This window comes from Mycena indigotica (assembly GCF_014461135.1).
Source record: "Mycena indigotica strain 171206Taipei chromosome Unknown Mind.scaff0012, whole genome shotgun sequence".
Taxonomy (NCBI): Eukaryota; Fungi; Basidiomycota; class Agaricomycetes; order Agaricales; family Mycenaceae; genus Mycena; species Mycena indigotica.
The window spans coordinates 865,293-916,524 of NW_023503011.1; the positions used below are offsets into that span (position 1 = coordinate 865,293).

Genomic DNA, 51,232 nt, shown 5'->3' on the forward strand with positions numbered 1-51,232 from the left:
GGTTTCAGATATAGTTGGTTGTCCTTCAGGATCCGCAGAACCTCTTTCACTATCGCGCGATGTTCGGAGAGGTCGCTGGAGTATATGAGGATGTCGTCCAGGTACACGATCATGCGACCCTGGGAAATCAAGTTGGAAAACAATTCGTTCATCATGGATTGGAACGTGGCCGGTGAGTTGGTGAGGCCGAAAAACATCACGAGGGGTTCAAATAGGCCCCGGTTGGTAATGAACGCAGCCTTCTCTTCCAGCTGGAACCCCACATACAATGCACAAGTGAAGGGATATATCCCAAGGGTACAATGCACAAGTTATGGGTTATAACCCAGGGGAATTTTAAGAAATATTACTCTATTTCATTTTATTCTTTGTTTGAGCTGTTTGGTAGGATATCAGTGATGGGATTGATGTCCTTAATTAAATCTAACCTTTGTTGAATCAGTTTTGAAAGAGATCAATTGTTTTGATGATTACATGATGCTGCATCACTCCTTCCCTAGTTATTATTGATCTCTATTTTCTACTCTCCTAAGAGCCCAATATTACATTGCGAGTCATCGGCCTGAAGAAAAGGTGATTTACGATAACATGTATGATGTCACATTAGTCACATTATGCTTTTATGGTATATTTTGGTATATATATAACCCACCACTTGTGCATTGTACCTTTGGGTTATAACCCACAACTTGTGCATTGCATGTGCTGAAACAGGTGTCGGCTGCTTACGAGGCCAAGGATTTGCACGGGTCTTCGTGGTGTTTCAAGTTCTGGGAGTGTACGGACGAGGAGGGCGTGTACACCTTGTTGGAGATGGACTCGCAATTTGCGGACCTTCAAGCGCTGTCGGAGAATTTCCTCTACTGGCGCTTCTGCTTCCGTTTCCTGCCCCGCTCCAACACCCTTCGGGCGCAACATCGGCGTCGTTCGGAGGACAAGGGGCACTCTACTCATCCCAACGTTCGGAACCGGCATGCGGGCCGTCAACCATCCCCGCGACGCCCCCGGGCTTCGACACGGGGCTCCCGAACCGGGCCCGCGCGTTGGCGTTCCCATTCCTCTTCTCCCCGGCGCTCGGCTTCTCCGATCCGTCAGCCAGCGCCGCCTCCTCGTGCACGGTCTCCTGTTCCTCGCCACTCCGCACCGGTTACCCCGGCCGGACCTCCCCGCACTGGGCGCGTAGGGGACGCGAGCCGCCCTGAGGCAGGGACCAGTTCCGGTCGTGGGCCCCTCGACGATGGGGGACATGCTTTTCCGCCCAGAGAATTACCCGGACGTGACGCTCTGGTTCGGCGAGCCGTCACCGGTTCGGGCCGCCGCCGAGGCGCACCGTTTGTTGGACGACCCGGATGTGGCCCAATCGTGCCGGTTCTCCGCTGTGGGGGTGACGCTGCTGCACCAGTTGCTGACCCGGCCCCAGGATAACCCTCTGTCCACCGGCGTCTTGCGTTCACTCCGGTCCGAAACTCGCATGTTGATGCAGCCGGCGGATTTCAAACTGATGGATTACCTGGGGCACCGGTTCTCTTCGGCTCAAATGGTGGAGTTGTACACTCGGGTGCGGGGCGTCTTCGGTGCCGTTGATGACTCGGGGGTCGACCCGGCTCGACTTGTGGGAGCAGAGGGCCGCCGCTGATCGTCGCCAGGCCGGTCGCTCGGTCCCCGTTCCTGGGGGTTCTCGGCCTGGGTCGGGTCGCGACGTTCACCTCTGTCGGGTCCTTCAGCAGGTCGAAAAGGAAAGGCGTGTGTAGCCGGCAGGTGTTTTTTTTTTGTATTTTATTATTTTATACCTCTTGTTTTTGGACTTTTTTGCAATAAACTGTGTTGCCTTCTTGTGTGTTCTGTTTGTGCGGGCGTAAGGGGATCGCTTAGATTCTGTCAGACTGCGGGTCGGGCCGTGCAAGGACCTCTCCTAAGAACGCGCGCCCGGAACAGAACAGACGGATAGTCGGGCCCGCAGGTACGGGCGGGCGGGTAGATCGAAAACCGAAAGGGCCCGTGAACTCGGTCCCTTGCCGTGGTCGGTGGTCGAAGGTTCGAATCGGGTCGTGTCGGGCCCGATGAGTCGATAACGTCTCCTTGCACGGAGTAAGATAGTTCTTCAGACGATCTAAGCGATAGAGTACAGGGTACGCTATCATGCCTTATATACGCGGGCCCGCAAAGGGGGTGATCGGACACCCTGGCCTCTCCTCCTCCTCCTCGCTCCTGTTCCTGGCCGCAGAGGGGACGATTGTACATCCCTTGTAGGCCAGGCGCTACTCCTAACCTCCTAGCACTCCTCCCCAGTCCCCTTGTGTCGAGTTGGGCTCGGCAACGGCTCGACGCTTCGTTCTTGGTCACGTGCTTCCCACGTGTGCGTTCCTGCTACTGGGGCGCATGTTCCCCGTCGTCACGTGCTGCGTGCTACGGGCCCGCGATGGCCCGACACCAGCGCCGGAGCGGACGGGCCAGGTCTTATCCGTGACATTATTGGTGGGCGGCTGCTACAAGATGAAGCATTGAAGGTGATGGAGGAAACACAGAGTGCGCTTCGGGGTAAGAAAGCTGGTGTATTGTACATGTTTCCTTCCCGCTTTGGTCGTTGCTAAAGGCTTGTCAGCGTTGACGGCTGGAAAGGCCAAAAACACCAGTCTGTCAATGGTGTCTATGCCAATGTCGACAGCAAGTCGTATCCCATCGACCTCATTGATGCCACGGCGCTGCCCAAGGACAGACCGGGTCTCTGCACCCAGTCCGTCGAGATAATTGAGGACATTGAGCACATCTACGAGTGTGTCGTCACACGCACTTTATGACAGATGGCGGCAGTCTAAAGGCATGAAAGCTTCTCCTGAAGCTGTGACCTTATTTGTTTGCAGTCTCATGTATGGCACACCAGGTTGGTAGTTCCAGAAAAAAATCTCCTGAGCTCATCTGCATGCAGTTCCAGCTTATTCTTGGCGATTATTTCAAGTCCTGGGACGCGGCCAAGTCAATCGCTGAGCAAGCAACTGCCGTTACTTCCTGGATCAAGAATCATAGCAAGGTTTGGGTTATCTTCGATGCTGCTCAGCTTAAACTTGGCACAAAAACTGCCCTTGCTTACCTGGTCACGTGTCTCACCCGCTGGACCATGCATTTTACCACATTTGCCCAGTTAGTCGATCTCAAGAAGGCTATCACTATGGCTGTTGGCTGGCAGTGTGACAACATCATCAAGGCACAGGTTGGGGCTGCCCAATCAACAGAAGCTGCATGATTGTCGGCCGATGCGAAGGAGCACTGTGACATGGTTGATGATTCCCGCGTTCTGGGATGGGCTTGAGCAGGTGCTCAGTGATATAGAAGCTATCTGCTACGTGACAAATCTGGCGCAGAGGGATTTGACGTGAGCGGACCAGGTACTACTAGGGCTGGTCGGGGTGTATCTCCGGTTTGTGGAGCAACCTGAAATGGCTCTGAGGGATGAGATGGTGCGGCGCCTTGAGAAGCGCTGGGGTGAATGGGACCATGTTTGTCATTGCCCTTATACTCAATCCCTGGGAGCAGCTGTCATGCTTTAGCAATAGCACTAATCTCGATCATTTCAAGGTCATTGATATTGTAGACCAGGAATGTAGCTTTTTTCGCTGCGAAATGTGACTGATCTTTTTATAGATGTATCGCCGACTTGCCCTTCGTCCCGGCTCAAAGGCGACAGTTGCAGGTGAGACTGCTGTTTTCAATGCAGTTGGAGACTATCTTGCTGGTATCCACTGTTTTGCATCCTAGACAAAGCATGTTGCAAGTGGGGAGAAGTATGCTATTGATGAGGTATAATTTTCTCTCCAACTCGTACTCGCCAATACTCAGTTAACTAGACATATGACCCAAATCAGTGGTAGATTGGCTACCTTAACACAATGGTGTACGAACTTGCTGAGTTGGCGCTTCTCATTTTCAAGATTATCGTGAATCAAGCTGCTGTTGAACGGGTCTTTTCATTTGTCAAGGAAACCACCAAGGATCGACGAAACTGTCTCGGATTAGACAAGACTAAGGAGTTGCTCCTGGTTTGTGTCCGCATTTGGTCTGTTGGGGCTGGCTGAATATGATGCAGGTACCTTATAAAATTCACTCCAAGCACCAAACTGTGGGAATATTTAAGGAGCGACACGTGTTGAATACGACACAAAATGATGGAAAGAACTGGTTGATTGTACTGACTAGCTAGCTTAAATACAAATGTAGAACAAGAATATCTAAATCTGTCTGTACAAAGGCAGTATCCTAAGTAGTATAATGAGCAAGGAAAAAGAAAGGCAAGTGTGCATTGGGCACAAGTCCATACGCGATGTGTCCACGTGACACAGCAGACGCATAACGACACGCCTACGGTTTGTAAGTCCAACAACGCGTATAAAATAACCACAAGAATGTTGTAGCACTTCTTGCAGTTCCACGTTATGCCAATCCTCTGCAGGGCCAAAACAATGAGGATCCGTCCGAGCGTGGCCGAGCTCTAGTGCAGTCCCAATCTGTATAGAAAACAGCAATGGCGGGATGGATTGCCGATTCCTGCACAGCTGCTGAAGCAACAGAAGAGGTAGGCAATGATATGGCTGCTGACAGCATGGAAGAGGACAATTCTACCCCACTACCTGATAACCAGCCCCCGTGTAGGCCCCGACAGTGGCATAAACTTACTCTGCACAGTCTTTTTGGGATATCTCCTGTTAAAGAATCACTTCGAACGCGGGTTTCATAAAGAGCACAAGAGGAGGAGGAGCAGTATATGCAGGTGATGGCTGAGTTGGATGAGGATAATGATGAGCTGGATGATGGTGCAATCGAGATAGATGATGATGAGGTCTTTAAACCGTAGCATTCAATTTATTATATTCAATTATTGCGATCAAAAATTTCCTTTTATGGACACTAAGACCTAAGCCCTGAATAAGGTCTATGCCTTATGCTAAGGTCTAAGCCCTTAGCATATAATGAAGGCCTTTATTAAGGCCTTCTATGTATCACTGGTTCAGAGTTCAACTGAATAGTATTGCAGGGTAAGAAGAGAGTGTCCTGCATTAGTCTGTGCTTATACTTATATAGGGATCCTTTGATAACTCCAGCCTAGCGGGACCAATAAGCCAGTGGCAGTGCCGCCCGACATCACACCCTGACAGTCCAGACCCAGTAGGGAAAACAAAAGTAACATGATGTTTCTTTAATAACTCTTACAGCACATTAACATTACTCAACTGAGCACAGCTAGCTAAAAGGGCATAATATTGAGAGAAAAACAAACATAAAGGAGAAGTGCAAGTTGATTAGAGTGCATCACTGTAGGGTATTTTGATCAACTGTCTACCTATTTGTAATGTAGACACCTGATCAAAACACTCAAATATGACTATCATACACATATGATGTAAAGGCCAAATAATGGGACAAAACAAACTGTATATATATGTGATATAATTACATCTGAAATTGTTTTGTACTATCTTATTATAATTAAGTGTCTGCCACTTTCTTTTTGTAATTTGGAGCTAAAAAGGTTGTTTTGATTTACAATGATTTTTCACAAGGAGTTTTTTTGGGTCAATGTAACATATAATGTAAGCAGTTGATTGAAAGAGGACAGTATACTACCATAGTGTAAGTCCAATATGCTATGAAAATAATCTCAATAGCTGAATGCTACGGTGACCAGTTCAAGAAATAGAGGGGAAAAGATCATTCAAATTTAGCCTCTGCTCTTTCCATTTGTATGGCATGCGCTGTGATGTCAATTCAAGAAATGCAAGATGTCTGACACATGCATTGAAGTCTTGGTTCCTGAAACATATCAGAGTCTATATAAGCTATTGTATAAAGCAAAGGAGAAGAAGAAAGACTTACTCTGCAATGACTTTGAATAAGGAGACTACTTGGCTGAAAGCTTTAGGTGGAGGCTCTGCTGACCACTTAATATAGCCCTCACTAGCCACCCAGTCAATCAGTGCAACCCAGGTTTCCGAGTTTGGACCAAGTTCTAAGATTTCTGGCAGAAGATGAATAGACTGGGAAGGTTTTTCCAGGAACCCTTCGCCCAACATAGAAAAATGATGATATAGCAATATCAATTGCTCTGCTGCTTTATGGGCACTAAACACAACTTTCACTGTCAGTTTGAAGCTATCCTGCAGTGTATTTGACTTTGAGATAATATTTTCAGAATCCAATCCAATGTCAGCAAGGAAGACATACAGCTGTTAAGAGTTCATTGAGGGCAGGTGTAAGAATTTCATTCTGAAGGACAATTCCTATTATCTTGTCCATATGGATTTCTGAACCTTCAGACTTGCAAAGTGCATTTACAAGTGCATCAGCTCCTGCCCTATAGTTGCAGAGAGTAGCAAGAGCAGCATATGTAGATGTATGCCTTTTAAACCACATCAGATTATATGTATAGGCTACTTATGTAAATATCAATAGCTTACGATTGATTTGTTGTGAGCAATTGAGATATGCATGGTGAAAGCACTAAAATGGGCAATTGTGTTCCAGCTTCAGCAATAGCCTTGAGGAGATAGAGACTAGAAACACGTGCAGCATTTGGACTAGGCTGTACTAGAAAGGAACCAAGAAGGTCTGGCTCCTGGAAGAGAATCCACTCTGTAATTTGTTGCTGACTTCCACTTGTGAAGGCAAGATATAGTTGGTTAAACAAGAGAGCTTTAACTTGAGTCGAGATATACATTGATCTGGAATATTAAGCGCAATGAAAGAGATATGATGCCATTGATTTGCACACCTGAGATATATGCCATACAGCAATAAGGTATCATTTGCTAGATAATCAGAGGAATGTGCTTTGAGGAGCTGACGGGCAGCACGGTTATGTAAATATCGGAGCAAAGGCTTTGTGGTAGCATGCAAATCAAAGGTTGCTCCAACATTGTTTCGATCTGACCACCAGCTGTGGACACTGTGAAGGCTGGGAATTGAGAGTGAGCGGGAAAGCGGTGGCATCGGTCGTTGGGGGGTAGTGGACAGGGTCTCTATGGCATCAGGATCCATCATCTTATACTAGTCGGCCGAATTCATTGATAATCAGTCATCTTTTCATGACTATGTTTAAACCTGTACTCAATTTGCCGTGCACTGGCATCAGAAAGGAGCAGATCGCTACTAGTACGCCTTGACATGCTGTAGATCGTGAGGCGGGTGTTGCTGTGGGAGTTCTAAAATTACAACTTGAGACCAGCTGTGGAACTGGTCCAATGCATACACGCCGCAGGAACGAATATGATGCAAATGCCCTCCGAGTCAACCTCCCAGCGTCAGAGTTTCTTGCAAGTCTCGCGGGCGGGCTGCCAGCGCCGGAGCGGTAGACGTGTCGCCTGGCCCGCAGAACAAGAGTGTGGAGTCACAGCCTGGAGGCGCCGCTCAGTCTGCGGCGAGAACCATGATGTGGCGATCGGCAAAGAGGACACGTCATCATGTCACGCATCACGTCATGCGTCACGTCAACAATTTTCATCCAAAGCACTCGTTCTTACAGAAATATGAGCACCACCACTAGTCTTGCCTAGAGAACAACACGCTCCACTGGCACGATTGACCCGGACTCTACGCTTCGACCGCGACTTTTTCCTCGCTACCACCATCTAATGAGGCGGCGGCTCTCTGTGTCTTTTTGGCCCGAAGTGGCTCCATGACCCAGCCAAACAAGTACGCCGCGACCTCGATCCCAAAAAACAACCAATAAACGACCACAATGCCACTCGGCACACGGGTGCCCATGTCGCTGACGGTGTCCCACTCGTCCATGCCCGTCTTAACACCAGCATAGAGCAGCGCTGTCATTGCAACGCCGCAAAACACGTGCAGGTGGCGGAGGGCGTGCTTCGGGGTCGAAAGGGTGGGAAACGCGGCGCCTTTCTGCCCCGGCCGGGCCCGCAGAGTGGGTGTAGTGCGCGGCGATTCCGAGGAGGTATTGGAGGAGGAAGAGGATAAGGATGGCGAGGCCTAGGTCGTGATGCGCATCCGCTTTAGGGCCGGTGAGCTGGACGATGTGGGAGGCGCCGGACAGAACCGCGACGATGCCAACAGCGAATACGATGATGATGCACGATGCAGTGACTGACTGGAGCCAGAGGTGCGCCTTGAACCACCATGGGCGACCCCGAAAGTATCGCCCGATTAGGATGGCGGCAGGGGCAGTGAAGAGGGTAGCGATGCACGCGAAGACGGCTGGCGAAAGGTGAGCAAACACAATGGCCTCAATCTAACGATTCACCATGCGCAATGATCATTTTGTCGTGGTAGTCGACTCCGTCGGTGGGCTTCTTGGCCATCTTGCTCAAGTGTGGATACAGCGAAGTACGGGGGGGACTTTGGGTGTCGGGTCTTGTTCGTCTCGACTGACAAGGCATTTTTATCTGTCTCAAACTCATGGGTTCTTGTGAGAGTGTTCCCCTCCATGCGGGAAAGTTATTTTCGGTTTCGCTGACCCTGCAATCTAGCTTCGGTGAACATTGGACTTCGCTCGACAACATCGATATTTCCGAAAATTCGACCACAAAACAGTATTTTGGCATTTACTATCACCTGCCCGACTCCAAGCGGCTCCGCGTCCCTGCATTAAACTTGAAGGCGCATTTTACGGGTGAGACAATCGGTCCTATTGCGGCTATCATCTTATCCTCCTTATCTGATACGATTGCTTCTCAGGTTCTTATCAGATTGCAGGCATGCGGCTTCCTGAACTTTACTCGCAAAGCGTCCGACAGCAAATCCAACCCAAACCCACCCTGCCATTTTGTTGGTACTGCCTGCCCGTCGATTCAAGAGATTTCCGAGTTGATCAAGCAGCCGACACAGCTCTCGATGACCAAACTCGGTTTTTACTAGTAGGCGAGCAGCTTACTCGGATCAGACGATACCAATCGCGCTTCTCTTGACGTGGAATACAGGCGTGCCATCGGAAATGGGCATCGGAGACCCGTTCGTAACGATTTCCTCCGTGGCATTACATGGGGTCAATGTTAATAGGATTACAAAACACAACGAATGCCGCATAACATCCCGCTCATCATAGAGTTTGGCTGATAATCCTGGGTAGTTACTGTCCCTCCGCCTCCGCGCGCTTCAGGCCCAACTTCCCGCGCTCGAGTCGTATACCCAGCCCTTCAAACATCTCCCCGCGGAAGTTCGGCTGCCACTGCAGCGCCTCGAGCGCCTTTCTGGCCTGTACCCTTCGCAACACGATCTCCACCTCCATGTCGTCCCCCGCGATCGCCTTGATTTCTTCGACGCTCTTCAGCGGGCCCTCGTGCGCCAGAAGTTGAGGGTCTACACGCTTGGCGACCTCCGCATGCATTTCTGGATCGGTCATGCCCATTGCGTATTCGCAGAAGTCCATCGTCGACTGCAGCAGGTCTTCTGTTACGCCTTTGTTCGTGTCTGCCATACCTTGGATGACTAGGTTGAAGGTCAGCGCGTGAGCGGCGGATCTAAACACAATGTGTACCAGGTCGAATGAAGGAGAACGCGCGGTCGTAGTTGTCCTCCTCCACATCCGTCAGTACTGACGCGCTTTGATGGAGGATCTGGCGGTAGGCGGCGAGTACGACTATCATAAATCTGCATCAAGGGTAAGCAGAATCATTGAGAGTGAGGGAAGCTAACCGAGTGTAGGACGCGCCAACTTTGGCAGTGTGGAATTTGGCGGCTTCCTCCTCTGTGCAATCGCCCCGGATTGAAGCGCCGATGGTCGCAGCGGCCGTGAGCCCGCCGTTAAAAGCGAGATGAACACCGGAGGAGAAGTATGGGTCAATCTTGCGAAAACTATTGTCAGATTATACGGTCATCAAAGCCAAGCAAACTCACGAAAGCGCCAGCGTCGCCAGCAATACGGTAGTTTGGACCGGCGTGGACGGGTGCGGAGTAGCTGTAGTCTCCGGCAGTCATCACCTCGCCATGGAACGTTGCGGGCTGGAGGAACTTGGTGACACCTGGCACTAACGAGAGCTGGCTGTTATAGAAGTCCCGCATGGCGTTGGGGCCGGAAAAGCCTTTCTTTTTCTCCTTTGCGACCTCTTCCTTCAAGACAATGCCAACAGATACCTTATCCGTCAGCGGAATAAACCAAGCCCAACCACTCTCGTCTAATTGGCGGTGAAAACTCCGCAGGTGGGACACCACTGCGACATACCAGTCAACGCCTCCACCCAAATGGCATTCTCTCGGCTCGTTCCCGGCGCATACATCTCCTGGCCCGTCCAGTATCCCCAATACGCGACGCTTCTGAGCGCCTGGTTGAAATGGCGATTCTTCAAGTAGCGCGTCGACATCAGCCCATTTCTCCCTGAAGCATCAACCAGATATTTGAATCTAATCTCGCCCGATGTCCCCTGGTCGCTCTTCCACTCGAGCGATACGGGCTGAAACTTCGTGGGCTCAACGTCGGGGTCCGCAAACTTGATTGCACCGACAGTCACTCCCTCGACCACGCGTGCACCGTGTTGGGCGGCGTTGCGGAGAAGGAGCTCGTCGAAATCGGCGCGCGTCTGGTGATGTTTATGAGCTCTTCAGGCAGAAGGATGCTGGAGACTCACAACGTTCCACGCGGCGTTATTTGGGTTGGGGTTGATAAAGTCCGTGTCTGCGCTCCCCATGAGTCTGGGCGTGGATCGGGACTCAGCGAAGACTCACAGCCTTCACGCTTATTGCGGTCGAATTTGAACGCTGCGCCGACCTACTCTGGAATCAGCACAACACTTCGGCATTGACCACAAGAACGAAATTACTTTTACCAGGAAGCCGAAATTGTCGACCTTCTGCTCGGCGTCGATGAAGCGCAAGAATGGCCGGCATGAGGGCAGCAGACTCTCGCCGATATGGTATCTTGGAAAGTGCTCTTTCTCCAACAGTGTTACCTGGTAGCCCTCTTCAAGTTCGCGTGAATTAGTACTGACCTGCCGCAGAAACAAAAGAACCCACCGCAAGCGAGAGCGGCAGCGGCGTAGGATCCGGCTGGTCCACCGCCAATGACGAGGATATCGGAGTATTCGGGCTGGTTGTCAGGAAAGCTTCAGCCAGCTGAGCGGCATCAACCGGAAGGCACTACGCACAATTTCCATCTTGGAGGGCCTGAGGAGAAGGTGACCAGGGAAAAATTGGGGAAGAAAGAAGCGCACCAGAACCACTTCCTCGGCTTGACCCTCTGAATATATATGGGCTCGGCGACGGCCTGCGATTACTCCTACCAACTAGTGCACGGCGCGCCTACACCACTAAGCGGACTGCGTTAAGCGACGGCTTCGCCCCCACAAATACTACGCGAATCAGACCAGCATCATTGCAGCATGGCGCCGCAGGGAAAGTGGACATGTCCGTACTTACGGCCTTCCTATATAATGTCCCGCGTCACGACGCCAATATCTGCCAATATTTGGGCATCTGATCCAGGAAAGGAAGGAGGAGAACCTCTGAGGGCATGTTCTTTGCGATTTCCAGAATTATGTTGCCATAATATTGCCATATTTGATGTCCTTGATTCAGCTGGCTCTAGAACTCAGAAGCAGTTTGCCGACCGACGACCGTCAAAGATCAATCATCAGCGTGTTGGTAGACGATCATGGCATGTCCGAGTCTAGACCGTCTGTTGTCCAACATCGGTTGTGGCCGCCCGAGGACGATGTTGTGTCGGCTATAACCGTGACACAGGATGTGTCACGTGAGTGTCACGTGACACGCAATGACGTGTCCTCCTTGAAGTTCTCGATCCGCCTTCATGGGTTCTTCGGTCCCGCCATTGGCACAGACCTTCATCAATGACATCGACCGTAACGCCGCCCTCGCGCTCAACCAGCTCGCCCTCGCCTTCTTCGTGATATACGTGGGCGCGCTGACCGCAGTGCTTTCCCCGCGTCTGCCGTCGCTGCTCTGGCGCACGGCGGGCGTCGCCCTGCTGCTCGGGGTTGCGCTTGCGGCGGCTAGGGTAGACACGGGCGCACCAATCGTGGGGCACTATATGAATGCCGGGGTGTGGATAACACTGTTTGCGGCGGTGGGAAGGGTGGTGATCGAGCCGGAGCGGGTGAGGGGTGCTCTGGAGGTTCGCTTGGAGGGGAAGAGGCTGGGAGAAGTCGGGTTGAGGGAACGAGTTGGCTGGGCAGTAAGGCTCGCTGGCGAGGACTTGAATGATAACTCGAAACTCGAAAAAAGCCCCAATATTTCGACCTCTAAATGGCTGTTCGTTCTCCAGCGATTATTGGCTGCGCTGGCAACTTTCCTTGTCGTCGAACTCATAAACATGTACAATCTCACCCACACCCCCTCGCTCTATCTCCGGCGCTCGCTCGAGATATCCTCTAAATACTCTCTTGCGGGCACTTCCGTCGTGCAACGCTACGCCAATATCTTTCTGTTCGGCGCTCCTTTCGTCCTCCTGCTACTGGTCCTCCCCGCCCTGCTAGGCGATGCCTGGGCAGTCGCAACCGGCTCATCGTCCGCAAGCCATGGACACATTGGCGTCGGATCGCCATTGCTGCTCTACAACCTGCGCAATTTCTGGGGGAAATGGTGGCACCAGAACAATCGTGAGGTGTGTTATACCTTGCTTTATTCTTATGTGTCTTTGGGGTGGGTAAAGCCTGAAGGCATCAAGTGATTCGATTCGGAGTCCCACCCCACTGATTTCATTATTTCTTACCATTGTTTTACTATCACTCTTTCTCTTACTAACCAACCCGCTAGTTCTTCACCGCGCACGGCCACCTCGTTGCCCACCGCCTCTTCCATCTTCCCCGCGGCACCAAAGCGTCCGCCTACACCCAGCTCTACACAGTCTTCCTCGTCTCCGGGATAATGCACCTCCTGCCCGAATGCGCCGCCCTCCGGTGCCTTCCGGCCGGCGGCGGCGGGCTGCGCTTCTTCGTGCTGCAGGCCGTCGGGATTGCATTCGAGGACGCAGCCGTCCGGACCGGCCGGCGCGTCTTCCGAGGCCGCCGGCCCGGCGGCGGACGAGAACGGGGATGGCGGATACTCGGGTTCTTCTGGCTCTGGACGTGGCTCGCGCTCACGGTGCCGCCGTGGCTCGATCCGCTCCTGCGTGCAGGTGTATTCGACCCTCTCTTCCGGAGTTGGGTCGTGGTGCCGATGTGGCGAAAACATGCCGCTGGGCTACGAGTAATTTGGCCTTTCGATAACCATACTAGAGCTTAAGAACTGTACATACTAGTTCTAATACTTCCTCCGTCTGCCCCAAATATACCTCAAATCGTTGACTCTATACTTATATTGGACCATGCACATTCCACACATATTGACACAAAATCAAGGAAAAGCGGTTAATTAGATGAGGGGATAAAATAAAATTGGAGACAAAGATGGAGGTACTGAGAAGTAACCATGACCAGCCTGAGGAGGAGGCAGGTTCTGTCTCGCCACACACTGAACGTATTCACGCTCCCATTCAGTGGCCATTCATTAAACATTGCCCGTCCACCATAATGAACCCTCTACTCTTTATGAATAAACACACAAGAGGCACCAGGCCCCCCGCTCGTCAGCCCCAACACCATTTCCATGCTCCCAAATAAACATCGCCAGAACGACTGGCTTTTGGATCGACTAGCGCGTCTAAAGGAGTTGGGGTCTTGAACCAGCATATGGGGGTATATTAATACAGTCGATGTCACTTTACGATCCGTGTAGGCCGCGATACATCGATTCCTTTGGCGCAGGTATGGCACGTGACTGCCTTTTTGGGACCAAATGGCGAGGGGGGGACCGCGCCGCAGATTGCGCCAGCAATGCCGCTGGGAATGAATGCGTAGGGGAAGTGGTCGTTGTGCCGATGGTAAATGGATGCTCCTGCGGTCCGTTGGCTGGGTGAGGGACCGCGAAGGAGCCCACGACGGTGCCTGAAGACAACATTCGACGGCAGCAGTCGAGGAAGGAAGTTAATCCGGAAAATAGGCACGAGATCCAGAAGCCAGCTTGAATGGGGACTTCCTTGCTACAAAGAAGTCGACGAAAGTGCACTTCTCCTTCAAAGCCAATATCGTCGCACGGAGCCGGAGGAGGAGGACAGCACCATTATGGAAGGAATAGCGAGAGTGAACATCGTTGCGTGAGGGTAGGATAAAGCGGGGGAAGAGTTCAGGTCATGACCAGCGTGTGTCTCCTCACTCCTCGGCGTAGTCTTCGATATGCACGACAGACGCGACGAAGATAATATCATCATCATCAGGGCGGCTTAGTCCGTCCGCGTTGCAATGAGGGCTTCGTTAGCCAGCGAGCGGTACAAGTTTCGACTTGAGAATGAAGCGTGGACAGTCTTGTGAGATGAGATGTGTGGATAACGAGGTCGACGGAGTGGGTGTGGGACGGGAGACAACACAACCAAATTTGCTAGTCAGTGAGGCAAGTTGCGCGGCTTTCGTGAACGAGGCCCACCTGAAGGACGAACGGTCACTGGTCAGTAAGACCGAGCTCAAGAAGAGCACGCTTTTCACACACCGGTAGGCCATTCCCAATTCTAATTCTCTCCCGGTAACAACTCATCATCCATCGCTTTGCGTTTCAGGGTTTGGTTGCTTGTGTGCTACTATCAGGCTACTATTGGTAGCCAGGCCCTCGTCCTGCTAATTGCTCAATACCCCACACAAGTAGACTGTAGTCGTACCTGAGCTTGCCAATGTTGACGGGCGAGAGCACTGCAAGCCTATACACAACCCCCGGGGGAGTAATGAGCAGAAAGCAGGAGCGGGCACCGATTATCGGCGGCCATGAATGCGGAAGACAAGAGGTGGTTGGTCAGGTGATGCGATCTTGGTCTACTCCCGACTCTGACCAAGGCGTCAGCGCTCTCCGACCAACGCGCAAAATACGCCTCCGGGTCGCATCTCCGCGTCTAGCTCTCTATTAGAGTGTATAGCAAAGCCTCTCTCGTGCGCACGTTCAGCGTCCCGGTCTGCAGGAATCGTCAAGCGAAAACGGCTGCGGTATGCTGTCACCTGTGAAGCAAATGGTGTGCAGAGGGCGATGTGGAAGGTAATTGAGCAGGATTTCCTGTATCTTGTGGCTCATGTTGGGGTGTAGCGAGCTCAATATCGTGCTGCAGAGCTCCAGTCAAAGTCCAGACTGGATTCAAGTTCTCCCACTCCGAGTCGACAACAATCACTCTGAATGCTCTCCATATTCGGGGACATTTTAGAGGCGGATGCTTGGCACCATCTAGCTCTAGTGCTTCGGCCCTCCGCTTCTCCATCCAGGTAAGCTTAACAGCGTCATATCAAGTATAAAGCTACTGAAAATTCAGCAGTTCTCCATCCACACTCGACAATGACTCGTCGGTCGGGAAGCTGGAAACACTTCCTTTCATTCTCAATCCTACTTTCTTTCGGTCCAGGTAGTGCCAACGCCCAGAATGGGACGTGCATCTCGTCTCCGCAAAGCGCTTGCACGTCGTTGGTGGGCATCTGCGTGAGCAAGATTGCGACTGGACAGGTGCGCGTTATCCTTTGTTACCGATCATGTCTCACTGGTCTGTGCAGCTCGCAAAGAACAACTTCTGGAGCGCTCCAGAGTGCTTTGCCGCTGCCACATGTGCTGGCTCGGCGGCAGTCATCGACGCGGCCTGTTGCGCGGGCACTTGCGTTACGCTTGCCAGCATCAACAGTCTCGACTACAACAAGGTGAGTCTGCAAGGCCAAGTCGAGCATACGACCTGAGATCTGAGATGACTCCCAGGTTTACGCCCCCATGGTCGGCTCCTGCGCATTCGCTCCAAATGGCTGCCCTGTGACTTGGAGTGAGCTTTCTCTCAGTCGGGCTGTCATGATTATTGAGATTTCTACAGCTGACTTCGTCAACTACTTCTACAACACCATCCAGACAACAAACACGAATAACTGGCCGATGTGGGTAATGCTCGTCCGACCTCTTTGACTTAATCTTACTCTTTTACAGCTCCGGTAATGACGTCCTCGCGTGGTGGGCGGATATCGCGACGTGGACTGGGGTATGTCCCATGGCGAGTTCCCAACTAATGCTCACATATGCATGTGGTCTAGTTTTGCTCAGGCACTCTCTGCGTCAACGGACAAATTCCGTACCTCAATTTGAACGACTGGCTGCACTTCTCCAGTGCCACCATTGTCTCCGTTATCGGCAACCAGCCCATTACCGACCCGCTCAGCATAGACCGGGACAACAATACCGACTTGTGGGACCCTGTCCCCAATGGCCCGTGCCCGTTCAACAACGCTTCTCTGTGCTTCGACGATAACACTCCACAGGAGCCACCAGACCCAACTGAAGCTCCGCTCCAGACGAGGCAGGCAGATCAAACTCCGCGTCGCCTCGCAGCCTTCAAGATCGTCCCCAAACCTGGTCTAACAGCACTGTCGCTCAACAAGCCCGGCACTCCCCTACCACGATACTTCCCACCCAACACCCCGCCGCCGGTATACATATCCAATGGGACGGAGAAAGTTCAGATCCCGCTCAACCTCACTGGCGGGACTATCGAGAAGCGCAACTATTCACTTGTCGAGCGCACTCCCCTCTTCGACGACGTCTTCATGGACCTGGAGAAACGCCCAGCCGTACGGTCTGACGTGTGTAGGGGCCCGGTTGACACGCCCAGCCGACTACCCGTGCTCACATATTACTGCGACTACTTGCCAAACATCTGTGCGAGTATTCGCGGCTCCGGGTTTCTTACCAACGATGCTGTTGTGTTGACCTACGACCCGTTCAGCACGAGCAGTCGACGGAACAGCGTTTGTACTAGGCCTCTTACCGCCGCATTTAAGCAAAGTGGGGCCTGCGATCGGACGCAGCATGATCCGTTGTACTGGAAGGCCCGTCCCTTTGGTTCTAACTTCTGCTGGCTTTACTAACGATAACATACGTAGGTCTCTTGTGACGAGTTCCCCTTCAAATGCACACTTGAAGGCGGCAAGGCGAATGGCGCGATCGTGACTGCTGTCCCTGAGAAAGAGCAGCAGTACCAGGGGACGCTAAACACTGCTCTCTCCAAACTTCGCCGTGTTCCAAACGATGCCCGCACAGAATGGTCGAGACCGGGTAAGCTCAAGGGCAAGTGGGCCGGCCAGTGCCACAAGTTTACCCTCAAGCTGGTCGACACCCGTCCCGCCACCGCTGGCCCACTTGCTGTCGGCTCGCTGTACTCCGGCAGTGCCTGGCTTAATGGCCAAGATCAAGACCACACTGAAATTCTCGAAGACGAGCGAGGGAGGCCGCCTCCGCTTCCCCGCGCGCCGTATGACTATCCTAGCGACGCTATTGCGCTCCAGCCAACGAACAGCTACAACTCATTTGACTGTCGTCCATGCACAATTGGCAGTGTCAACCCTGTACCGGCCCCAGCAGCGGTGAACGTTACCCGTACCACGAAGCCGCGTGAGGTCGAGGAAGATGTGATTGTTCCGCGTGCCGCAACCTGCACCAAGTCGAAGCCCACGAGCACGCCTACACCAAGCTCGGATGCTCAAACAAATGCGGCTGAAGCTGTGGCGGCCGCTGCTGCTGCTAAAGCTGGTGAGTTTTGTCAGATTGATCTTCTCCACAAGTTTAACCGTCTCGTAGCTTTGAGCGCTTTGAGTGGAACGAGTCCAGCCATATCATCAGCAGCCTCTGCGGCTGTTCAGGCTGCTCAAGACGTTAACACTGCTGCTGCCGCTGCCGCTGTATGTCACCCTTACTCTATCGTTAGACTTGGTTCTAATATTCTCACAGGCTGCTGTAAGTAGCGAGAAAACTCTTGGAATTTATTGTGTTGACTTGTAACGTGCAGGCTGTGGCGAATAACCCTGCAGCAATGGCATCGACTATCGGTGCAACCATCATCGCACAGAATGTCCTTCAGTCAACCATTGCTTCGCTGACGGACATCTTCGGCACGGGAACCATTCCGGCTTCAGTCGCGTCAATCATCTCCTCTGTTCGTAGTGCCAGTCTTTTTTACTACCACCCACTGAAATCTGGATTGGAACTAGGTCAGCACCGTCGCATCCGATGCCTCCTCGATCCTCACTGACACCTGGAATCAAAAACCGGCGCAATCCAATCCTGTTCCGCCCGATGGTGATCCATCGAAGAGCCCCACAACCAACTCCGCTGGGGGCTCCAACGTTGCACCGGCCGCATGTTTCGGACCCGGCAGCTCCGGCTCGCTCACGATCAACGGCAACTTCTTCTTCCACTCGACTGGGACAGCCACCGAGAAGGCAAGCATCGCTGATGCGGGGAACAAGGCGTATTTCGGACTGAACCTTGCCAACGACGGGCAGTACCACCTCACGTCGCTCTGCTCGGGGGTGTATGGCTGGGACACCGGCACGAGCCCGAGCTTCCAGGTCGGCTGCTCGTCGAAGGAGTTCGGCTCGTATTGGAACACGGTCAAGCAGACGTGCTACGCCGTGCCGCAGGGCGACAACACGTTCGGGATAGTGTGTGGGAACGATGTGGGCAGCATTTATTCGTGTCTGCAGAGTATTGGGCTGCAGGCACAGGTCACGGCCGTGTCTTTTACTTGGTCTTGAATATTTCGGATACTGTTTAATTCCTTGATTGACTTAGATGTACAGTGCTTGGGTAGCAATCTCAATCGTTATGATACATAGTGTTGAACGGAACCTTGGTGTCATCAGTAAACACTTCAAAGTTTTAGGTGTATATCTGTCGCAAAACTTGTGAAAACAATTCCTAAGGTAGCAAATTAATATTGTCTTTTGGAGATTTGATCAGAAACTCGGTACTACTTAACTTGATTTTGGAGAAACCATTCATTTCAGAGAAAAGCATTCAAATAATACAGCTCAGTAATTCCACATTTTCCCAATGTTATCGTAAGCATAATGGAAATGGACAAGGACTCGTGTCTCTAATACCTAGTTCCACAGCGCATCATCCAAGTCATCCAAGAAATCATTGTCATCATCATCGAGTCCAAGTCCCCCGGTCAGCTTCTGCAAGTTTTCTAGCAGTCCCAAGTGGGCACAGAGCTGGGACCCCGACTGAGTGTCCGCCATTTGTGCCATCTTCGTGCGCGCCGTCGTGTCGTCCTCCACGCCGAGCAGGTGAAATGCTGCGCGGGCGTAGTCGGGGCCCCAGCTGCCGAGACACTTCGGGATGAACCAGTTGAGTAGCGAGAGAGCGTCTGTGCTGATGGCATGGAGGCGCGGGAGCCACACCGGGTTCAGGCCGAGATCTACGGCACGCCGCCAGCTGATGCAGGTTTCGGGCAGCCGGCACTTCCGCAGTGCCGGGCCGGCGCAGTGCCGGAGGAACAGGATCTCGTTCTCGACGTGTGGTAGCTGGGTAGCGGGGTTGTGGAACACGCATTCGCGGAAATCGTCGCTAAGGTTCAATATCTCCAGGCGAGGGAGGTGTTCAAGGAGCGGGCGAAAGGCCTTTAGAAACGCGTTGAACTGTAAAGGAACGGGCCGGGCTTAGCAGGGAGGGGGGAAAGGGATCAAATCGCACCTTTTTCTGGTAGCGTAAATGAGGCCGATCGCACTCGCGGGCTTTTACGATACGGAGTTCCTGGAGGTCCTGCCAGCGAGCGTCGAAGGTTCCGTTCTTGAGCTGGAAGAGTTGTATATAGACCGGATGCCAGTCGTGGACAGAGAATTCCAATAAACGGATAGCTCGCTCTGGGATGGGATGATCATCCGAGTTCACTATGTCCGTGTGCCAACAGGTAACGACTTGCATGGACGCAAACATTGCGGGAACATGTATCAGATTTCCCAGAACAGCGATAGGGCCTTGGAAGGAAAGGAGGTTGTGGGTGGTTGGCAGCAGCCCAAGCGAGGAGTCCTCGCTGGTCTGGCGTATTATCTCGAATTGACGGACGGAGGGGTGCTGAGCGAGGAGTGCGAGTGAGTGGGGATCGCTGCACGAGTCGGGGATCGTGAGGACCTCCAGTAAGGGGAAAGCGGCTTGGATCGCGACAAGTTTTTCTGCCAACGATGACGTCGACGAAATGGAAGCGGAAAGTGTGCGTAGTTTCCCGCATGTCGCGAGGGTGGTAGCCAATGCGAAGACAGCGGCTTCATCGAGCAAAATGTCCCCTGGAAGCGTGCTAAATCGCACGAAGTCAGTTTGCTTAACTCGGAATGGGCGGGTGGCACTCACAGTACGAAGAACTTGACGAGCCGGGCATACTTCGTCTTGATCTGCATTGTGCGGAGCCACCGTTTTAATCCCTTACGGGAGTCGAGCTCGACAGTGCGATAAAGGACGGGGAGGCAGATTTTCTGGAGGCGGCGACTGGTGCGGGCGAGGCGGGTGAGCCTACGCTGGTTGCCCACGGCCTGCGCGATGGCGCTGAGCAGCTCAACAGGGAGCTCTGCGAGTAGGGTCATAGTGGTTCCGACGTGGGCAGAGAAAAGCAAGGAGGGGGCGCTATATATTCAGGAGGGCGTGCTTTGTCCGTTCGGAAAGCCTGCGATCGATGGACAATGCGTCAATAAGCCCGCGGGAGTTTGCCGGCAGCCGGCTTGGCTGCCAGTGGCCCTGCCCGACAGGACCGAACCGGATAACCCTTTGCGAGCTCTTATTGACTAGTGTAGGTTTCAGTTGGCGGGAGGATTCTGGTCCAGCTTCGGATGAACAGTGAGCGAGCGACCATGACTGTTGAGAAGAAGAGAGTCATGACTCATCGCTGATGTGATCCGCTTACGCATGATAGGGATCAACGTGGGAACAACCGATCCTTCTTGTTGCGAACCACCATGGCACTTGCTCTTCCACCCGAACTCCTGCTGGAGATATGGTCCCACCTTCCCCGAACTGTGCTGTCAGACACCCAGCTCTCTCGAGACTCAGGACACACTCCGCTCGTCGTTCCCCTGCTATTCGGCCAAGTATGTCGACACTGGCGCTCGGTCTGCCACGGTACCCCGACACTTTGGACGTCGCTATCTTGCGAAGTATATGACTCCAGTCTTGCTATGTTTGCCTCCCTGATGACCCTCTGGCTCGACCGGGCTGGCTCCCTGCCGCTCAATCTGTCACTGACGCTTCCACGCGCTGGCGAGGACTCTACGAACATCGTGTCAAACGTTCTCTGGACGCATGGCTTCCACATACAGCGCCTCCATCTTGGGATGCCCACCGATGTGCTGCGCACTGTTGCTGAGCACCCATTACACCTACTCCCACAGCTGCGCAGCCTGTCGATACTTGCGGAGGACAGCATGGAGCGTGGATTCTGCCGCCTCACCTTCGTCTTTGGCTCACCGGACCTCCGTGAGCTAATCTTGGCCGGCCAGCTCCGGCTTGATCTCGACAATTCTGGAGTCCAGTGGGCACAGCTGACGCGCCTTGTCGCTGGTCCTGGGTTCAACGCGAGCCATGCGCTGGGCATCCTCCGCGCTGCGCCGAACATCACCGAGTTCGTGCTCGCAGCATCTCCCCAGCGGCTCCGTGATGATCCGAGCTTCCCTACTGGCACTATAGTCCGCCATGAGGCTCTGCGAACGCTTGACCTCTACCAGAACAGCGCACACGAAATCCTTCCGGCTCTAGATACCCCCCGGCTCCAGGACCTGCGGCTCATCATCGGATACGGCAGCGAGACGCTGGGCCGTGTCATTGCGTTCATAGAGCGCTCCGGCTGTTCCCTGACTCGCCTGAAGATGAACGCGGAACTCCCGTCGTCTGATCTGCACACCCTCTTCGCCGTCACACCCGCCCTCCAGTCGCTGGAATACACGTGCTCACGTGTCGGCGAGATGCTCGCCATGCTCGGCGGCGCAGACCTCGGTCAATGCGTCCTGCCGCAGCTGGCACATGTCGCTATCGCCACCGACGCCTTTGTTCCGCCGCCATACCGCGCCGTGGCCGACATGCTTGCCGCGCGTGCCCGCGTCGGCATGCGTGTCCACAAGTTTGACATGACATTCGTGTCGGAGCTGTCGAGAACCGACATACCCGCGGACGTGCGCGCGGACTTGGAGCAGCTGCAAGCTGGAGGTACAAAGATCAATATGGTCATGCTCAAGAAGTACAGACAAACGGGGATGTCGGATCTACTGTTCAAATACTAGCGGAGGGAAAACTGTATTAATACGGTATCAACACCGTGACAATGACCTTGCTTTCGGCCCTCGCAGGGTAGAGGGTGATATCAGCTGGTTCGCTTAAACACCAATGCTCAGACTGTACTTATTTAGTTTTGTTTTGCGGTAAATCTATTAAGTTCCAAGCAAATTATTAACAAACGTGTAAGGCTAACCTAGACCATTTCAAGATTTCTTTTCAACAGTCATATTGTCAGGGGACAAGTCCCGGACTTGGAATGGGAAGTAGATGAAATCTTGGATGCTAAATGGCTGAATTACTTTGTCAGGTGGAAAGGCTACGACAAATCGCATCACCAGTGGGTCTGCTTCGACTGTGTCTTTGCCCTGAAGAAAGTTGCGGAGTTCTATTGTAAGTACCCGGCCAACCATGGCACATTGCCTCTGCAACCTTTGACAATATCCCTTTCCGGTCTATACATCAACACACCACATTCAAAAAAAAAAAAAAAAAGGGGGGGGGCAATGTCAGGTAACCTCCCTTTCAGCCCCCCGGAGACGATTCCAATTCTGGTCCAATTCTGATTCCGGTCCGACCCCCGCTCAAGCCCGCCCCATCACAGCTGTGTCAATGCCCACCAGACAGTCACCCTGGGACCTGGCCAGTGATGCTGCCTAAGCCTTCTGTGCCCGACAGCAGCAGCTACGGACAACTTCAGTCTATACCTAGCAGGCAGACCCTTAGAGCCACTCCGGGAGCGTGTGAGCTGTCGTGAGCTGTTGTGAGCTGCCAAGTCGGCAAGGTCGCTTGAGTAATATCAATTAAGTAGATCGTGATTATGATAACACTGGCATCTCACTATAATGCCTCCCCCACCGCCATCTCACCCACTGCGCGTCCGATGGGCTGTTGCCAGTGGCAACAGGGCCATGATCGTGGCAACTTGCCACGATCATGGCCCTCTTGCAGTACATTCTTCTTGGGGTGATGGTCTATGTCCAGCCACAGTAAATCAAAACTATATTAATCAAACACCGCTCAAGTATTTTCCAGGCACTTTCACAAAATACTGGGTATTCTTTCAGGCCAAGATTTTTATACTGCTTTTGTATGACTCCCCAATCCCGATGCTCCTCCACCAGCCGCAATCCGAACAAATCCAAAATGGTGGCCCTACCTCAAGGATGTCCTTGGTGCAATTGATGGTACCCACATTGCATGTATACCATCAGCAGAGGATATACATAGTGCATGCAATCACAAAGGCGGTGTCTCCCAAAATTGCCTTGCAGCAGTCTTTTTCGACATGTGATTTCTCTACTTCACTGGGGGTTGGGATGGTTGTGCTGCAGATGCAACAATGTATAGCCGAGCATGCTTACATTCCAGCAGGAAAGAGGTATCTTGCAGATGCTGGCTTTGGGATCCATGATGCGCTCCTTGTTCCTTACCGTCTTGTATGATATCATCTTGCAGAATGGGCACGTGGCAACAGACGGTAAGTTTTCATCATTTTTTAGACCAGACACTTATTTAAAACAGACCTATGACTGCCAAAGAACTCTATAATCTCCGTCATGTCTCAGCTCGAAATGTAGTCGAACAAATTTTTGGAGTCATCAAAAATCGCTGGCGTATTTTGCAATGTGCACCACACTTCAAGATGGAGAAACAGGCTAGGATCCCCCCAGCATTGTGTGCAGTGCACAACTTCATCATGGACCACGATCCAACAGATCTTGACTGGTGGATTGTTGATGAGCAGGCCGAAGATATGTTCCCAGGTACCGTTCGCTGTGTGCCCATCATAGACTTTGGTCTTCTCTCAACATCAGAGTGTATTGGGGCAGTGGAGAAATAATGAGCAGAAAATACTCGGGATGGTATAGCAGCTGCAATGTGGGAGGACTATCAGGAGATTCTACGAGAACGGGCACTTGAGATGCAATAAGAGCTTCTGGATGTAGATCTAACTATTGAACCAGTAGATTAGGTATTAAACAGCCAAGTACAGTATGCAAACAAATGACAAGTAACAAGCGTGATTAAAAAGATCAAAGATGACCATGCTTTTGAATAAGAAGACCTGCCAGGACAACACGATCCTCACCATCTGCTTCCTCAGCATATGCCTCTGCTGCTGAGCAATGTTCTGCAAAGATAAGGTTGAGCTGCGCTCGCTCCTCAGCTGTGATAAGGCCTTTGTCCCGATCCTCCTTCGCAAACTTTGTTGAAGAAACAAGACTAATGTTCGATGTTTATTACAGTAAACTAATCAACTATTTATACTGTATAGTTCTTTCTAGTAAATTCTCTAACCTGAGTCAATGGAACCTTGGAGAAAGTGCCCGATGCTGCGCGTCGGTGATGGCGCCGGAGCATGGCCCAGCGCTGACGTCATCACTCGGCGATGACTCGGGTTTGCCAACCCGATTACTTCAACAAACTTTCGTGCTGCCTCCTCGGTCTTTGTTGGTGACTTGGGTGGTGCAAAGCAGAAGCACATTGTATCATTGATCTTGTTCACCAATGACACAAGACCTAACATTGCATCGGCACCCATGGCACAATGCTTAGAGGAGCTCTAAGGAGTGTTGCTGTCATGTTCAAGGGCACACTTGCGAGACCATGCTGGGGTAGTGGCAGGAGCAGCAGCTACAGCCACTGGAGCGGGTGGTTGGGAGATAACAGGGGAAGGTGGTGGAGCAAAAGCTCCCTGCTGCTGGTGTTGATCCAAGTTGTCCAACTGCGACTTGTTGCTGTCCTGTGACTGGCCATAGTCGCTCTGTGACCAGTCGGTAAGCAGTTGCGACTGCAACGAGTCATAGTCATAGCTATCAGATTGCGAAAAGTCGAAGCTCAGATCACTCCAGTTGAAGGATGGAGAGAGAGCGCTGTTGTCATCATGGTTCTGAGGTGGCAGCTGGGTACCCTCCTGCGAGAGGCTGAGAAGAAGCCGGGCGGCATCAGTATCATGGCCCGAAGCACTGACACGGCTAGCAAGAGGAGCATGTGTTGATACAGCAGGCTGGGCACTGGTATTGGTTGCATTGGCAGGGGTACAAGGGTTGGCAGCATTGAAGACGTGGCGTCCGTGATTTCACTCATGAGATGGAAATGAGACCACCCTGAGTTTGCGAATGGCCGCAAGCAGGGATTTGCAGCAATGAAGGTCTCCCAAGCATCCTGGCTCTCTGCCATCACACCAAACCTGCCATCATGAGAGTAGGACCATCCCGATGCGCCTGGAAACATGCCCTGGATAATCTCGAGCAGCACATGGTAGAGCTGCTTCCACTGCAACAAAAGTGAGCAAAAATTTGTTCAGGGGAAGCAGGACATGCACATTACGCCACATATGGAGCTTGCAGTCTTCAGAATTCCCTGCTGTGGTGGCCCAAATGCTCTGCACATTTGCTGAAGGCCTTCTTGTCCGGGTTCCCACATTGTCTGAACTCTGGCGCCATAGTATGGAGGAATTCAATGGCCCGTTGTGTGTCCCAGGGGTCTGCAGCCCAATTACACTGCTCTTTCACCATGGCTAACAACGACAAGCAAAGGATGACGAAGAAAGAAAGGAAAAGGTAGCGACAGGCTTGAGTCACACCAGGTGTCACTCCCCCGCGATCTCAAGTGACCTTGCCGACTTGGCAGCTCACGACAGCTCATGCGCTTCCAGAGTTAGAGTTTCTTCTCCTCCCCTGCTAGGTCAGCTTCATTTGTATTCATCACCTACCAATTCCACTTATCCTTTCATGTTAGAATGAACGGCCCAGTGGGCTGCATATTTTAATATGAAGGGATGACTTTAAATGCCCCACGCTGTAATAAATACCCCAATAATTCTGCAACATCTCTAAGTTCTCAAGTTCTTCAGCACTAAGTCCCTTCTACGCTGCTACTGTCCCATTTCGATCAACTGTCCAGGGCATGTAACACATAACACAAGCTGTCCGCTGGACAAGGTGTCCGGATTACCATAAAAGGCAACTCCAACGAAAAATTGCCTTTTTAAGGCTGTTTTTGATTGGAATCCGGGCCTGAATGTGTAATGGAGGCCACAGGTGTCTGCACCGCGACCACCTGTAATGCGTAACACAGACAGTTGATTAAAATGGGATAGTAATACTGCAATAATTTATGGCTGTCTAAGCTAGTTTCCTAAATTAGCAAGTATGAGATACATGGTGATGATAGTCACACTTTGTCTACTAGTCATATATAATTGAAGGTAAGCTGACAAGCGGTGTAGCACAATGTAAGGGGAGCATGTGATGTGACAGCTGTGACTGATCACGTGACTGGTCCGTGCGCAGATAGCCCTGTACTTAAGTAGTTGGCCGTGGGGCTGTTCCCCCGGCTTTGGTATCAACTAGGCACCTGGACCCTCATCCCCTGACACACAAACTGATTATAGACTGAGTCAAATGAGGTTTTTTGAGCCCACTTGTTTACTAATTTTCCAAAAAAAAATCACAATTTTCTAGAACTTACAATTTATCATCAGGCTTGGACTTCCTATAGACTGGGAATCAGATGTAGATAGCACAGGTTTTAACCCTGTCTTCAAGACAGACTATATATATTTTATCTACCTAGCATACTGCTATGTACTGTTAGCTTTAAGTTTATTGGCAGAAAAGAAGCCGTCCCGACACATCCGGTTTGACGTGAGAGCCATCGGTGTTACAGAGTCGTGACAATCATTCTCATTCTTGATGGTCCATTAGCACAAACTTAAATCAGTTTGTGAATAAGTGAAAACTTTAAAGTATATTATATGAGAAGGCCAGATCCTAGTGCTTCAGTCACAATGTCACATAGTATGACAAGTGTGACAAAATACCTAAAAAGGAAAATTTTGTCAGTTGATAATTATTTATTATTTTCTATAAGAATCAGGCAGCTAGATATGATCATGTTATAAAAAAGCTATCATATACAATGAGTGATAATGAAGGATTCTCTTAAGACTGTACAATTGTCAGAGAGAGTGTCACAGATTGTCACAAACCAAAGTTGTGCATTTTGAGCATATAAACAAATTTTATTGAGTGACTTATAGTCCCAGCTGAATAATTGTATTGGCACAAGCCAATCATTAGCTGATCTATACCTGATACAGGAATATCTGATCAAGTAGACAACTTACATAGGTGATTAAAGCACTATTTAAGGTACCTGAGTGATAAGATCAATTTCCTTGATGATAAACTGTTATTGGTAGACCTATATCATTATATAATGATTCATCATATATATTGATGCTGCAATACCTTTACCATTTCTGTCTGAATCCAGAAGATTGTCATATTAGTAGGTAGCCGGTTATTTAAGCTTAAGATGCACTGATGTGTTTATAGTTGTATATGGTGACATCATGATATTATACTGCGTTTCTCCAGTTTTTATGTTTCAAATTTGATGAGGCACAATGATCCCTTGATATCTTGCTAAGGAATTCATGGATAAGTATGATTCAAGTTGCAGTCTAATTTAATAGATGTTCGTTATAGATATGGGAGCTCCTCATAATTTTAGGTATCCTATCTACCTCTATATATGACATATATCCTATGACACCAATCTTCCAATAACTCCCTTGTAAGTAAGGGATTCTCAATGGTATAAGGGTAGGAAGCATAAGGAAGGGTCCCCCTATGAGATTAAATGTCCCACACTACATTATATACATGGAAAATCCTTTTATTCCCCATTATAATGATGAATAGCACTGCACATCATATTGGCAATACAGCTATAATCTGCAAGTTGATTATAGATCAACTATGTAAAACTTAGCAAATGAGGTGTATACATCTACCTACATACTTTGATTTATCCCTATATATTCTCAGAGGATGAAATGGAGTGAACATTCCAAGATGAGTTAGGTGCAGAACTAGTTTGCATGAATGGTGGGGTCTATAGACTGATAACTGAACATTTAAAGGCATGTATGAGGATATGTGGATGTCTAGTAGGACCCCATACTATAATCTATTGTGGTTCTGGCATGTGTTACAGAAGGTAGCTAAAGAGAGGGTAGGTACCTATAGAGCATAAGAGAGAGTCTTCGCTATTACAACTGGTCAGAAATTAATTTCGAGCATGATCTAATACATGAGTGTAGGATTGTAGGAACCTTTAAATAAACCTGTTCAGCACTTTAATTAACCTTATAGCTATTGTAGATCTCTTATAGAACCATTATCAGTGTTATCTGTCCCAAAAATGATAAGTTCACCATAGTATGACCTTTGTGAATCTTATTAATCTGAGTGCATCTACAGGTGGGGGGGTATCATGCACCTCCCAGAAAATGGTGCCCTTACCCTTGTAGCTTATCTCCATCCTAAAATATATGGCACCCAAGCTCTCAGAGAATTAACTGACCCTTCCAGCGGCTGTGTGGTCACAAATAGGTGGGGGGGGGGTGGTAAACCATCCTATGGTATCATATCAACTTGAATCGTGAGATTCTATGCATCCAGTCTCAAGATATCAGCCAAACACTACTCAACTTCAAATTCAGGCATGCTTGACAGTGAATAAATCAAGGTAATGGTGACACAAAACATAGCAGATGAAGCTCAAGGATAGTAGGATGGTATATCTTTCAAATGAACTCCCTCCCAGCTTTATCCCCCATGGCTAGCTGGAGATCTGTGCTCATCTTTCAAAGATGATGGCAATCAAAAGCCATTAATAAGTAAATATGATGTATTCTTGGTACCATATTCACTAGGACTGAGGAGGATACACACTAGAACTAGTCACCGAACTTACAAGTCAGCCACCTTGCATTTTTTAAAATACTAAATAATCTCTGCTTAATAACTGAATCATCCATATGGTAATCATATCATATAATAATAATCAAAAAATCTTATCAATCAATAGTACCTTTGAGGCCCTTCCTCCTGGTATTTGATTCATGATTTTGGCCCAAGTAGCTAAGGAGGTAGAGGCCCACCAGGCTAGGGATAGGGTAGTGCTACCATATGCATTGAGCTTGCACTATAGGTTACTCAATGAAAGTTGTTTATGTAGTCAAAATACATGACTTTGATTTTGTGACAATGTGTGACATTCTCTGATAATATTGCTATTGAACTGCAAGAAATTCTATTTTGGGAGATATATCACACCTGTAGATGTCACACACTAGTGTCATATATTATCTGAGTTCTACAGTATGTAAATGATTCATAATTATCAATTAATAAAATTCCTTCAAATCATATTTAGATCACTTGAAATAACCCAATATAGATAAAGCATTGATAGCAGCAATTTAGGATTGCAGAAAGAATGTCTGGGTATCCGAGACTAGCCCCAGAGTTATTGATGTAGTATAGGACAGAGATGACATACAGAACATGCCTCTTGTGGCTAAACATCCCCACAACAACAACCTACTCCAAACTGATCCTAACCCAAAACAGTGGTCACAGTCACAGTCACAGCTGGTATGTTATTGTTGAAAGTAGATACATTACCTGTTCCCTTTATTGTCTCCATCATTGAGGGTGGAACAATTAGTGTGAAGAGCATCAGTTGCCACACTATAAATGGCATAAACAACTCCAATATGGGTTGCTCCATCCAGGTAGCATTCCATAAAGGGAAGCACATCTGAGCATACTTTCCCTATCTTTCCCCCATCCTTCATGTCCTCACATCAATCTAGCATGTCAATGTCCTGTAAAATTAAAGCAAATCAATGTTGGTCAGTGTTCTCAGGTTGTAGGATCAAATAATATAAGTGTATCTTGATTTAAATCAAGGTCGTAGTTGTTGTTGGCAGCAGTGGTAAGACCTAAAACTGCCCTCAGACATGCATTCTATTCTGTCCTTAAGGCTACAATACTGTCACAAACAACACCAATTCAGAGGATGCCAGTTGGCCAGTGAAGGCAAGCAAGAAGCACCATGAAAAGATATCATAAAGATGATGCAATTTGAAGACTGGGGTACAAGACGAAATCTACTCTACTTATATACACTACTACCATGTGTTTACCATGCCTAATACGAGAGGCAATGACATCATACTGTAGCCATGCCTTTACGTGCTGTCTGCCTCATGTCCAACTCCACGCTGTCAATCAACATCAACATCGACATCTGATGATCCAATCATCATCTTATCGTCCATCTTATCTCCTCCTTGTCTTATCTTATCAACCAGGGCCAGAATAAAAGGTTTATTTAAATAACAAAGCTAAAGGTTTCTGGAACCCAGAGTTTGACCAATACAGCGCAAATACACTGATGTTCCTGTAAGGGAATGTAGGCAGGCACCGGATCCAGTCGAAAATTGCTTTTTTAAGGCAGGTTTGGGTCCAAATGTGTGTGACTGACAAACTGATTAAAATTGGGCACAGTAAGAAGGAAAAAAAGAGTGTTTTAGTGTCAGACTGCGGGTCGGGCCGTGCAAGGACCTCTCCTAAGAACGCGCGCCCGAACAGAACAGATGGATCGTCGGCCTGCAAGTATGGCGAGCGGGGTAGATCGAAACCGAAAGGGCCCGTTAACTCGATCCCTTGTCGTTGTCGGTGGTCGAGGGTTCGAATCAGGTCGTGTCGGGCCCGATGAGTCGATGGCACCTCCTTGCACGGAGTAAGGTAGTTCTTCAGACGATCTAAGCGATAGAGTACATGGTACGCTATCGCGCCTTATATACGCGGGCCCACAAAGGGGTGATCGGACACCCTGGCCTCCCCTGCTCCTCCTCGCCCCCATTCCTGGCCGCAGAGGGGATGATCATACATCCCTTGCGGGCCAGGCACTACTCCTAACCTCCTAGCACTCCTCCCCAGTCCCCTGGTGTCGAGTTAGGCTCGGCAATGGCTTGACGTGTCGTTCTCGGTCACGTGCTTCCCACGTGTGCCTTCCTCCTACTGGGGCACATGTTCCCCGTCGTCACGTGCTGCATGTTACGGGCCCGGCCTGACACCAGCGCCGGAGAGGACGGGCCGGGTCTTATCCGTGACATTTAGTGCATGGTTGGTAAAGACCTTGCAAACAACTTGCAAAGACCACATATAGTTAAGTACTCATAAGTAAAAACTCACTGTGTGGTGCCATTCATATACTCTGATAAAGTATAAGTCCTATCACGAGAGGACCCCTGATAATGGGTGGGGGACCCATATATGGCATTGGCCGTTTTTCTCCGAACGCTCCGCGGCCGGTTCTTCTCCGGATACCACATGTGGCTTGGCTTTGGACCCAATTTTTCTCCGGACGCTTAATATGGCGTATCCGGGCCGAAATTTGCCGAAAACCCGGTTTAAAATCAAATTTTCGCCCAATACCGCATAGTTGCGCCCAAATGCCAAGTCGAGGCCAAAATTTGGTCGGCAACCAAGCCGCGCTCGGGTGGTTTTGACACCTATTCTGAGCCGGTTTTGGGTCCATTCATATCCGGATCCCTAATTTGGCTCCGCCTGCGGCAGTCTTCTCCGGACCGCGTAACATGGGCAGGCCGGCCAGATGAGGTGGTTTTTCTCCGGATGATATAAGGGTTCCCCACCTATTATCAGGGGTCATATCGCGAGCCATCGCGGTGCCTTTTCATTTAGGACTACAGCTCCCGGCACGAGCCATGTGGCGTGGGCGAGACGTGGGAGACGTGCCGTGGCACGCAGGTGGCACGGCAGATGGGCGCCGAGTGGTGACGTGCGGTGACGTAGCATTTTTCATTCTACGCTGTCAAGGTTTTTTCCCTCTCTTCCCTCTCTCTCGACGCCCGTGTCTTATCGCTCCCTGCGAGCCATACACACCCTGCAGCCACCGGGAGCGCAGGGTACGCAACAGCAGGAGCACCTACCCTGGTAGCATACGCGGCGAGGTGAGACCGCAAACTGCGCAGCTTACTATCGTTAAAGTTACCCGCGGCAGGCCGGACAGAGATCGCGAATTTGCTTGCATCGCGGCTCCCGAGGAGAAGAGAAGACCGTGCCAACACAGCAGCAGACGGGGACGTGTGACCGGGTCTGCTTGGCACTCTTGCTCCACTCCCTGCTCCACCAAACCCCCGCTGCGCCTAAGAGGACGGGCAGAGGAGATGCCGACGCCGCCGGGGCCCGTGTGGCCTGCGCAGACAGAGCCAGCGAGTAGCAAACGAAAACGATTAGAAGGGGAAGGGCAAGGCCAAGGTGAAGAGCTTGACGAGGGAAAGAGGAGGAGGCGGAAGCGGCAGGTCATCGCTGACCAGAGCGTTGTCGGTGCGTCATCCGCGCCTTTTCTTCTTACATAGACCGCTAACGGATGAGGTAGACAGCGCAAAGGCACGGTGCGAGAATGCCTCAGGAAACGAGGTGCTGTCGTGCTTCCCGACCGCGGACGTGTCGATACCGCAGCACCAGTGGGCGACCTTCGTCTGTGCGCTTCCTATCCCTTGCTCTCTACTCCACGCTCTTAACACCACAATTCACAGGGAACTCCCGGACGCCAGGCTTCACCCAGTCGAACAAAGTCGACATCTACCTCTTTCACGGAGACTCCCTCGCCCAAATCTTCGTTATGCGCGACATCACCAACCCTCGCGGGCGAGCAGGCGCCGTAACTGCCCAGGTCAATGACACCTGGTGGGGCGACCGTGGCGGAAACTGGGCGGGGACTAATATCAGCTACCCGTTCTACTGGGTCATCGCCCGTGCCGGCGAAAGCCTTGACGACGGCACCATACCCCCACAAACAACCTTCTCGGCCGTCCAAACCACCTTCGCTGACTCCATCATATCCTCCCGCGCATCCGCCTCGCGCTCCGCCTCTCTCGCCTCTCAACAGCAACAACAAACGATGACCTCTGCACCTTCAGGCTCGCCGTCCGTGACCCCCGCGGGCGGTTTGCAGCACAGCGGGTCGACATCCCAGTTCCCACGCTATACCATCGTCATCATCGTGGTCGGGATCGTCGCCGTCGGGCTCATCGTTGCCGGCATGCTCTTTGCCATATACCGCCTGCGGCGCAAAGAGCGCGAGCGTGGCCTGGCGCGTATGCGCTCGCCGCTCCCCGGCCCGGATCCCGAGGAGAAGCCGGTCGTTGCCCCGTTGCCCGTGCCCATCGCAGCCCCAGCGCCGGGGGTCCTCGCGCGGCAAATGTCCGACCCGGAACCGCCCGTGGTCCTCCGGTCCGGCCCGCAGCGCACGACCTCGCCCGACAGCACGCACACGGCCAGCGTCAGCGGCTCGGGGCACCACGCGAAGCCGTTTTCAAGCGCAGACGCGGCGATCATGGCGCAGGCGTTCCGCGCAGGGCTGAGGTCACCGCCGCACGAGGAGGGGCACGTGCTCGGGGAGGACGACGAGGACGGGGTCGGCGTGGGGGAGGTGCGCAGCCGCAGTTCACGGTCGAGTGCACGTGGGTGGCGCGGCTCGATGTCGGTGTCCGCGTCCTCGGAGGCGGGCCGGTATTAGTCGGACGGTGCTTCAGTTCGGACTTTTTGTTGTACATATTTGCGTTTATGAGTAGTTACGTAGGTAGTTTTCTCGAGCATGGACTGTAGAGTAGCATAGTTTAATGAGGTGCAGAAGGTAGATTGGGTGTTGTGAAACAAATAACATTCATTCAGGTCATAAGGAATTGAAAACATATGTCCAGTGCCATGCAAGCTTAAGGACTAAAAGAGACAGAAAGTCCAAAGGGAATCAGAAAACACACAAGTGACAAGTGGTGCTTATCATCTGAAACTTTCTCAGAAACGTTGTATGACATTCAGCTAAAAGACACAACCATGTATCAAAGAGTTCATTTCCAGTACTGTAGCATTTTATTCAATTCGGCGGTCACGCGTCACACCGGCCTTAAAATGCCGAATTTTTTTCGCCGGTCACACTCGACAGCCCAGATGCTGAATTCCCTCAGCTGATTTACTATTTTTGGGTGGCGCAGGCCTGCGGGCCGCGCCGTAATCTGCCCAAAATTTTCGGCGGTCACACTTGGAGCCGCCGGACGCTGAAAATTTCATTTCGGCGCCGATGTCACACCAATTTCGAGCGCCGAATTGAATAAAATGCTACAGTAAGTATATCCACCATGTCAATGGCCGAACTTGCCTGTGATTCCAAATCTGATTGCCGGCATCGCTTGATCCAAATCACATCAGCTTAGTATGACTCATCCTCTTCTTCCGAACGGTCATGTTCTCGCTGGCCGTCCATCCGTGGCTGGACCAGGGTACACGCCTGTACTATGGGACCCCGGTAGTGCGTTCTCTAAATCTAACACTCGCGAAGGGCTCAGGTCTTCCGGGCAGGGCTAGCCAACTTGAAGCCGGTAAACTCCGGGTCCGAGTGTCGACGCATTGTCCACCGATCTCAGGCCCTCCGAACGGACAAAGCTCTGTCGGTTCTGGCACATATATAATGAGTGTGCCCTTGGATCTGCACCCGTCAAACGCTCCGCATCATTATGACTCTCCTTGTTGAGCTCCCCGTTGAACTGCTTGGCGCCATTGCCCAGGCCGTGGACAGCCAGCGTAGGCTCACACGCCTCGCTCGCACCAGTCACCGCCTTTGGAAGATCTGTCTCCCCATCATTTATCGCACTGTCGAGCTCGACTCCCGGAAGGGATTAAAACGGTGGCTCCGCACGATGCAGGCCAAGCCGAAGTATGCCGGGCTCATTAGGTCCTTCGTCCTGTGCGTGCCAACCGCCCATTTCTGTTCTTTCAAGCTGATTTCTTACTATTTAGCACGCTTCCAGAGGGCATCGTCCTCGATGAAGCCGCTATCTTGGCATTGGCCACCACCCTCGCGACCTGTGGGAAACTACGCGAACTTTCCACCTCAATTTCGTCTGCGTCATCGTTAGCAGAAAGGCTTCTCGCAATTAACGCTAGTTTCCCTTCGCTAGACTACCTCGCCATCCCCGACTCGTATAGCAATCCCCACGCACTCGCACTCCTCGCTCAGCACCCCTCCGTCCGCGAATTCTATCTCATAATCCACAAGACCAGCAAAGATTCCTTGCTTGGGCTACTGCCTACCACCCACAACTTCCTTGCTTTTCGGGGCCCCATCGCTGTACTCGGCAATCTGATACATGTTCCCCCAAGGTTGGCGGCCTTGGAAGTCATCATCTCTTGGCACACAGGCGTAGTGCAAGCTACTGCCTTTGGTGATCATTCTTCCACAGAGCGGGCTATCTCTCTTTTTTTGACTTGTCTGTCCACGACTGGCGTTCAGCCTATCTCCAACTCTTCCAACTCAAGAACGGCACCTTCGACGCTCGCTGGCGGGACCTCCTGGAACTCCGTATCGTAAAAGGGCGCGAGTGCGATCGGTCCCATATGCGCTACCAGAAAAAGGTGTGTTTTCTCTCCGTCCACCCCTCCCTGCTGAGACCCCGGTTCCTCGACAGTTCAACAGGTTCTTAAAGGCCCTTGGCCCGCTCCTCGAACACCTCCCTCGCCTGGAGATACTGAACATCACCGATTATTTCCGAGACTGCGTGTTCCACAACCCCGCTGCCCGGCTACCGCACGTCGAGAACGAGAGCCTGTTCCTCCGGGAGTGCGCCGGCCCGATGCTGCGGAAGTGCCGGCTGCCCGAAACCTGCATCAGTTGGCGGCGCGCGGTGGATTTGGGCTCGAACCCGGTGTGGCTCCCGCGCATCCATGCCATCAGCACAGACGCGCTCTCGCTGCTCAACTGGTTCATCCCGAAGTGTCTCGGCAGCTGGGGCCCCGATTACGCCCGCGCAGCGTTCCACCTGCTTGGCGTGGAGGACGACACGACGGCGCGCACGAAGATGGCACAGATGGCGGACGCACAGGAACTCCGAGCCTATTTGGGGGTGCTGGATAACTTACTGAAGCTGACAGGGGGACGAGGCAATGATGATGACGATGATTACTTAAGTGATCATGATCTTGGGTTAGCTGATGGGCCGTTGTAGCAATAAAGACACTATGACGAGTACCGATGTGGATATTTTTTTTATATAGAAGCTGGTAGATGAATGACAAGAAAATTTCTAAATCAGAAACCAGAGTAGAACTGTTAGATTATGTTAGATAAATACCACATTTATCTACTAACTCAAGGTGGTATTAATATAGAGGAAGAATCTTGAGACGACCATAGGATATATCTGTACCATTCAAAATACGAAGACAAGTTGATCTGTTGCTTTATCTATAAGAAAACCCCTGCAGATCCATACTCAGACATATCCAACAGTCATCTCTCTAGTTTTGTTCTTAAACAGCTTAAATTAGTGAATAAATGCTTCTGCATGCCAAATTATTATAATACATGTCTATACAGCCATCAAAATTACTGATGTGGATCAACAAATTATTCCACATTGATTAGATATGTTAATGCCATCAATCCCATTGATGAAATAGCTCAATAAGGATTAAATAAGTTTTGAGACTTGTGACAAATGTGATCATTAGACCCTTTCTCACGTTTAAGTAAGACCCTTGACCAGTAGGCCAAATATTAATCTTGTTAGTTATTCTGAGTGAATGAGCTAAGTTAATGGAATGGCAAAGAAGGTTCTTAACACTCGGTGTTGGTGATGGCAGTCACTGACATCATCCAGCTGGCAAGACTTGGGTTTCTGTCATAGATAAGACCTGACCCATCCTCTCAGGTGCTGATGCTGGGCTACTAAGATTGTACTGAGAGCCTGGGACACATAGCATGTGACAACAGAGAGCATGCACCTCCAGAAGGGATGGAACAAGCATACTGTACTATTTCATTCAATTCTGCGGGCCTGTGACCTGTGACATATGTGGCAGAAATGTGCAATTCAGCCAAGGGCTGAATTTGGTGTGACCTCCTGCCTTATATGGAAGTTCTGCAACTTTCCAAAAATTACCATTTTGGGATGGTTTGAGACCAAAGAAATTCACTGTGACCTGTGACAGGCAGAAAGTTTTCAGTCAAAAAAGTCACTGTGACCGTGACAGGACTAATTGATTGAAATAGTACAGTATAGGAAGCATATTATGAGAACAGCCCCAACTTTAGAAATTATGACCATGGCAACCCAGAGGCTCCGATGAAAGCCTAGCAGGGGAGGATCCAAAGAGAAGAAACTCCAAGGGTCCGACTACTAGGGCACCAACTATATACTAGTTGTCCATAACTGCCAACATAGAGCACAGACGGCCTGAGCAGCATCGCAGGCTCTATCCCAAGGGGATCATTGAGAGGGTCTTGACAGATTAGTGATTGTGCGGGCGAAGAAGGCCATAGGCGATGGTCAGAATGGGTTGGAGCATCCCATTCCAAGGTGGAAGTTGAATGTCATGTGACTCGTGTCCACAAGTAGTAATTTTGCACATTTTCCTGCGCCTTTCATGCCAAGAACTAATAAGGAACTGATAAAAGTTCAAATTTCTGGATGCAATATCATGCCAAAAATGGCCTGCAAATTAAGTAAAATAGTACAGTAGTATGTGAAGAGTATATTGTTTAACATATAAGTCTTGCTCAACTGAACAAGAAAATGTATATTTTAACAACTTAGAAAGATAACAAATAAAACTCTAGGAAAATAGAATGGATTTGTAAGAAATTGGGATATATATCAAATTATCAGATTAGACTTGACTCAAAGCCAATATGAGCTGACAATTTTGTGACTATGATTTGCAGCAAAGAAATATACCAAATATCCTACAAAAGATGAAAATCAGGGACAGCACCAAAGTGTACCTAATACTGCACTAATCCATTCAATTTAGGTGTCACAGGTCACACCCATTTTTCAATAATCCTGCTATTAATTCTTCTCAATTTTTCTGGTTTCTGGTGCAAATCATGGAAATTGATGCCATTATCTTGGCAAACTGAAGGAATTGGTACAGTATATTAGAAATAAGCAAATTGCCATTATATATGATAAATCACACTTATTTATGATAAATTAGGGTTAATAATATGACATTATCTTTTCAAAAATCAAGATCACCGAGGAAGCTGGGGAGAACTTGATAATAGCAAGAAGGACGGAAAAGGAAAGGGGTAACAAGAAAATTGACATCAATCTCGCTATCTTTACCACTTCCCACCATGTCGCCTAAATGCCAAAACCTCAAGAACCCGAAGAAGGCCAAGAACCTCTTCAAAACCGAGGTGGCACGGGTTGAAGAGTTGTCGGAGACGGAGAGGGTGGGTGGATGGGTCGGTGGGACGGATAGAGACCCCTTGGCTGACGCCCTACTGTCTGGTCATAACCACCGCGTAGAGGTGCAGAGGGAGTTGGAGGAGGTGGAGCGCAGAGCGGAGACGCTGGGTGCTCAGTTGGCAGCGATGGCTTCGAGGGCACCGTCACCGGGTGGTCGGTCGGAGTTGTACGATCCCAACAACCCGGTTGACAACGAGACGATTGACAATGAGACGATTGATGAAGATTTGTCAGAGCACGGGTCTGCGGTGGCGCCGTTGCAGTGGGTTCCCACCGATGAAGACCAAGTCCTCGAAATGGCGGCTGAGTACCATCGAAGCCGAGCCGAGCAGCAGCAGGTGATACCCGAGGGGCAGGATGACGAGGCCGAGGCCAAGCGCAAAGAGGCAGAAATGGCCGAGCATAAGGCCAAAGAGAAACAGCAGAAGGCCAAGACAAAGGAGGAACAGCGTAGGGCCCAGGCCAAGTTGGCCAGAGAGCGGGTCAGGGCTCGCCACGAACACGGACTCACACCGCTGACGCATGCCGAGGAAGTGGAGGCCAACACCCGAGTTGGCCGCCGAGTCACGAGGCACATTGATTCGCACGTGGAGCCCGATTCGGCTGTTGTCACCGAAGAACCCAAGAAGGCGGAAGAACCCGCAGACGCCAAGAACACCGACAAGGCCCAGACTGATGGGTCCGTTGCAGAAGACGACGTAGAGGTTGAAAGTGAGTACATAAAATTGCTTTTGAATTATAAACCTGACCTGTTTTGGCAGAAACGTGCGCCAAGTGTCAAGGCCGGTACCCCGTGCGTATGGCGCAAACCCAAGGCCAGTACCACGTGGTGTCAAGTGCCGTGCAGAACAGAGGGGGTTTCTACTATAGCTACCAAGCCAGTAGCTGCCTGACATGAATGAACACAAGACCAACCGGACCGGAGCGGAGTCGGAGCGGACAAGGTCTGTGAGTGGAGGGAAGTCCGGTTGAAGGACAAGAGAAGAGAGGAGAGTAGTTGGAGTCGTTCCGCACAGAGGAGGAGTGCAAGTAACGTTTATAATCAAGCTAAAGTACCGTAGCTGCTTAAATACTACGAGTAAGTAGAAAGGGAAGACCATAAGTAAGTACAAGGTACGGAGTGCATATGGAAAGTAACAAGCATAAGGACATACGGAGGTATAAGTAACAAGGCGAAAGACATACAGAGTACAAGGTCACCGGAGCGACCGGATTGGATCGGGCCGGAACCCGGCGGACCGTGACCGGCCCGCGGGCCGCGGCTCTTGACGGATGCACGGATATGACAGTATTCCCCTCTTAGGTACGAGGCCTGCGAGAGCCTAGAAGATTCGATGGAGAACCCTGTGGAAGTTTAAATCGAATAGTGGCAGGGCCGCAGCATGGCGCAGCAAATGAATTGGCGGAGACGGAGATGATGATCAAAAGTTTGTCGGGGAGTGTCGGATCGTGGGCTTTCATGATGTCGGACCCAACTCCTTCCCTCCCACCATCACCATGGCAGAATGAGCCGTTCGTGAGTGCTCCGTTGCGGAGCTTACGGATCCGTACTAACCGATTTGTAGCTTGCTTTAGATGCGTTGCTGGAGGCAAAACCTGCGTCGACCAAACGCTCAACAATAGCGTCTCCTGCGCTCCGTGCGCAAAGATCAAGATGGGGTGCGACTGGCCCGGAAAGGTTCCGAAGACGAAATGGGTCGTAAGACCAAAAGGGTGCGTGGTACCGCCAACGGAGTGACTCCGAACTAACCTTCAACATAGCAAGGCTGGCTTAACCAAGGACCAGCACGAGGTGCTCGAGCGGAGCTGCTCCGAGCTCAAGAAAAGCAAGGAGAAGGAGGTTATGCTCACCCAGCTGGCGAACGAGCAAGGGCAGCACCTCCTGTGGCTGTCGAAAGAGCTTGCAGAGCTGAAGGCGAGCATGAGCGGGGAGAGGGTGGAGTCGGTAACACAGCGCTTTCCGTGATGCTGGCTGACCGGCTGGAGCGCCAAGACCAAGATCACTGGCAACTCGGCCAAGTGATCATGGGGTTACAGAACCTGGGTGGCGAGATTTGCCACAACGTTGGCGGAATCAACTCGGCAACCATGCCGCAGGGGGGTGGCCGAACATGTGCAGGGTATCGAGAAAACCCTGGATCACTGGGACATGTTTAGCTAGGCGGAAGGCCAACGGTGTCGGACTCGGGACAGGGAAGACTCGGAATCGGGGGACGCAGAGGGCAAGCCGTACGAAGAGGGGAAGGAAGAAGTCGAAGAGGATGACGCGATGGATGTGGACGAGGAGCCCCCGGCGAAGGTCGACAAAGGGAAGGGAAGAGCAGAGTAGAAGGGTCGGAGACACCTTGGAGACGGAAACAAGAAACACGATTAGAACTATAATGAAAATAGAATTTTAATTTCCTTATCTCAAAAATCCGGGACGGAGTGAGAGTAAGTTGAGTGACGTTAATCCAGCTTAGGCTTATTGGGGTATTGACGATGGAAGGATTCAATATACTCTTCAGCTTCCAAGTCAAGTGCACCAACCCAACTGCATCAGTGTTCTCGTAACCAAGCCATTCGACCAGGTAGCGGAGTCGAGCCGGACCCTTGAAACGGTGATCAATCTTGGAGTCAACAATTTGTTTGATTTCGAAGTGTTCTTCTCCATCGACTTCAATTGCCGCAGGTGGTGGCTCTTCGCGACCAGGGAACTTGTTGGGTGTGTGGATTTCGATTTGGGAAACGTGAAAAACGGAATGAACTTGAGAAAGAGATTTCGGGAGACGGACTTGATAGGACGCAGCACTGGGCTTTCCGATGACCTCGAAGGGACCAAAGTGTGTTTCCGAGAACTTTAGAGTCGGACGCTTGGTCTTGATGTACTTGGTCGAGATAAAGACTTCGTCACCAATAGCCGGAGACGGATCCGGAATGCGTTTCCGATCTGCAGTCTCTTTGTACTGCTCCTGAGCATACTTGATCTGTTCCTTGAGGAACTCGTGCAGCTCTTGGAGATCGACGACGTAGTCCTTAGCATAAACATTAGCCACATCACGCTCTGGATGAATCATAATAGAGGGATCATAGCCTTTGTTCGCGAAGAAGGGTGATATGCCAGTAGAAGCGTTAGGGAGCATTATTGAGTGCAAACTCTGCGATCAGCAGTAACTTGTGCCAATCATGCTCGACATGCTTCGACTTGTCGTCTGAATAGACTAGGATGTCGTCAAGATAGACGATAACTGTAACATCCAGTAAGTCGGAGAAAAGACTATTAAGAAATCTTTGAAACGCAGCAGAAGCATTGGTAAGACCTTCAGGTATAACCCTGAACTCGTAAGAGCCGTAGCGAAATAATCATTGTCAGGGGAACCTCCCTTTTGGCCCCTCGGAGACGATTCTGATTCTGGTTCCTGGCCCGGCCCTCCATCTTGCCTGCACAATCCCCAATCCGTTAATGCCCTCCCAACAGTTGCCCTGGGACCTTGCCTGCAATGCCGCCCAGGCCTTCTGTGCCTGACAGGCTACAGCGGCAGCCACGGACAAGCAGTATATAGTCAGCTACCTAGCAGGCAGACCCTTAGAGTTTCTTCTCTTTAGATCCTGCTAGTAGGAGCTTGATCCCAGGCCTCCTGGGTTGCCCTTACAATCATGTTATAAAAGAGGTAGATAATTTTAAGTATTTTCCGTCTAGACTCTACCATCATCCATGAGCTGTCATCAAATCAAACCAAGAATCCCCCAGCCTGTAAAATTTGCTTATAAGTTATCTGACAACAATTTCAAGTCAAATTTGGTGACAAGATGGCACAATAATATTTTTGATACATCATAATCATTCTATGCCCAGGGATCAAAATCTTGAGAACCCCTCAAGAAACAGCACAGTTGTGAACAATTACTTTGACTTTTCATTCTATGGACTTAGCTGGCAAGAACTTGAACAGGGTCCGGCATATATAAGTATATGAGAAATAGAAGCAGTTTTCCGGTGCCATGGGCGGGATGAATTTGCACAGGAAAAAACCTCCGTGGATTTTCGCGTCTCATGGCCAAGAGCCCTGGTCCAGGCTGAAGGTGTGGTCCGAGACAGTCGAAGGTAGGGGGATATCGACTGGCCCAATTGGGAGAGACGGGGGAACATGACTATCACTGTCCGAGTCGGCGGCTTCTCGAAGACGACTCCGGGGAGTATGATAAACGCCGCCCAGAAGGCCGACAGTCGTTGGTGGGAGAACGCCGGCATGGCGGGTACCAATCCCTTTCATTTGCCAACGTCATTTTAAGTGGCTTGATGCGAGAGAGATTCGAGGAAGACAGGATCTGAGTGAGGAAGGGCTTGGCCGATGTTCTTCGCGCCATCGTGCCCCAGTTCCGACCCAGTTGCAACACTCGAGCGAAGAACGAGCACACGTGCATGGCGGTTTGGCGAGCTGAGTGACTGAATAGCTCAGCGAGAGAGAGAGTCCGAGGACAATTACGCCTATTAAAAACAACCCAGTGAGCTGTGGCTGAACTAGACTAGTTTAACCTTCGCCCAAACCGCCCCGAAGTAGCTTGTTCGACGCCAGGCTATTCTGCTCGAGATCTGCTGCGCATTCCTCTCCATCGGCGCCAGAAACCGAAGGGTCCGATGTGGTGAGACGGAAGAAGTGTTCCGTGGGAATTGTCACACGTCATCATCTTAACACCGACCACAACGTTGCTTCGACATCGAGCGGCCCCATGCCGTCTGATAGCGCTTCTCCTCACAGCTCCGCCGCTTCCGTGGCAATATAAGCCACAGCTGCTGTACGCACCCGCCCTCTTTCCGCCCCAAGGCCATGGGAGGCGATAGGTGAGACTGTGCACCATCCATGAGGGTTTCTAATGCCTCCACAGCTCGAGCGTCTTCTGGGCGGAAAGGGTGCTCATCTCCGCTGCAGGTGCGTTCCAGTTAGTGCTAATGACCTGGCTGACTGTTGCGTGACACGACAGTCCTGTACCTCTACGACTGCGTGCTCACTTTACACGCGGAATGGCACTTCTACGCGCTCTTCAAACGCTCGCAGTTCTCAATACACGCACTTGTGTCGTTCGTGGTGCTGCGGTACATTCCAATATGCTACCACGTATGTGTGGTTTTGCGTGTCGTCACAAGGAATTGGAATGCCAAGGTTCGAGCAGTGCCTGTTCGACCTCCAAAGCTAACATTCTTCAGAGGTGAACGATTTCGCCCAATTTCGTGGACTGCTAGAAACTTACACCGCAATCTGATGCCGACAGTTGCCAACGGTGGGATGCAGCGCTTTCAAGCTTTGAATTCATTTTCCAAGCGTGCTATGCTTGTGCGTATCTTCTCCCTGTTTCATTGGATTTAACTAAGATCCGAGAGACTTCCTCACCCGCCGAATATGGATCTTGCTTAGCAGATACATCGCCGTCGCCCTCTTTTTGGTCGGCCTTCTCGCTCCCATCATGGACATCGCCTTCTCTGATCCCTCCGTATTCCCTCATTGCCGAATGCTGAATCCGGCGCCGGTGGCAAGGTGCGTCCCTCCATCGCGGCATCCATAAAAACTGATGGTTTCCAGAATCGGTCAGTTCGTGTTTTATTATTGTGTAGACTGACAGCTCATTATATCCAGTGTTGTTCTCCCCGGTACTTCGGAGCATGTTTGATGCCCTCTCTACGTTCGCCTTCCTTTATTACCTCTGGTTCCACTCCTCTCTCGGGCAGCCTCGCTCCATATTTGTGCAACATCTCATCGGAGAAGGTGCGTCCCGAATGGGAGATTATATGTATCTTAACGGCACTCATCAACGCCCCAGAGATACGGGCCCTACTGTGAACTCAATTCCGAATCTCTAGAGACCTTGTTAAACTTATCGCTTCGCAGACTGATATTCGGCATCATGGCGATGGAAGCCGTCTTCTTCCAAATCCCCTCTGTCCGATCAATTCTCTTCCACGTAACGCCCCGGCTCATTCGTCTTCCGTTCAGGCTCGGGCGCATGGCCGCAATTTCATCGCTCCCCTCGTCGAGGCGTGCGTATCCACGCTATCGTAAAGCAGGACTGTGTTCTCATCTCGCATTCTGTAGTTTGACTGCGACCCTCACGAGCCGCCTCATGCTCGGCCTCGCCCCAAAGCCCACACAGGGCGAGCTTGAAACACGCACCGCGGTTCCGTCGAGCTACTTGGTACGTCTGGACTCCACCTTCAATGCAGCGCTAAGGGTCCCGTAGCACTTTCGGCCGACGGGAGAAAACAGCCTCATGGAGACCGGCCTACGCACGCGCACGGTGCCGCCAGAGTGGGGCTGGCATCGGTTTGCGACCGGCGCGGGCAGCGGGCGGGGGACGCCGAGTATATTTGCGGAGTATCCGTTACCCGGACAAGCGATGCCAGTGGAGATGGGTGAATTCGAATGGGAAGAGTTTGAGCGTTGACTGGAATTGAGAATACACCCCTCGAAAATACTGGAGATAGACGTATCTTATTGCGCTAACCATAACGGACGAATGCCTCTTCAAGTTGTATAATCTATTATTCTTGGAGTCCCCTGTCCTATGCCGCTTCGACGACGCCACTGATTTGACGTCTGCAACGTCGCCAAAGTGTCAAGCATTCGGACTGCCATTGCTATCGCCATTCAACTGCTCCTCAAACGCCTCCTCTCTGCTCGCGGTGCTTGACAGGGAGTGCTTGGCGCCCTTTTATTACAGGCAAGGGCGGATTTTTGCATTCCCTTCCCCCTTCCCCCTTGCCCATGTCCCACCTCCTACGACCAGCGCTCCTCGCGCTGTGCCTCTCGACGCTTGCGCGCGCCGCCCTGCCGACTCCCGCGCGCGTCCAGATTCGTGACCCTGCCGAGCCTGTCAGCTCCCCGGTGCCGGTCGAGTACTACCGCCCGCCGTACTTCTGCCCGCAGGCCGACAGCCCCAGCGTGCAGTACAGCAGCGTCTTCGACCCTGTCAACGGCGTGCTCAACTGCGTGAACACCGCTGTAGACGGCAGCGGATTCACCTGCCAGTTCCGCCTGGTACGTCCCATCATCATCGTGATCAACCGGCATCTCGGCTGATACGCATGCAGAGCGACGGCACGCCGACATCGTACAACGCCAACGTGTGCTCCGCGCTCAGCGCCCGGCCGGAGACGGCGGGCGATTGCGGCGTGCGCTGTGCCACGCTGGCCGGCCCGGGGATAAGGCTCACTGCGCAGATATATACGGATTACGGAGGGTTCGAGTGTTATTATTACCGCCCAACTGACGGTGCGATGCGCACTTGTCTCTACGCGGTCCGTTCGGCCCCCTTCTGTCGTCATCACTCGTGCTGACAGTTTTCACCAGCTTGACCAGAGCCCGGCGACGGGCCAGCCGGCCGAGTGTGAGCCGCTGGGCGACACATGTAATGTCATTACCCGGCGACGCTACAGGCGGGAGGACAACTTTACTGCAGTGTTGAGGAAGAAGCGCGCTGATGCGCTTCGTGGGAGATGAACCGTCTGACTCAGTTAAATTTTTATGATGACCGTGACATAGATTATAGTTACCTACAAATATCCTGACCTGCTTCAATGGTTAATGATTGCGCAGGCCTTCCTTGGGCTATGCTACTAACACAACTTGAAGTTTTTTTCTTCCCAAAGAAAAAAAAAGTTAAAACCGTACTTATATTTTGAATGCGAGTGTGATATCATGTTGAATCTTGATGTGACTTGCATCGTTGTCGACTTGCTCTTGACCACATCGCCAAGCGCCAAAGTCACTTTCTAGTATCTACTTGCTACCTGGCAAGCCTGGCCAAGACACAAGGTCAGATGTGATCAAAGCGGGCGCTCGGGCGTCACGGCGGTCGCTTAATGTGCGCCCATGACGAAATTTCCCAGCCCATTCAATTCTCTATCACTTCTCCGCAGCCGCCATGGTTGGTGCCCGTCTCTGGGCCCTATTCACGTCGCGCACGCTGCACGGCACTTCACCCGCGCTGCTAGTGAGTTGTAGCTTTCTTTTCTTCTGGGGCTGACCCGTCCGCAGACCGCATTTGTGCTTCTCAAAATCGCCCATGGGTGTCTAAAGGCGGGCTTCAAGGACCCAGCGCACCCCAGCAGACATGACCCGCCCTTCGAGGTCCATTTCGGGCTCGAGCTCATCAAGCTTGCGGCGACCGTCGGGTGGTTATATGTGCAGGAAAAGTGGGTTGACAAGCGGAGGGTAAAGCACGCGGAGCAGGAGCCCCTGGTGCTGCAGGCGCGCGGAGAAGAAGAGGCGACGGCAGTGGAAAGTGTGTGGGGTAGGAAGCAGAAGTGGGTTGTCGGGGCGCTGGTTGGCGGGGTGTTCTTCGTCCACCACCTTCTGGTGCGTCTGCTGCTTTCTTTTTTCTCGGTTTACTGATTGGACCAGCTGCAAGCCCGCGCGGCGTACTCCAATCAAGTCACGCTGGACATTGTAGACGCGCTGCCTATCCTATTCGTCATCCTCCACCAATTCGTGCTTTTGCGAAAGGGAACCCCGTTGACACACATAACGAGCGCGCTCTTGCAGGTGCGTGATAGCTCTTCCGCCGAAATTCACGCTCATAACTCTCAGATTGTCGCTCTATGTCTGCTCTATCGCGTCACCAAAGTGCCCCAATACCCACACGCAGCATACTCACTGCTCCTCACCAGCGCAGCCGTCTCCTCGCTCTTTTCTCTCATGCCGTTTGCGGTATGCACCTTCCCATTGTGCTGGAGAATCGCTAACTCCAACAGCTATACACCGTCAATGCCGATTTCCACCGCGTTAACCGGTTCATCTTCCTCAGCACCACCGTCGCTGCATTCATCGGCGTCTTCGCCTGTCCCGCCAAAACACGATTCTTCCCGCCCCGCTCGCTGCCCCGCGACTGGGTGGCCGCCTTTTTCGGCCTGGGAATGTACATCGTCGAGGACCTCCTCGGTCTTGCCATTGTCCATCGTGAGTGCCCAGTCTGTCTTCCTGGAATCATTGCCGAACTGCTTAAGAATCGTCGCCCTTCACTTTCTGGGCTGTTTCGCTGCTTTCGACCTCCCTCAACATCCCGCTTTCCCGCCTCGCATTCCCCACGACAATCTCCTTCACCAATGTGCAGATGCTCGCGGCGGGGCTGGCGCTGTATACTGGGCTTGCTTACCTGGCCGATGCGTCGAGTCCCCACAGCAGTAACCCTCGCAAGTCAGTATCACGGCTCAATGTGGTCTTGCTCGCGAGCACATTCGTCCCTCTGCTGGCTGCCATCGTGTCGCACGGCCTGACGCCCATTCCCCATTCTACCGAGTCGTACATCTGGAACCACGAGAACTGGGTCCGGGAGCATACGACGCGGGTCGTGCTGCCCCACCAGCACAGCGCGGCGTACAACACGACCGAGCGGGCGTGGAACGACACGCGCACGTGTGTCCGCCGGCCGCTGCCGCTGACGTCCGTGTTTGACGGGCCGGGGGACCGCCCGGACTTCCATGCGTTCGACGATGTGCTGGTGGTGGTGTTCTTCAGCCACGCGCGGTACGACATTAATCTGGACGGCTACCGCGAAGCCTATTCGGCGTATTTCCCGAACGTGAGTCGACGTAGAAAGAAAGGACTGGGACTGACACGTGCCCAGTTGCTGTTCATCGGCCCGGCGAGCCGCGAGGACCGTGGGTTCACGCACTCGTACGACGTTGCGCTGGACTCGTACATGTCGCACGAGGACCTGGACGTCGGGTGGCCGAAGCTCGGCGGGCGTATGGTGTGCCGCTCTCCCTGGTTGCTATTGAACGATGCTGACGCTTTAGGCCCACCATATGTTCTACACGGCCGTCAAGGACCACCCGTGCTACGGCGGGTACCTCTGGGCGCCGTTCGACGCGCTGCTAAACATCCCGCGCCTGATGCAGTTCCCACAGGACCGGCTGTGGTACCACAGTCCGTTTGCGACGCGGTTTGTGCCCAATCCGGCACAGACCCCGCAGGGGACGGCGGACATGAAAAGGGATGAGCAAGTTGTGCTGAAGCGGCCGCCGCCGGCACAGGTGTCGGACGCGTACAAGACGGCGTATGGCCGCTATGAGAAGAATGCAAGGAGCTGGGGAGGGGCGTGGGAGTGGTGGTGGGGGTGAGTCTTTGTCTTCACTGATTTGGTTTTAAATTCAACTACCTTAGGGAGAAGTACGTCGGGCTCGGCGCGTGCCTCAGGTTCTTCTACTCGCAGCCGCAGCACATGCGCGACCGGCTGGCGGGCCTGACGGGCAGCGAGCACCGCGTCATCGGCGGGTCGGCGGACACGATGTACATCCCCGGCCACCTCCGCGCGGACTTCCTCGATGTCCTGGGGACTTTCTTGCGCACAGACTGCTTCCTCGAGATCGTAAGCTGCTTTCCTCCCGCCTCGTTTTGCTAACGGTTTAGTAGGCACTGCCGACGACGCTGCACCTGATCCTCCCCGCGGACGAGGAGATCGTGTGGGTCGACCACTGGTGGAAGAACGACCCGCCGTTCAACACGACGTACGTGCGCGACCTGTGGGCCGCGGGGTACGAGGTGGACTCGTTCCACTCGTTCCATTGGGGCGACGTACAGGCGGACGGCTTCTTTGGCCCGAACAGGGACGCGGTGCGGGATGTCCGGGCGCTGTTGGCGGACTCGTTTGCGCGCCAGGGCACCGTGCCGCCGAGTTGATGGCCTGCAGGCAGGCCCTGACCGCGTGCGCTCGTGAATGCAAGATTGCTTACAGTAATACCGCACTTGGCATAATAATAATTCATACTTGAAAAATTTTGTCTCCATAATTTTCTGCAAGCTTGTTAACCCATTTGCAATAAACAGCCGCCGGCGCATGTTCCGTCTTCACCTTTGATGATTACACAATCAGAATAGATGATCATTGGGAAGGTTTTGAAAAAGTGCCAACCAAATGTAAAAATTGTCAGCCTCATGACACAGAAGTTTTTGATTGTTTCAGAGACTGATTACTTGTCCTTGAAAATATCTAAGACATAAGTCTTGTTACTTGTTTAACAAGGGGTCGCTTGCTCCGCGAGGCGCCTAGGCCTTGCTTTGCGCCTTTTGTCACTGCTGTGATGGGAAATCAGGCCGGACCACTCGGATCATGTCACGTAGATAGATCACCATCATCATTATTCCTAGCTACCACACATGGATGGACTAGTGGCCACACTGCACAACAAATTCATTGAGAGGTCAAGTAAATTTCATTCAACAGATGTGGATGAGGGATGCTGTGTGGATGGAAATAGACTGGGAGTTGCACAGCAGCAGACGTGCAGGTGGCCTGGAATGGGGTGGTGTTCAAGTTGTACCAGTATGTGTTTCACACTCCAAGGCAAAGAGAGAATAGTGGACATCAGGCTTGATATGCGTGAGCTGCCACACAGGGAAGCCAATAAGGAGGGGAAGGTGGTCCCTAAGTACCCACCTGTGGCAATATTCTTCAAGCTAGACTTTTGGGAGGTCAGACTTTAGAGTACGTAGTGTCAATGATCAACCTGCAGGAGGTTGATGCCATTCAGCCCAGCAGCAACAGTGCATATGAGGATGAGTGCCTTGACCAGGTGCCAGTGGAGAGAAATGGTGGAGATGCAGAGCATGCAGAGTCTGGACAATTATTTATAACATGAATGTTGTTTCCTTCAATATGAGCTAGAATTAGGCAAGACCTGAGACACACAAAAATAAATAAACTCTTCTTTCCATCTCTTTCATCCCTTATCATGACATATACTGTTGCATTTTATTCAATTCAACTGTCAAAAGTAGTGTGACATTCTAGGCGCTGAAGGCACCCGGAAATGTCAAAAAATGGTGACGAGCCTGCTCGTCACAAGTCACACTTTGTCACCCAGTTTGATTTCCTATTTTAGTTTCCACTTCCTTTTCTAGTTGCCATTTCCTACCTTAGTTTCCATTCCCTATCTTTCCTGACTTTGTTGCTCATTTTCCATTTGATTTTAGTTTCTATTTCATTTAGCCCTTATTTATGTAGTCTATAAAGGCCTGTCCATAGCTAGTAGTTAGCATCATCCTCCCCAGTGTTTTCCTCCCCTTTCCCTTCTGAGTTTGAGTTCTCTCTTGAGTTCTTGAGTTCTTGGTGTTGAGTTTCCTGAGGAGTTTGTTAGCTCTGAAGGCACTTGCACACTTAGTCCTTGTTTGTCTTTTGGCAAGCAAGCACGTCAATGGTCTTTTTGGGAGAGGATTTTGAGCAAAATGGTGTGACATGCAAAAAAAAATTAAATTGTAGAGGTGTGACAAGTGACATACTAACTGAATAAAATACTACTGTCAGGGGAACCTCTGCTTTGGCCTCCTTTGGACCGTCCGAGCGCATCCGAGGCGCATCCGGCCGGCACCCCTCGGACGCTCCAACCCACCCTGACCCTCGTCCTCGGCCTCCTTCGCCTGCACAATCACCGATCCGTCAAGACCCTCCCAATGGTCACCTTGGAACAGAGCCTGTGATGCCGCTCAGGCCTTCTGTGCTCTACGTTGGCAGTTACGGACGACCAGTATATAGTTGGCACCCTAGCAGGCAGACTCTTAGAGTTTCTTCTCTTTGGATCCTCCCCTGCTAGGTTGGTCCCCCCGTGTATTTCCTGTAGCTTTTATTCACGCTTTGGATCCTCCCCTGCTAGGCAGCGGCTTTTGTGGGAGTCTCCAGGGTTGCCCCTTACAGCTACAGTAAAGTGACAATACGGTGATATCATCTAGCTTCAATTCTTTGTCCAGAAAAATCATTGAAATAAAATTTTCTTAGATGCCACTGTAGTATTTTCATCAACTGTCCACTGATTTTTGATTTTTTGGTACCCAAGAAAGCCAAAAAATTTACTTTTGATTTTAGCAATTTGTTTCTGAGGAGTTTTTTGCCAGTGTAATATGTAACACAGACACTTAATCGAAATAATACAGTATAAGTAACTTTAAACTTATAAACCAGCTTAAAATATTTAGTCATATTTTTAAATTTTAGGAGTCACACCAGGAGTCCTTGAATGCCGAATATTCCATTAATACATATCAGGGCCCTGGATCATATTTTTTGATTCCCATTTTGATGACAAAA

At 51.3% G+C, this 51,232-nt stretch overlaps 8 protein-coding genes across 8 annotated transcripts; 5 read left to right on the forward strand and 3 right to left on the reverse strand.

Moving 5' to 3' along the window:
- Positions 1–7,786: 7,786 nt before the first annotated feature.
- Positions 7,787–8,348, reverse strand: MIND_01230700 (Cytochrome b561 domain-containing protein; the record flags this gene model as incomplete). The annotated part of the gene is made up of 2 exons (XM_037368805.1): positions 8,249–8,348; positions 7,787–8,202 (listed from the first exon to the last, which is right to left on the reverse strand). The coding sequence occupies exons 1-2, from the start codon at positions 8,304–8,306 to the stop codon at positions 7,787–7,789; spliced, it is 474 nt and encodes a 157-aa protein (XP_037214773.1). The 5' UTR covers positions 8,307–8,348.
- Positions 8,349–9,073: 725 nt separating this feature from the next.
- On the reverse strand, positions 9,074–11,093 carry MIND_01230800 (uncharacterized protein; the record flags this gene model as incomplete). The annotated part of the gene is made up of 10 exons (XM_037368806.1): positions 9,074–9,432; positions 9,482–9,594; positions 9,640–9,788; positions 9,841–10,118; positions 10,166–10,520; positions 10,569–10,615; positions 10,666–10,708; positions 10,761–10,900; positions 10,954–11,026; positions 11,085–11,093. 10 exons carry the CDS (start codon positions 11,091–11,093, stop codon positions 9,074–9,076), a joined length of 1,566 nt encoding a protein of 521 aa, XP_037214774.1.
- Positions 11,094–15,303: 4,210 nt separating this feature from the next.
- Positions 15,304–18,530, forward strand: MIND_01230900 (putative chitin synthase; the record flags this gene model as incomplete). Its single annotated transcript, XM_037368807.1, has 12 exons — positions 15,304–15,468; positions 15,516–15,656; positions 15,712–15,772; positions 15,821–15,881; positions 15,931–16,107; positions 16,160–16,745; positions 16,881–17,526; positions 17,575–17,675; positions 17,725–17,730; positions 17,783–17,929; positions 17,985–18,437; positions 18,480–18,530. 12 exons carry the CDS (start codon positions 15,304–15,306, stop codon positions 18,528–18,530), a joined length of 2,595 nt encoding a protein of 864 aa, XP_037214775.1.
- A 348-nt stretch (positions 18,531–18,878) lies between these two features.
- MIND_01231000 (uncharacterized protein) lies at positions 18,879–20,357 on the reverse strand (the record flags this gene model as incomplete). Its single annotated transcript, XM_037368808.1, has 3 exons — positions 18,879–19,418; positions 19,474–20,074; positions 20,128–20,357. 3 exons carry the CDS (start codon positions 20,355–20,357, stop codon positions 18,879–18,881), a joined length of 1,371 nt encoding a protein of 456 aa, XP_037214776.1.
- An 11,364-nt stretch (positions 20,358–31,721) lies between these two features.
- On the forward strand, positions 31,722–33,447 carry MIND_01231100 (NAD(P)-binding protein; the record flags this gene model as incomplete). The annotated part of the gene is made up of 3 exons (XM_037368809.1): positions 31,722–32,252; positions 32,305–32,409; positions 32,465–33,447. Exons 1-3 carry the CDS (start codon positions 32,093–32,095, stop codon positions 33,445–33,447), a joined length of 1,248 nt encoding a protein of 415 aa, XP_037214777.1. The 5' UTR covers positions 31,722–32,092.
- A 9,540-nt stretch (positions 33,448–42,987) lies between these two features.
- Positions 42,988–43,370, forward strand: MIND_01231200 (uncharacterized protein; the record flags this gene model as incomplete). The annotated part of the gene is made up of 4 exons (XM_037368810.1): positions 42,988–43,001; positions 43,046–43,089; positions 43,142–43,320; positions 43,365–43,370. The coding sequence occupies 4 exons, from the start codon at positions 42,988–42,990 to the stop codon at positions 43,368–43,370; spliced, it is 243 nt and encodes an 80-aa protein (XP_037214778.1).
- A 49-nt stretch (positions 43,371–43,419) lies between these two features.
- Positions 43,420–44,596, forward strand: MIND_01231300 (uncharacterized protein; the record flags this gene model as incomplete). Its single annotated transcript, XM_037368811.1, has 10 exons — positions 43,420–43,438; positions 43,480–43,491; positions 43,539–43,692; positions 43,738–43,746; positions 43,778–43,920; positions 43,976–43,991; positions 44,044–44,095; positions 44,149–44,192; positions 44,248–44,347; positions 44,393–44,596. 10 exons carry the CDS (start codon positions 43,420–43,422, stop codon positions 44,594–44,596), a joined length of 753 nt encoding a protein of 250 aa, XP_037214779.1.
- A 1,479-nt stretch (positions 44,597–46,075) lies between these two features.
- Positions 46,076–48,831, forward strand: MIND_01231400 (uncharacterized protein; the record flags this gene model as incomplete). Its single annotated transcript, XM_037368812.1, has 10 exons — positions 46,076–46,144; positions 46,189–46,509; positions 46,555–46,695; positions 46,741–46,860; positions 46,905–47,109; positions 47,157–47,731; positions 47,777–47,902; positions 47,949–48,268; positions 48,316–48,520; positions 48,565–48,831. 10 exons carry the CDS (start codon positions 46,076–46,078, stop codon positions 48,829–48,831), a joined length of 2,349 nt encoding a protein of 782 aa, XP_037214780.1.
- Positions 48,832–51,232: the final 2,401 nt, after the last annotated feature.